Source organism: Balearica regulorum, chromosome 2 (assembly GCF_011004875.1).
Source record: "Balearica regulorum gibbericeps isolate bBalReg1 chromosome 2, bBalReg1.pri, whole genome shotgun sequence".
In the NCBI taxonomy this organism is placed as follows: domain Eukaryota; kingdom Metazoa; phylum Chordata; class Aves; order Gruiformes; family Gruidae; genus Balearica; species Balearica regulorum.
This window is the reverse complement of record NC_046185.1, coordinates 131774084-131845024: the sequence shown is the minus strand read 5'-3', so window position 1 is coordinate 131845024 and position 70941 is coordinate 131774084. Positions and strand designations below refer to the sequence as shown.

The following is a 70941-nucleotide window of genomic DNA, read 5'->3' as shown; positions in this document are numbered from 1 at the left end:
GAGCACACCTCAGGAATTAAGAATATTGTAGAATTAGAAATCAGACCAAATGTTTTGGGCTAGACGCTGTAGTGACCTAGATTCAAAAGCTAATCCCTGTCTCAAGTAGTTTGTACTACAGATTATGCCCATGACAGCGATCGTGGAACCGGAGATTATGACTTATCTTCACAAAGCCACTTCTCCTCTTTACAAATGACTCTTTCTGGAACACTGTCATCAAATAAGAGCATTATTTATTTATACAACTCCCAAAAGTATGTTAAGCATTTGAGTGCAGAAGCAGGCAGGATGCAGAAGAGAGGCATTTTTTTAGTCTGACAGAACCAAGACTTTGCACATCAACTCTTAATTTTCCTCTTTTTTTTTTTTTTTTTTTTTTTTTTTTTTTTTTTTTGGCAGTTCATATAGCACAGAACACTGTTCCTTGTCTCTTAGCAGTGAAGATTGGCAGGTACTGCTAGATACTGTTTTAAAGGTACAGAGCAAGATACAGAATGCCAATTAAAAAATATTAACAACTTCTTCCAGAGGAGATTTCCCAGTGTTTTATTTGAGAGAAACTCAAGTCCAGAGCATCCTCTTTAATGTGAGAAAAAAACCTCAGAAATTACATTCATAAATCTTGTCCTGTAAACCTGTCTACCAATGCTGCTTTTTTTACTGGCAGGCCATTAAGGCATTATCTTGACATGAGTTTATTTATCTATTTGTAAATAAAAATGGAGCAACAGTTATATTTCATTTTGAAATTGCACCACATGATTCCGTAATTAATCGAGCTCAACTGCTCTATGATTTCATTTGTTCCTATTAATGTAGAAGCATGTCAGAGCTTACAGAAAGTTAATCACTGACACTAAGACATAGATGTTATACAGCGCAGTGCATCATTTCCCTATTTGTGCTGAATGTGAATTACTGTGCCAGGAGAATAATGTCCCAGATCCCTCATACCTTCAAGTACAGATGTGCATCGGTTTGAGTTGAAATATAATGCATTAAATCATTTGTATGTGTTATCTCAGGGATTAATTTGACCCATTCACCCTTCACCAGCTCCAAAGACAGAAAAGCCAGATGGGCCAGGGGTGCTGGATGGGACTTGTCTGGGCAGGGAGGCACGGATGGATTGATCCTCACCACACCGAGCCCCCTCCTGGCAGGTCCCTGGAGAAGTGCTCGTACTCATGGCACAGCCTTAACAGGGCTGAGATTTTCCAACTCCCATCTGACTTCAGATGTCTTCACTTCAGGGTCCTTATCTAAACCTCGGCATCCAGATCCCAGAGACGGTTTAGGCAAGCTGTAGACAGCAGAGGCCAAAACTTGGCTCCAAAAAAATCACACAGCTGCTGCTGAGCTGTGGGGATGCCTGACTTGCCTGCGTCCACCTCCGGCAGAGCCTGTGGTCCTGCTTCCAGAGGTGCCGGGGCAGTGGGGGCTGGAGCTCCTGCCCTGCCCCAGCTCGCAGGCTCACAGGCAGCCAAAATCTCCCAAGCCCGACCCACCTCATCTGTGTACGCAGACACGTAGCAACAAGGCTGAGCTAGAGCAGGAACTGTCACCCTTCTTTTGCATGCAGCCAAAATGACCTGAAGATTTCCCTTCTTGGCCCCAAAGGGTTCAAATTCTCATCTTTTAGAGCCAGAAGGGTACCAGGCTGGGTGGTTTGTTCAGCCTTCCCCTGGGTGAAGCTGTGCCGCCAGGCAGCACAACAGGCACAGCTCCCACGCCAGGCGTGGATTTTGCATTGAATGAAAATATGAATAGCACCGGCACTCATGTCCTGAACGCAAAAATCCTTCTTCCCCGTTGAGTGCCCCTACCACCAGGTGACAGCATCTGGGTCTCCCGTACACTTTCATTTCTTTCTGCCCACGTGGTGATCATGAAGGTGCTCTCCGAGAGACAGGAGATGAAATCTCTTTCTTATGTGGAAAAAGGTCTGAAATTTATGACTGCTCAGGGTGAATGTCTGAACCAAGCAGACCATTAAATGAAAGGTAAACACCAGCATTCTGCTTTTACTAAAATAGAAAGAGGGGAAAGGAAAGGAAAGGAAAGGAAAGGAAAGGAAAGGAAAGGAAAGGAAAGGAAAGGAAAGGAAAGGAAAGGAAAGGAAAGGAAAGGAAAGGAAAGGAAAGGAAAGGAAAGGAAAGGAAAGGAAAGGAAAGGAAAGGAAAGGAAAGGAAAGGAAAGGAAAGGAAAGGAAAGGAAAGGAAAGGAAAGGAAAGGAAAGGAAAGGAAAGGAAAGGAAAGGAGAAAAGAAAAGAAAAGAAAAGAAAAGAAAAGAAAAGAAAAGAAAAGAAAAGAAAAGAAAAGAAAAGAAAAGAAAAGAAAAGAAAAGAAAAGAAAAGAAAAGAAAAGAAAAGAAAAGAAAAGAAAAGAGAAGAAAAGAAAAGAAAAGAAAAAAGAAAAGGAAAGGAAAGGAAAGAAAAGAAAAGAAAAAGAAAAAAAGAAAATAGATGAAAAGAAAAGAAAATAAAAGAAAATAAAAGAGAAGAAAAGAAAAGAGAATAAAAGAGAAGAAAAGAAAAGAAAAAAGAAAGAAAAGAAAAGAAAAGAAAAGAAAAGAAATTAAAAGAAAAGAAAAGAAAAGAAAAGAAAAGAAAAGAAAAGAAAAGAAAAGAAAAGAAAAGAAAAGAAAAGAAAAGAAAAGAAAAGAAAAAAAGAAGGGAAAAAAGGCAGTCCTTACAGTTCCCTGGGAAAAAATGAATTATGAGCACATACTCTGTGGAGAAGATTTTAGGCTCAGGGTGCTGAGTGGCTGGCAGTGCATGACATGACTGAGACAGGCGCTGCAGACGTGACATCCCCGTACCCAGCAGGACTGCTTGGAGGAGGGGAGGAAAGGCAAGATTCCTAACTTAGAGTGGACCCTGCTACTAAGATTATGGGTGGAGTGAGTAAGAAAGTAAAGAAAGAGAGCATGGGGCCTGGGGCCGGGAGCAGCTCTAGGTTTTGCAACCTGCAGGAGACGGAGAAGAGAGGAGGCTTCTCAGGATTTTGGGACAGGAGTTAGCACTTCAGACTTCCTCAAACGCTTCTGCATGCAAAGAAAGCCCTGTATAAACACCGTGCCCTTTCCAGTAGGGATTTTTGCCAGAATCCTCTGCTAAAGGCTTGCGTAATCTAGAACTGCAACTCCCAGCAGTCTCTGAATTTTATTTTTTTTTTCCCTCTGGCAGCTAGCAGACAGGGAGATGTTAACCCACTCTGCTCGTGGAGCTCCCACCACTGATCCTTACCAGCACACCTAGATGCAAAAAGGGATATTTTTTTTCCCCTGTAGGCTTGTTCTCCTATGCCTGTCCCCCCCAACCACCACTTCTTCTCTGACTGCGTCATTAAAAAGAAGTTATTGCTGAAACCAAGGGTACTTGTCCATAAAAATTCCCTCCATTCTTAAAGGGCCAGATGAGCTCAGAATAGGGGCAATGTGATGCATTTTGTTTTAAAGCTTGCCAGCAGAGAGAAACAGGATCTAACATCCTCAGAGTAACATCTTTGGATATCTAAGCATTGAATGTACTAAAAGAATAGGCAGGTGACATAGGGGAATCATGAAGACCTCTGTTAGTTAATCGCTTGGAGGTCTCGTGCAATGAAAGGCACCAACTCAAACGTGCCTTGTTTATTTTTGACAGCTATTAGCATTTGCAAAGTCACAGAAAATATTAAGGTCATAGGAGAGATAATGAAAGCACAGAGGCCTAATATGATTTTCTTTGAGGTTGTCATGAATTGCTTATGAAGCTGCACCGTCCCATCCTACAGAGAACAGCGGATGTTTACTGTATCTCGTTGGTACACACAGATGTGGTTCTGCTCATCAGGTACATTTAAAATCTAGAAGGACCTGGCACTCTCCACAGGGATTCAGTATGAAGTATCTGCAGGGTCTTAATTTCTAATTTGTAGAAATATTTTTAAAATGTAAGAGAATATAGTTATAATGATATAGCTAACATGAACAAAATTATGGCAACTATTTAATGCTGAATTAAGGTGGAGGCTTATCAAATATCTTAATTTGCCTAACGGAAAAGCTGCTGTTTTCTGCCTGCTGGAGGATGTCCTGCCTTTGCTAGACACAAGATCTCACCAACCCATGCTCCAATAATTGCAACTTCAGTCACCGTCACTGAAAGGTGGCAGATGGCCCATCTCCCAGTAAAGATATGACATTGGGTAACAGCGGAAATGCCCATATCGCTAAAAACTAATTATTTTATGAAATATCTTACAAGGTATTACATCCTGCAGTGGTCAGCACTGAAGTGTTAACATTTATGGTTTGAACTTGGATTGGATTCTGTTGTATTTCAGGAGTCCCCTGCACTGCCGTGCCCGTGCTGAACTCTGTCGTGGCCCTGGGGTCCCTCAGCTGTCCCCAGGCAGGTGGCCATGCCCAGGGCTGTCCTGCTCCCTGGCTGGGGTGGTGGGACAGGTCCTGCCTGCCAGCTCCTGCTCTGCCGCCCCTGGGGAGATCCTGTGGTCCTGGCCCCCAGGGAGCACCCAGCCTCCACGGTACCCTGGAAATTACTGCATATTGACTGTGAAATTTTATTGTACTGTTTAGTCTTCTAAAGAGTAAAAAAGAATTACAGCTGGCAAAATAAATGAGCTGGGAGTGTTTTCCAATGCATTATCCCGATCTTATTTATGTGTGTGTTTGCTGGCTGAATTTTTGAATTACAGTAAAAAAAATAAACCCCACAATTTGCAGCAGTTCTTGGTTACTTGTGCAAATTAGCCTGTTTCTAGAAAAGTCATTACTATGACAAAAGGATGCATAAAGGCAAACTGAGCTGACTTTGTCCTAACAAACTGTGCAGAATTGAGAAATCTACAGAAGTAACGGCTGGCTGAGGATGCTCGGGCTTGGCCTCAGCTCCGGCAGCACTTACCTGGCTGGTGCCGAGAGAGGCTGGGGAGCTGGGGCTTGGCTTCTCCCCTCCCTGCCCTTGGCCCCGCTAAGCCCAGGGATCTTCTAACCATCCCACCAGCCGTCATCCCGTGTGTCTGGCTCTCAGACCACTGAGAAATGTAGCACTCGCACAGATATTCCCAAACCAGCAGTGTGGCGGATGCTTGCAGACAAGGTTTGTTATAGCCGGGCACGCTTCCTAGCCATTTCTCAGAAAACAGCAAGTACCTTACAAATTCAAACAAGGTGCTCACAGGGTGATGCAGTTTGAGAGCGATGCGTACGCGGTTCATTAGATGTTAAGTTCAGGGACTCTCCTGCACTGAGTTAGAGAAAAGTGTGATTCTCTTGCCCGCCAGTTTCCTCAGCCTGTCCTCTATACTTTTGCTTATGCTGAAACTGTAAAGCAGTCACATAAAAATCCTCCCAGTCCCTTCTTGGTAGTCACCTCTTCCATTACCAATGAAATATAACCTGACCAAGAAAGGCACATAAAAAGCAGCAATGCCTACTACCAAATAGTTCAGATTTGTGTATATGCCAAGATACTTACTTCTGTCGCTCCTGCAGCACTTGATTACAGCTGGCAACCTGCTGGGTTCTCTCTCTTAAAACCTCTTGTGCCTTATATTCTATACTGGGACCTCCATGGGGCACAGTCTGTCATGTGTGTTATTTATGACATTTGTACAGAGCCCAGTACAGTGGAGCATGTGTGTTGCCAGTTGTTCCTGAAAAAAACGGTAAATAAAAAGTTACGCTCTCTTAGAAATCAAACGGGAAACAAAGCATCACTATGCCACTGCGTAGACCGCTGGTACTGTGTGCAGAAAGGTGTGGAAACAGGCAAAAGGGTGGATCTGAAGTCTGGACTAGCTCTCATGAGGGTTTGGACTGAGAGAGGTCTGTAGGAGTTATGGCCGGCATGGCAAAAGCAAACAAGGAATGGGTTTTTTTACTGTTTTTCATAACACAGATCATATGATATAAGGGACAATTAATACCATGATCAGATAGCAGATTGCCCCAAGCAGCATATGAGAACATTGTGGAGATCTAAAGGGCAAATGGGTTCAAAAGGGAATTTGATGAATTCATAGGAAATAGACCCAGGGACAGCTGATAAACCTGATGGCCCAGATGCGACCTCTGGCACCCTGTGCTGGGCATTGCCAGAAGCTGGAAGGGCTCAGCAGAGGCAGGATCCTGCCCTGCTCCTTATGCTTTTTCCATCAGCGCTGGAAATCAGCAGATGTGATGTAATGGATGTTGTAGCTCCTGTGTATAGGCTGCAGTGATCCAAATGCTGAATAACAATTGCCGAAAGTCCACTTATAATTAAAAATAGCAGTGAGAATGTGAAGTAGTTTTGTCTTTTCGCCAAGCTCTGGAGGGACACTTCCCTGCAGAACCTGCCACGGGAAGCTTCATGTAGCGGCAAGTGCTGTGATAGGCGATTGCTATAACCAAAGCCTCTGAAATCTGTCGCCACTTGGGAGTAACGCTGAACATTTTTAAATCCTCCTCTGTGACACATAACTGTTGCCTGCACTGCCAAAGAAATTTTTTGCTTTCTTTTGTGTGTGAATTTTCATATAAATTGTAAGTTGTTTCTTAGACAGATGGAGTGCTTGAGTCAGTCTTTCTATCTTTTTTTTTTTTTTTTTAAATAGCAAAATGGGATTTGTTGGGGTTTTCAGGAAGAGGGAGGAATAATTTTGATAGCTCTTCCATGAAATCTCCCATATTGCTGATTAAACGGATCAGAATCACGCCCGATATAAGACCAGCAAAACTGCCCATTCTAGATCAAGAAGTGTATTTCTGACTCTAGCTGTGAGGATAGTTGTTTAGAATTTAGCTATTGCATTTAAAAAAATCTGTATAATACCATATACAAATGCAGTTTATAAATAGACACATTTGGGGAAGTGTCTTTATTCCTCATTTATAAAGGGCATATGGACTCGTGTGATGATAAACTCAGCACATGCACATTCAGGATCTCTGCTTCGGCTAAATGTTTGCCTGATTCAGCATAGCATGCTTTAATAATGTAATTCAATTCTTCCTCATTTTTAATGTTATTTCAGCCCGTTAATATAATTTGGTGAGCTATTATAGTTGTTACAGCTGCTAGTTTTGCCCTTAATACTGATTTCACTTATGACCTCAGTCAGAACTAGATTTAAAGTTTGAGATGATGTAAGTGAATAAGGATTATTAGATTTATTCATATGGCAATTTAAATAAGAAACTGCCTGGCTTAGAATAAACGGTAAATGAAAAATGCATGTGATTTATAGACCTGTCCATTTTAAAGATTTATACATAGAGTAGGATGATTAAGTAAGAGACAGACCTGATTATATGAAATATGTAATTTTTGTAATGCAATATTGGAAGCAAGCTGCTAAACAGCACCAGCATAACAATGATTGCCCAAACAGCTTTTATTACAATATTACTGTACAGCTGGTATGCAGTCATGTAAACACAAGCAGCAGGCCTCCGACCATTTCTTTTGCTTGACAACTAGTAGATGGTGTTATGTTCCCAGGAAAAGCATCTTCCACCTCTCAATCACTGTGCTACCACCTCCCCCCCAAAAGCAGGCTGTGGGACTGGAGTGGCCTCCAAGGCTTTGTCCACCCCTCCCATTTCAGAGCACAGTCTTCTATGTGTGTCTGCTTTCCTGGGAATGTGAATTCAAGCTCTCCCAAGGCTGCAGGCCAGAGTTACTGACCTGCTTCCATTAAACTCTCCTGTATCAGAAATACATAGAGATTTCTGAGAGTTGGTAGAAGCAATTGCACCTCTCCCTCAGGACCTAAGAATGTCCAGATGCATCATCACAGAAACAACAGGATCAGCAAAAAGCCTTCCACTCTTCTGCTACATACCAGAAAGAACAAGCTCTTCCTTAGCTCTCCATCAAGCTTGAAGATAAAAAAAAAAAAAAAAAATTTCCTTTCATGGGTTTTAGTACTGGAAGAAGCTGTTGTAATTATTTAGTCTCCCTACCTGTGTAACGCAAGCCGCAGACCTTCAATCAGCAGTTCCAGCCATCTTCTTCTTTAGTTCAGGACTGGGTGAAGTCCTAACACTCATCATTTATACAGTAAAAAGCCTTTGTGAATAACACAGGTGCTTTAACACCCCTCGCGTCAGAGCGTTAATACACCCAGTTGTGTCTCCTTAGGCACTGTCTGATCGCGTAAGAATAAACCAGTAATACTACTTGTGGTTATCGTGGCGTTTTTGTGCATACAGATGTGGAGATTTGAGGACCACATGGGAAACATACATACACTGCGTGTAGGGATACTAGGCTATGCCATTCTACATGAATTAATACACTTTTTATGAGAAAGCTTAATAAATGTGTTCCAAACCAGGGGGTCTTCCATAACATAATTTGCATGAAACAGAATTGACCCAGAAAATTTTAATCTAAATCCCAATCTGATTTGTATAAAGTAATTTAATTTCCTCCGTAGTAGTTATATGGATTTTATCAATTATACCAATTAAATTGTCAAGCAGATTTATTGACCAGTCATCTATAAGACACTTTCTTTGATGTACTCTTCTGGTATCATCAACTGGTCGTGCATGTCTAGCCTTAGTTTTTGGTGTCATTATGTGCAGCTGAATACTCAAAAGAGAGGGTTCTAATAAATGAGTAGTGTGATCCAAATTTTGAAATGAGGATGGAAAGCTCCTTTTTTTGAATTGCAGACACAAAATTACAGGTAATGGCAGATGCAATCAATTTAGATGCTTAACCATCCTATGTGAAAAACACACATTTGATTTCTGACCTCAGAGCTGGACCTCAGTTAGACATCTCCATGCTAATATCTATTATCTAAACGTAATCATTCTTGCAAAAATGCACATCCAGTTAATTTTAAATATAAAAACTGAGGCATAAAATTAAAGGTTGGTTTTGAACTTGGCAACTTATGTTTTTCAGTATGTTGGACTTTCTCTATTTCCTGGGTTCGAGACAAGTGGCAAATCTTCCTGAAATAACCTTATTATCCTTCTTGAATAATTTCATTATTAAAATAAATTTTAATTTGTCAGAACAGATTACTAGAATCAGACATCTTGCTTCAATTAAGTGAGTCACAGTGCAACTTCTGATTTCTTCATTGTCTTTTCCTAATTTCCTTCTACAAGTTTGCCAAGAAAATGGGAATCATACTAGAAAAAGAGTCAAGAATTTACACATCTTTGCAGTCAAGGAAAAGCCAGAAGTATGTAGTTGCTAAATAAGGGGATTGCTGTGGAGTAGATTCAAAAGTCTAAAGAAAAAAAGAAAATGCAAATAATGAACTCAATGCCCACAGGAGTGTTTTGGTCCCCATTTGGTTACTGCAGCTAGACAAGGCACAGTACCCCATTAGAGGTTCAGAGAATATGCACCATAGCCCATAGCATGTAGAATATTCTTCTAAAACTAAGGTTTTTTTAAAAATATTAGGCACCCAGCATGAATAAGAGAAGACAGAGTTGTCTAGCATCAATAAAACTAAGCCCTGTGGTGTTGGTTGCAGGGAAACACAAATCTGGTAGTTGGTATTATCTCCTATTATAACTAAACCTAAGGGTTTGCTTTTCACCGTTGACATAGGAAGTCTGAATTTTTGGTTCATGTCACTGTAATGCTTAAACTCTAGTCTTAAAATATTTTGAGAAGTTTGTAAAAAGCAATAAATGGCATGAGATGGTAAACAGAGCTGACATGTGAAAGACAAAGACCATTTGGAAAGAAAATAACTTGTTGAAGCATTGTAGAGCCACTTGGACTATTTCAGAAATACTTGGCTACACGCATAATCTCAGTATTTTTGGTAAGCGTGACTGTGAATGTATGCTTTAGCCAACAGCTCGGTATCACTCTAGTAAATTATGTAATGAACAATAAATACCAGCTAGCTATGTCAGCGCCAAGTATAGATCAAATACAGCTCCTCAGCTGATTGATGGCTCAGGACTCCTTCTCTGTCACACTTACCCTTTCCCATTCCACATCCATGATCCCTCCTTTCCTTCTTCGAAATCTCCAACATTTCTTCAGCCTTTATATACATTTGAAAAATAAAGAATAAGGGAACCAAAAGATTAATATACAAGCAAACAGTGTGGGAGAAATTTCTTCTGGTCACTGACTGTTGTGAAAACAATTTGTTAGAGTCCAGAAGAGAAAATACAGCTCCAGCCGGGACTATGCTGAAGGCAATAGCCCAGATGTTGAGCTGCAGTAAAGCCACGCTAAGCGGGTTAGGAAATAGGAGGAAAGGTTGATCCCAGACACATGGTTTCCTTTCACAGCACTTCAGCCACCAGTCTGGGCTCCAATGTAGAGTAGCTGTTTTACTCATGAGGCACCTGAAGGTGATGCTGATGGGTGGAAGTCTGCAGGGCGGTGAGAAGTCACACTTGTGCCTGAACAGAAGAGAGCCATTATAACACATACATTCCATATGATGCTCTCCACTTTGCCATCTGCTTTGCGTAGCTGGAGCAGCACAAAGCTGCAGAAGAAGAAGGCACCTTTGGGCCTGCACTAGAGCACGATGCAGACATGATATTGTGGAATTATTGATTGTTTTAATCCCATCTAGGAGCCCTTTATATATTTCAGGCTGCAGAAACTTGAAGTAAGTTGCAGACAGGCAGTGGCTACAACTCCCTTGTTCCCGAGTCAGACATCTCACCTGGAGCAAGGCAGCAATGTTTTTACTGGTTTGTTTTGTGATGCTTTCCCAGTAAAGTTCAGGGGCAGAGAGCCAAAACACACACGCCAAAACACAGGGAGTAACCGAGCTCTGGTCGTGCAGAAATCCAGGTGCTGCAGCAGGGACAACAGAATCAAAAGAGTCATTAACCTAGCTGGAGGGTGCCCTGCCACAAAAATAATACTTTTCATTATGAAGATAACACTGTAACACCCTGAATCTTAGGGAATACTATTTTTTAGTTACAGCTGATAGATTTCTGGCCTTCGGTGCCTAATCTAGCTGTAATTATCCAAGGCTGTGATGTAAGGAGACAGTATCTCATTCCTTTCTTCTCATCTAAAAGTAGCTTTAAAAAATATGTATTTTTAAAAATGGAGTCAAGAACATCCTGGTATCATCTGAATGACCCAAGGAGCAGATGTGGCGGAGAAGAACAAACTATTATTAAATGAACTCTTTCATCAGGTGGGTCAGCATCTGACACCGTGGGAGGAGGGAAGTGAGGTCAGGAGGAAGGTCCTTATCTTGGCCATCAGACCCTACTCCAGAAAAAGACTGACAGATCTCATTTGGTCCCAAACAAAGCGGCGTGAGGGATATGAGTTGGCAGCAGTTCACGTCTCCTGCTCTGCCGGCTCCTTTTGTCCACAAACTGGTGATGCTGCCTTGTGGTCTGCGGAGCTGGCAGCACCCCGGGAGGGGTTACCCTCCAGGTAACCTCCAGGTTTGAAACGGTGTCAAGTTTTTGCTAAGATTTCCATGCTTTAAAGTCTTTAAAAAAGGATTTTTAGAAGTGCTGAGAAAGTGGTGGTTCTAATTTAATTGGGGGATTTAAAATCAGTTTTATACTCAGGAATAACTTTTACTCTATCAATTCTGTGCGTTCAATACACACCGAGACAGAAGAGAGTGCTTCAGCCAGCATGGCATTTCAACATAAATGAGGGAGCAGCCTCTGTCACTAACAGACCCTGTGAGCTTTGTTGGCTCCTCAAATATTATTGTTATTGCTGTTATTTTCATCCTTGTTGGTATTTTACCAACAGCAACCATATTAAGGAGTTTAAAAGAAATATGAAATAAGGGAGTTTAGCTTTTTATTTAAGCATGCGTAGCTGGCGCCTTGCTCATCACTTGGAGGAATTAGTGCAGAAGATATTTTGTAAAAGGTTTTCAATCTGGCAATGGTGAACTGTTTTGTGTAAGTCATTCCAGCCGTAAAGGATGCCACAGGAGAAGACAAACTGATGCCTGAAAGAGACTGATACTGATGCTAAAAACATCAACAAACTAGAAAAAAAAAGAGATGCTACCCTAATGGTGTCCAGGTAAACATAGCATTAGCAATGCCTCTCTTTGCAAACAGCTTCCAAGAGAAAAGGCAGTATGATGCAAATACAGCTTCAACGTATATTTGGTCTAATCACGGTGAAGATCCAGCCATTGCAAAGGTGGCAGCTGTTGTACTAATTTACATCAATACGACATTTTCTACCTTTTCTACCCTTTCCCTGGAAGCATCCCAAAGCCAAACAAATTGGGCACAGTGCATTGCTGGCACATAACCATCTGGTATTAGGGATCACTGAGTCATATAGATTTAAGATATCAAACAGGAAAAGGACACAGAAAGAGATTTAGGAACCTTTAAAATGTTTTAAAGATACAGTTATGAAAAACTGTAAGCACCAATAGGCACTGAAATAAGTTCAATTAAGTAAATTAAGTACATGAAATAAGTAAATTCAAAAATTGCTCAAGCAACTAGCAATAATATAAATGCACTTTGAATAAGAAACCTCAGAGCTGAAATCTTTTTTTCCATAAAAAATAGCTTCTGACAGGTGTGAATTCCTAAATGCCTAAGAATCAATCTTTTGACCTGGCACAGGCCTAAGAGAAACTCCCATGTTCTAGCTGAAATCTCCAACCTAACCTAAATTCCTAAAATTGCTAAATCATTTAAGACTGAAGTAAGTTTCAGAGCTACGTAACTCTTCTTGTTCCAGCAAATCTACCTGAGTCAAAACGTATTTGTCATTTAGCCGTGAACTCCATTGCTGGCTGGATACTGTCTTTCTAAATGCCATGCCTGCAAAATACATTGCAATCTCCCCTTTCACCTTGCACTATCTTGCCTTTCTATCCTGAGTTACTACAGTCTCAGTGACAAATTGTTCCTGGCATACCACTGCATCAATAAGGAGAAAGAAACCAAATACAAAAAGAGATTTGTTTCTTCCAAGAGCTTTCAATATACAGCAAATACATCTTGAAAGTGCCAAGTGCTGTGTCTTTCCTGTTGTCCTCTACTTTGGCAGCTGGTGGCCAACAGCAGCACAGCACTTCAGGGTATCTAGATTATCAAGACATTGACTGCCTCCAAAAAGACAAGACCTCTTATCACATTATATTTCCTTGGATCATTTCCATGGAAATGACTACTTTGACTGAAAAAGAAATGGAAATGTAGTAATTTCTACTGATAAGTGCTAACCAGGTATAGCAAGCAATGGCTTTTTTTCCTCTTCCCTTCCCAGCTCCCAAACAAAGCCAACTCATTCTTGCTACTTCTATCAAGTAATTTTATTTTCTGCATTTCAGTATATTTTGTTCTGGTTGAGATTGTTTAGAGGGCTTGCTTATTGGATTTTTTTTTTCATCTTCTTTTCTTTGGCTTTCAGCTGGTGTCCCTGCTGGGGGTTGTTTTGTTGTTGTTGCCTTTTGGCTTTGGATGTTGGGATTTTTTTTTTTTTTTTTTTTTACTATGGAAGGATCAATCACTTCTCATTTATCACCCTCTCCAGGAAGAAGGCAAGTGTTCCTCAGGTCACAACTGTTATTTCCACTAGCCCTGCGCTCCAAGTGTGTCTCTGTACATGCGTGCTGTCTCCTGCTCTGGCACATGCTGCCGTGACTATGTCGGCAGGAGGAATTCCTGCTGAGCTGCGGCCTCAGCTGGTCCCCAGCTACCGTCTGAAGATGGAAGAAAGCATTAAGGCACAGATTCAAATTAAGCACGTAGGTGCCTAACACCCATCTGCATGGGGCTGCCACCAGCTGTCCTTGCACTGAGATCCATCAACGTAACGAAAAGATGCTCACGGAAGAACAAAGGGTGGATTTTCCTGAGCTAAGGCTGCTGGGCCAAATGGCCTCCCTTGTGGAGGATGGAGAGGGAGCTGGATCCTATCCAGGCACATCTCAAAGAAGGCAACGCTGGACTTTGAAGGTCTGCTATTTTTTGAACTGTATGTCAAGGAGGGAAAATGACACCTTCCTGGTTTTAAAAGGAATTGGCATTTATTTTATTTTCTCCAGATGGTAGAGAGACATACACTAAGTAGGTGGGCAAGGGTATCTGTCAAAAGAGAAAACCTGGGCCCACCACTTTCCTGTGGGAGCCTGCTGTGCATATGCAGAGTGCCAGCAAGGGGGAGGCATTTCAGGTACAGGTTTGGGGAAGGAGAGTCGGCACCTTGTTTGTCAGGACGAATCCAGGGGATGAGTTACAGAAAGCGAGTTGCAGCTTCACATCACTTCTCCTTGCACGCTGAACTAGTTGAATCTGTGGATGGGTGGCTTGATATCCAGAGAATGAATATTTTTATTTTTACAGTATCTTGAACGTATGGTCTTTCTGTGGTGAGAAACAGTTGACTTCCCATCCCTGAGTGTGTATATATATATATCTGTATATATTCCTTGCAAGGCGATGTACTGGGAGACAAGGCATGAAAGCATGTACGTGTTACAGACCTGTTTAGGAGGATTTAGTGAGCCACTCTCCCATGATCTGCGTCCAGCTCTATAAACTGCAGCCTCAGCACGCTTGGGCAGCTATTTTAGAGCCCTGCCAAAGGATTTGCAGTAAGAGCTTAATAGGATACATAATCCATCCAGGTATTTATATGGTGATTTCACGGGTATAGTATCTGTGTATCTGACATAAAGGAGAGCTGGTTTGAGCCATGTGATAAAAGTGTGACATGTAGAAAAGTGGGTCCCCGGTGTGTGCTCAGCTTGTGCCATTTGATTCAGAATATGCCAGATCTGGCCACTGCAGATTCATTCTCTTTTTCTCCTTTCTGCCCACACAAACCTTTAATGAATTATTTATTTTTCAAAGCACTGAGCAAAAATTTGACAAAAATTAACAGACAATTTTTTTTTCTGTTTGTTTTATAGCTAACAAACACTGCTAGGACTGATAACTGAAGCTCCTTATGCATAGAAGGATTCGCAAGAGAGTGGTTAAAACCAGTACCAGCTGTAGGATCCCTTATGCCACAAGAAGGATGTAAGTAAAATTAGAACAGGGGCACCCATTAGGAAAGTAATAAAAATGTTGCTACTTGGTCACAGTGAGGGTGACAAACTAATGGGATGGTGAGAAACCAGGCAGATAATAAAGTAGGAAAATTATTATGGTCTAAAACGAGGTGACAAATTCTTGACATTTGTATGTTTGTGACTGACAGTACCTGTCTGCTCCGAATAAGAGTCCGAACTTAAACGCTTGCATCATTGTAGATAGCTGCTGCAAGCATTTCTACTCCATCTTTTAGCCTCCATCATAAATGCTAAAGGGCCTGCCCCTCTCTTCCAATGCTGTCACAAAGCACAAAGGCGTGCTGGGGAGCAATGCACTCATCTAACATAGCAGAATCAATACCAAGTAATTGAGTAACCTGTTTATTAAAGCTGATGTTAATGCTTCTCTGAGATAAGATTATCTATGAATTGCTTACCTTGATTAAAAGTATGTTTCACAAGAAGTAGGTTTATAAATTGAAATAATCAGAAAGGATGCATAAAATGTCACCTGCAAGAAACTTTGCAGATGTGTTATTAAACAAAATAAATTATTATCAGAATTTAGCAATAAGGAAAAAAACCCAAACAGCTATTTCCTAGGTTCACTGGATGTAAGACTAGCAGAGTACTTGAAACTATCAACAGACTTCTCTGGAATAAATTACTGCAGATGCACTTAGGAGCTGTAAACAGCCGAGATGTAATCTGAGCTCACCTGCAGCTTCATACACGTACATCCCTAGGAGTTCAGACCAGGAGTCTGGTAAAAACACTGTGGCACTTACCCAGGCTGCATGCCCAGCTTTCCCTTCTGTGCAGACGAGGCTGGGGGACCATGTGCCATGGGGACCAACTCTCCGTTCCATTTGAGTAACTCAGGAGAAACTGTGAGAAGCCACCCTATTGCAAATTGAGGTAAGAAAGGAGGAGGAGGCCTTCATTGTTCCATCGTAACATTTTTCACAGACTCGGATCAAGCCTTTAGTTACGATTAGGGCAGTTGGTTGTCTCTTTGCCCTGATCAATGAGCTGCCAGAGCAGAGTGAGCTGATATAAACTCTCAAATTTGCTGTTGTGCTGAACTTGGTTAAGAGGTTTGGGGAGATCTCTTGTTTAAGGGGTTCATGCTAAAAGAATTGTTCACGCTACAACATCATCTACGTAGTGGTCTTTGCGTTGATTTATTAGTAAACGTGCACAGAAATAATTCTGACTTTGCAGATCAGGATGAGGGGCTGATGGCCTTTGTAGGCAGACAGAGCATCTGACATGCAAAGCAGCCACAGCGTTGACTGGGAGAGGGCACACGAGCTCTCTGACACCAACGCCTTCTCTGTGGGACACTGCTAACTGAGCACACACTTATTCGTACGTGTTTGAGGGCAGTGTTTTAAAGTCCTGAATACTGGGAGCCAGAGACCTGAACAGCATTCGTGAATCTACCACCATAAAATCTCATCTGAGTGAAGGTTACCTCCAATTTAAGGTGACTGGTCCAGCCTGACAGAGATTTCAGTCCCTCTCTAGCGGCCCGTGTGCGCTCCTGAGGGTCTTAAGGACCATGACTCAAAACTCTGTTCAGATGAAATCTAACAGCCAAAGGCAACTGTAACAGCACGGAGCTTCTGTACCCCGTTAACCATTTAAAACCCACCATCTCGTTAAAGGAAAAGGCAAAGTGATTAAGTGGACCTGTTAGTTTAATGTACATCGTTGCAGTGGCCTAAAGTGGCCACAAAGAGGCTCTTGTCTCCCTTGAGGAGTGGGATGTGTTGGGTCAGGCAGGAGAGCGTCCTGTGCTGTCATACAACAGCTGTGCTTCAGCTGGTACTGGAGATGCACTGGGCATCCTCACTGCAGAGTTAAAGGAAACATAACACTGGATTCTAGCCCTGAGATCTGTCCAAACATCCCCCAGGGTCTTCTCCCAGGGCATATCCATCAACGCCTTCAAAACACATGCTGCTTGTCTTCTCTGTCTCTTGCAGGAAATTCTATAGGCTATATTCAATTGTCATATATTTCCTAATCATTAGAAGAGTTGGTTTAAAAGCTTAAAAATTATTTGCAAATTTTTTGACCATGCTGGAAAAAAGAAAAAAAGAAAGTTAACATCAATGAATAATATGGAATGTAAGGACTTCTTGTGGTGGATGTCTGTCCTGCCATTTGTGCCATGAATCATAATGTGAAGTCTCCTACATTTAGCTTAGGACACTTCCCCCCCCCCCCCCCCCCCCCCCCAGCAAAATAAGCATTGTTACCTTCAGTTATGCTTCCAGCTAAAAAGCTAGAGATCTCTGGCATGGAAAAAACCCCCTGACAATAGAAGACCCTAACAGATTCCAGTTCATTTGGATTTTTGAAAGAAAACTGTTATTTTATAGTAATTCAAGAAACACGATGCAAGAAAACACCAGTAACACACCCGTTGCATAGTATCACGCTGTACACAATGAAAAAAGGGAAATGTCATCCGTGATAACAGAAAAAATGAGAAACTGCACCCATTACACACAGAGTTATCACGGAAGAAGTGACACTTTGAGGGTCTGCCCAAACAGCCTTACGCCTTGAAAATGCCAAAACAAGTCTGAAACACTCAGATAAGTTGAAGTGATGAGAAATGATGAAAGGCCTTTTCCGAGGACAGAGAGAACAAAACAGCTGGAAAAGGTATCTCTAGGATGTGCGAGAGTAAGTTCGGGTAGTGCTAAGTAGATGTGTTGTGGAAAATGCAGTTCAATAGGTGGGAAAGCAAAGGCATTGGATGGGTATTAAGACATCGGGTTGATTGTAATTAAAGCCTGTACCTGTCTATATATTTTTTTATTATTTGGGGATTCTAAAAAACGGGGGTGGGGGTGGGGGTGGTGTGTTTACTATCAGAGGCAGGTGGCAATGTCTTTGCATTTTTATATTCTTCTATTTTTATACACACACACACACCCCCCACCTGCTACCGAACTTTCGCACTCGTCTCCTCTATTTCCAGTTCGCTCGAGCAACCGAGGGCTGTTTCTCCGCCCGGGCACGCAGGAAGCCCCCAGGACACAGGTAGGGCGCCCGGCCCCGCGGAGCGGCGCTTGGCTGGGCGGCGGCGGCGTGCGGGGGTGCGGGGGTGCCGGGGTGCGGGGGTGCCGGGGTGCGGGGGTGCGGGGGTGCCGGGGTGCGGGGGTGCCGGGATGCGGGGGTGCGGGGGTGCCGGGGTGCGGGGGTGCCGGGGTGCCCGCGTCTCGCGTTCCCGTCCCGCCCCCGCGCCGGGGGAAGGGCCGGTGCGGCGGCAGGGGGGTGTGTGCGCGGAGCGGAGCCGGGGCGGAGGGCCGGGTTTGCGCCTGGCTGCGGGAGCCGGGGCGGCGGTCCGTTTCCCCCCACGCACAGGCACCCCAGGAGGAGCGTCGGCTGTGGGGACGGCGGGCCTGCCGCCGGGCAGCCACGGGTCACCGACCCCATGAGCCTCCTCGGGCTCCGCTGGCAGCCGGACCTGCCCTGCCGGGTGCCCGCCGCGGCCCCGGGGAGAGCGGCGTGGCCCGGCGCTGCCCGCCCCGCCGCGGGAGAAGGACGGGGTGCCGGCGGCCCCGCGCGGAGGCGGCTGCCCCATGGCGGAGGTAAGGGCGCCGGCGGCAGCGAGACGGCCCCGGGGGCGGGGGGAGGCCCGGGACGTCCCGGCCGGGCACCGGCAGCGGTGCGGCGGGCTGCGGATCTGCCCCGCCGCGTCGGCCGAGCGAGGAGGGGGTGTGATCCGGGGCGGGCGACCTGGGGGTGTAGGAGGGGGGCGAGCTGTGGGGATGCGAAGGGGACCGCTTTTCTGAGCCAGACCCCCCCCCCGTCCCCAAAAGATTGAGGGGAGACACCTCCAGGCGCCTGCGGGTGGTGGCAGGGTTGGCCCGTGCGCTCCCCCTCTCCCGCGGTGGGTTCCCGTCCCCCCGGGGGAGTCACGGGTAGCGAAAGCAAAGCAAAGCAAGCGGCACGTCTGTGCTGTCCAGTAACGCCGGGCAGCCTTTTGCTGCCGGAGCGACCGGTGGTGGCTCTCCAGGCGTCCGAGCGGAGTGAACCTTTCAGAGCTGCCTTGGCCAGGGCACACGCGTGGCCCCAGCGCCGCTCGTCACCTGCGAGGCAGGGTTGCGAGGCCGGGTCTGTCACTTCTGCGTGGCATTTCCTCCGGAATCGCCTCGGTTTTCTTCGTGCGGGCACGCAGGCAGCTCAAGAATGTCATGCGGATGCAGAAATGCGACTTCTCTGCAGTGCATCGCGATGAGGAGCAGAGCTGCACCCCTCACGTTCGGGAAGGGCACGTGTATGTTGTAGTCTCGTAACTACACTTGTCAGGAACATTTCTTACATCGTGGGAGTTTTGCTGTGCCAGGGCTATCCTCCAACCTTCTTGGATCCGCCTACAGTATCAGTGTGGCGTCTTGAACAATACACTCAGGCAATAAGTGCCGGGCAGCGATGGTCGAGTTCCCTATTTCGGTCGTGCAAAATGCAGTCCTTACTGCACTTCTGTCTGCGTGCACCCGCTCAGACCCTCATCCTGCGGAAGAGCTGTGCGCGTCTGTAAGTTGAAGATTAGCCGAGCCATTCAGCTGCAGGGACTGCTTTTCTGAGTTAGGTCGCTAGTGGGCATAGAGTTTCATTTTTCCTGACTGGTTTATGATCTGAGACTTGTGTGATACAGTGTGCGCATACAAAAGATGCAGTAGTGCCAAGATGGTGGGTTTGTGGCTCAGATGTTCAGTACGTTTTGAAATATCAACTTGAACTACCAACATTTTTCAAGTTGGTTTTGAACCATTATGAATAGCCGGTTCTTACTACAAATTAACAGACCAGCATCAACTAACAATTATTAAATTTGTCTGGTGCAATAGATTTTCTTTTCTTCTTAATTTTTTGTTTGTTTTCTATTTCTCCATGTGTTAGCTTGCTTATTTTTGTAAAGTACTTGCAAAACTAGTTTCAATACGCTAACTGTAAGGGATCACTCCTTTCTCTGGAGAGAAAATGATTCATTTCTTTGCTAAATGTAGGTCTGGGCCTGTCTCTTAAGCACGTTTGATTTAAGTAAGAAAATGATTGGAGCAAGGTATGGCAGTGTTCTTGACCTAAAATGTAAATGGACTTCTAACTGAAAACCCCCGTGTCCCTTCCACCAGACCTCTTTTGAAGTGTGTGATAGGCCCAAGAACATGAAACACAGAGGAAAAAGTTGATCTTTGTTTTAAAGGTGACCGCTGTAGGTTTGAATAAGTCTACTTGTGCTGTCAAAATGTTATTGTAACAGTATAATGGATGTCAGAGCTGTTTAGCTGATTTATAACCTTCATTTTTCCTTTTGTAAAAATAGACCCGAGCTATTTTTAGCATTTCTCTTATCCATGCTAGATCAGGACGAGGAGCCTGTGTAAACAGATAAAAGTGATTGTTTTGTTGTGCTCAGTATTGTGCGATTGTGTGGCGTTCTGAAAAGTTAGCAGCTGGATTCATCCACCCCTGGATTAATTTTATTCATTGGGCTTCAGTCCCTGCTGAGAGCATTGCTGGCAACACGATGTTGATCCTCGTCCTTAGGGAACTGGTATTTAAAACCACTCTGGAAGACAACTGCCGATGAAAAAGAAAATTAATTCAGTGGCGGAAGCATGCCGTTGGAGCATACTAAACTGTATGCGGTTGCTTGGCCTATTTTTCTGTTCTGTGCTGAGATGAGATGTCATGCTGTGTTAGGACAGCCCGAGCACTTTGTCTTTGACGACGAGTAAAGCAAACAGATGGGTTCCTGCACTCAGTTTGCTGCCTGACAGAGTGGGATCAGCCCTAACCTTTGTATTCACTATGTTCCCAGCAAGCTATTTCATTCAGTCCGTTCCTGTAATCAAACGTAAGTTTGATGATGAAATGTAAACCCCACAATATTTTGTTGCTCTTCTGAAATATGCCTTTTATTGGAGAAAATAATCACATGATCTCAGAGTCTTGCTACCCGTTTTCTTAGATGGATGTGTGTAACAGGACCAGGGATAAAGAATGTTTGTACAACAGCAGAGACTACATTTGGAAAGTTTTGTTTGGAACCCTATCCACATAAGTCACTGTCCTGCGTTACCTACAGCAGGTCATAGCGGGTGGTTGGTAGATGATGTGCTGCTATGGATTAGGACATTAGTTTAATGCCTCTGCACTGGTCAGCTACAGAATCAAAGCTTGTAGGTTTGGTTCACATGGATGTTTAAGATTTAGATTAAGGTACCAGGGTTCCTGGCCGAGAACCGTGAGTTACATCTTCAGAGGAAAAGAAAAGAAAAAAGCATTAAACTTTTGCTTTGAATAGCCAGGAAAACATGCATCAGTTCATGCAAGGAAATGGAATAATTTCTGAGTAATGAATGCTGATTCAGGTCCTATCATTTGTAGAATACCCCAGACCAAGATTTTAGACTCCAGTGGGCATGTTTGCTAAGGAAATAGATAAAAAGCTAAGAGTGAACCTTGTCTTTTTTTGGCGGTGATTATTTCTCATGCTGCTTTTTTTCCAGATGCAACAGTGTTTGGGCACCACGGAGTCATCTTCTTCACAGTTTGCCTAAAAAACCAGATTGCAGTCTGGTTTTTGTAAGAAAGAATTTATAATGGGAACACCACTTGCTCCTTAAATGCTGACAATGTACTCAGCACCTATCTGAATGCCGACATCTGCTGTTGAAAACATGGGTGCCAAACCTTTTTTTGTCCTACTCAAACCTACTCACACAAGTTGGTCCCACTGAGTAGATCGTAAGTGAGTAGGTCATGTTGATTTACTCACACAGGTAAAAAGTTAGACGTCTGCTTATTTTTTCCCAATGTGCTTGTAAATTATTGTTGGATTGCTCTAGGAACGTGTGTTATGGAAAATGCTAAATTGAGATGCTGTATAGCCGTGCAAATTTTGAAGTTTTAGGCACAGAAAAAGCACTCACTGTAAACCTGCCCCGACAACACTTCTAAAAGCTGTTCTGTTGAACCACAAGTCCATATGCAAAACGAATGAGACCTGTTTTCCAGAGCACCCTAAAAACTGTGTGTGGGGAAACATGAGGCCTCAGTGCTGCAAGATGTGGCATCAGTCCTGTGCGTATGGCAGTAGTATTCACAAATACATAGAAAGTCTCAAGAAGCTTGTAATACAATAGTGTCTTAGCTGATGATCTTGCAAGAGTTAAGAGCTGCCCTACTTGATTCAGTGGTTTTCTTTTCCATTTCTCTCTGTGTATCGCTATTTCTATGTGTGTATGTGTGTGTATATATACGTATACATTTAAAGAAAGGGAGTATAAAAATTGGATGGGTTCTTTGTCATGAAATATACATGGGGAATTATTTAGATTAGCAGGAATGAACTACATACCTCTTCAGTTTTTTACCCGTGGCCTGAATCTTACAGTAAAAATGTTCTCACTTTCCAAATCGCCCGAACCCCCAGGCACTGACGCTGCCCATGCCAGCAGAAGAAGCAGTACCTGAACGAGGGCAGCAGTTGCCACGCTGGGTCATCGCACCGTACCTGGGACACACTCCAGCTGAGGGTGGGATAGAGGAGGAAGGCTCTGCTCCCACCCAAAACAAGTAGGTTCCTTATATCTGGATGTGTTACATTCTCCATGACAGATTTTGAAGCCTTTCCCAAGAGCTGATTTCCTGTGCTCGATTAAAGCACACCTGCTCTAGTTAGTAATTAACAGCAGAACATTGCTGGTTTTTATGAATTACAAAAGTTAAGGAAGAAGATGCACAGTGGATAATTTGTATTGTTTGTACTTTAGTCTCTATGTTCATGTTTAGAGAGGCCAGTTTGGGTCAGGTTATATGAAACCTCGTACAAGCACAGTTCTTCGAACGCTGTCAGAGTTTCACAGTATTAAAGCATGGGATGGGGTGAATCCACTCCAGACTTTGGGCACCATTTGAAGTATTTACACTGGGTGAGGATAGTTTGAGTTATGGATTTTTTTTTTCTTGGTAAGTGTCAAAAGTTTGGTAAAGTGAAGGTAAATGGAAACCAGGTAAGCTTTTTTTTCTGAAGGTTTTTCTCCAGTCCATTTGAGAGCAGTCTCACTGAAGCTGTCTGCTTACCTTACAGAATATTTTTCAAATTCTTTTTTTTTTTAATTTTTTTTTTTTCTTTTGAACTCTCTGGTCACTAGGACATAGCAATATTTCTGTGGAGAGACATTTGCAAATAGATAAACAGGCTAGGTCCCTGCTCATGGATTACTCTTACCTGCTAGCCGGAACTTACCTAGGTTTAATATGAGGGTGTGTGAAGAACCGTGTGGTGTTTGAGAGAGAGGTGGGCTCAGAGAACAACCACAAACATGTGAGGTACGTATTGTCTTGAAAGACCGTGATTTTGATTTTTGTTACGGTGTGCTGTGGGAGGCACAAGGGTTTTGAACAAGCCAAGTCAAATGAGAGGGAGTCAGTGGTGTGGGGCTGACTGACCTGCACCAGCATTTTCCTGCTCCCTGGAGAGCAAGCATAGGGTGTGCAAGAGAAGTGTTCACCGGAGGAGATGAGAGGAATATCAGGCATAAGGGAGAAGTGAGAGTGCGGTAAATGTGGAAAATAGAAGAGGAATGACATACAGGGAAGGTGAAGATACTCAATTCCCAGAGGAGCTAAAATATCAGGCTGGATTTTAACAGCGCTCTCTGTTCCGAGCTGCGGCTTGGCAGGCGTTCGGTATTGCCATGAGGCCGGTAGCTTGAGAAAGTTGGGAGCTGGATGCCTGAGAAAATGTCTTGGCCTGGGAGGGCTTAAAGGGAAGACATCAGAAAAATGGAACTGAGTTGTGGACAAAGGTTTATCAGAAAGGGTGGTCCCTGGATACTTGTATGTTTATTCAGTGAATCATTTAGTGACTACATCATACCAACGAGGATATACGAACAATCTAGCCTGGGTAAAGGAAGAGAGAGAGAGAAAGAAGTTGCTTAGGGACAGCAGAGGGTTAGAAAGAGCTCTTTCTTTTTTATGTGCTCACTCTGAAAGAGTGACTGAATAAATTTAATATCCTCACTCAGATTTATTGTGAGAGATGTTGCATCCTGTAGGATGAAATTAGTTTCTGGTGCAAAACACCAGCACAGGACTGGCTAGAGTGTAAAACTGTTTGGTTTAGTTTTAGAAGCAGTTTAAAAGGTTAATTTTGAAGGGCATATCAAGCCATCTTTGGCATGAAAATGGATGTCTTAATTGAAATTAGTGACAAGTACTATTTGTGTCTGCGTCTTCAACTCATACTCGTCTCTGCCTCCATTTGGTGTTAATTCTGTTTATGTGCTGAACATGTAGAGTGCGTTTTGTAACAGCTGACATAGCTGAGCCATGCTATGTAGAGCCCTACCGCTTTTGTTTCCGAAATGCATGTGGTTAGAGAGGTGCTAACAACTCGCTGGGACAAGCAGGAGTGCCTTGAACGGTGTGCATTTGGTTGCAGCCCAGACAGTATTAGTAGGATTTGGTGTAGATGTGTCGTTTGGTATCTGACAGGTGCCACGCTTGGAGTCCCAGTTATGCACCATTTGCTTTACTCAATTGCGTTGCTTACTTAGCATGGTTTAGTGTGATTTTTCAGCCTAGCCATGTGTGACACAAGTTATTTTGGTATTTGGTGTTTCTAACCTCCATTCCACCCTCCATGCTTTCTAAACCCTGACTGTATTTCAAACAATAAAGTGTTCTTCCATTCCTGTGTTTTCCAGGATATTTTAGGGCTGATTACGAATATAGAGAAACAACAAGAAACATTTTGCTTTTTAGCTGAGATTAAGCAGATATCAATTGGTAAGATTAATTATCATCGCATATTTAAAGTACACAGGCAAAGAGCAACATCGGTAACCTTAGAGCTATATGAAAACAGTTATCCATCATTATATTTCGTTATTAACCGTATTTAATCCTACATAGTACAGAGAAATTATTGGTTATATTACTAGAAGCTGTATTTCTGTTCCATAACTTGTATGGTGTGGGACAATTTTCTGGAAGTGTTACTTAATTATTTAAAATGTGGCAAAGATCACCAGGCATGTGCCAGGTCTTTTCAGCTAGTAGCAAGGAGAGGGCCAGTTCTGCAGAGAAGTGCAGTTAATAAAGGAGAAGGGACCCAAGTTCACAGAAAAGCATCTCAAAGGTTAATGACAGTAATGGAGCAATTTAAAGCTTGACAACTGAAAGAAAGAAAATGTGATGTGGAGGAATTAGCAGACAGCACGTGAACGGGATACATGAGTAATCAGCACAAAACATTATGTCCTTTTGCAAATAATGGTGGTCATATACCTTTATTCCAGCACTGGGATATTTGTAGAGGTAACTGAGAGTCTGAGTGCAGTGAAACAGAGCTTTGCAAGGGCAGGTACCCCCTGCCTCTCGGTGCTGCCCGTAACCCCTCTGCAAACCGCCCTGGCTGCTCTGCTCTGCTCTGCTGCGGCTCCGGAGGTAGCTCAGGTATTTCTGGGCGCTTGTAGCCCTGAGCTGCGTAGTTTTAGCCCTGTTTGCCAACTGCGCGCTGATCGATAGCTGAAAACAGTTTGCTCGTGCTTTCTACTGCTCCTAGAGAGGGGTCTTGTTCACCCATCTGGTGCGTTGCGGTAGACCGATTCGTATTTTGGTATCTTCACAGGTTCTGCTCCCTACGCCTTGTTTTATAGACAACAAATAATACATGGGTGTGGGAAGCAAGGGGAGGAGATACATGGAGGGATAGTTTGATGTACTGTGCACCCGATTTATGCTGAGATCAATATTCCGATGTACTTAATTGGAAATGAAAGGCTTTATTTTTAATGTAGTAAGAAAACCTGCCAGAGCAGGCAGCGTCCTTCCAATTAAACATAGGCCAGGCCAACTGCAAAATCGTACTTTCTCTCACCTCTGCAGTGATTCTTGGACCACCTTACATAGCAGATTTGACATGAATTACTATTTTTCATATTCCAGAGACTGAGAAACTGAAGCTGATAGTTGACCTGCGGTAAGCTGGACCTTAGGGAAAGGGCAGATGCACAGTTAGAGCCCAGCCCTTCAGTGTACAAGGCTGATGGATGATTCAGTAAATCAGACGTGGTCTCAGATGATGTTCTCTAGCCCAAGCAAAACTAGTAAATGGCAGAAGCAAGATTAGAATTTGAGATACTTGGATTTTTTTTTTTTTGGTGGGTTTTTTAGTGTAAATCTTCTGCCTTCTGCTTGCACAGAAATTCTTCCAAATGCAATTCAAAGGTTGTTGTCAGGTAGGGGTGCAGTTTACAGTTTATAAACACCCTGCTGTGGGAGGTGTGAACTTCCACACCCTCCAGTGGTAGAAGTGGAAAGGCTGCCACAATAAATGGGTTTAGTGGTAATAGCAGGTCTTCTACAATCAGCAAGAATCAGCCTTTCTCTCTGTATGGAGAGCACCCACCTGTGATCCTGATCTAGCTCTTGGGCTCGTGGCGGTATTGCTATAACTCAATCAGTGATTCTTCTGCTACCGTTAATGCAAAATAAGGAACAGGACAGAAACACTAAGTGTGGCAGTGCAGTAGTAAGTAGTATTTACACCTCATCCCTTTTGTCATTAGATGTATATTCAGACTGCATAATTAAGCTATCTTTACAGAAATGCCTTATTCAAAACCATGATATGCTTGTTTCTGGGGGAGGCACCCCTCCTATTCTCCCCATAGCAATAGTCCAGCAATCAATCCCAAGTGATGCATGGACATGCAAAGAAGCATTCAGTTGTGGAGCAGTATTTTCCAGCTGTCCTTCATCATTGGGAAAGACTAATAAGCTGGAGGGAAGTGTAATGTCAGAGAGTAAATCTTTAACAGCATAATCCAGGGGATTTTTGTTAAAAGCCAAAACTGAGAAATTAAAGGGAAAAGGTTCTGGTTGTTTTACATGATTTTCACATAGAGTGTTTCACTGAAATGATCCCGTACGTAGAAACTAGCACTGTGAACAATCTTACGTGCGCTGTATCTGTACCTCCACTGTTGCAAAAAGCTGGTCACAGGGCTGTGCTTCTTCAGAAACTGCCCTGGTAGTGGTGAAAAGAGGTTTTTTAAAAGGATGGATAACTTATTCCAGTTATTATCAGTGTGAGCAGGCAGGAGAATATTTTAATATCATCTGCTGGAGGAAGAAATGGTGGTAGTAAGACTAACCTTCAAAGCCACATGGTGCAGCATTATTAAGCTCGTTGAGATGATACCTTCCCTTTGGTAAACTACAGTGAACGGTCATGATTGCAAATGTGAGACCCTGCCTCCCTCCCATCCCCACCGGCACCTCCATTCACATCAGCAGGAGCTTTGTGCAAAGATCCGAGGGAGACTCTGACCTCCGTGCTGTTCTTAAGCCAAAGGGTGGTTAGGACAAAATGGCGTGTGATCCTGCCGCGCAGTTGGTGGCTTTCAGCCTGGAAACTAAGGGTACCAAGACACTGACTATGTCTTAGCGGACAAAATGGTCGAAGACATTATTATTTTTTAAGAGATCGATAAAAATCAATGCAGACTCCAGATAAATCCTAAAATTAATGGTCGGAAGTATTCCCCATCTCCTTAGTAGTCAACAGCTCTATGTATCAACAGGAAGAGACCTAAAAATTCAGTTGTCTTTGATGTCCTGGGGAAACCAAAGCCACGACAGTCTTCTGTGAGCTTCAGGAGCATTGAGTTTCCCTTCAGGAAGGAGCCATCCCATCAGGCACACCAGAAATTCAGTTCTCACGATCGTGCTGGGAAGGACCACCTCCATCGTAGACTTCAGCAGGCTGGCATCGCCTGCAGGCAGGCTTCCACCATAAGCAAGTTGAACTGGGAGGGTTTCGAATGATCTGCAGGGCACGCCGTGGGCTCTTCACAAAGTCATCGCAGGCTTTTCTTTTCCCTGGCAGCAGAATAGGTTTGAACCCATGGTAATTCTAATAGGAACCATTGAGTTGTCACCTGTATACTTTCTGTATCCAAAACCTGTGCTCACAGGTGGTTTTTTGAGGCGTCACACTATAGGTATTACATTTCTAACTGTTTCCTGCATTTGCCTCTTCGTCAGCCGGTAGAGTAATGAATTTGCTGTGTTATTCAGGAGCCGAATACTCTGTCTCAGCAGCAGCAGCTTCCCAGGCCACTCAGCTCAAGAGGAGCTGCTTAAGGTCTTTAATAGCGATTGTCCTTGACTTCTTACCTGCTTTTGATGATGATGAATTTTATTAATTAGGATGATAATAGATCATATTCTTCAGACAAGTTGGTTGTTTGTAAAATTAAAGACTAGCCCTGGTCTTGCAAACATATAATTATGGGACTATCTCATACCATGAGTAGCCCCATTGAACTCATTTAAGTGTTTCAAGTAGTTACTTACTCAGTGTCCCGTACACCAAATTCCCTCTCCTGCTGTGTTACTACATAGAGGAAGACCGTATTTTTGTGTGTTTAGAAAAGTAAATTTGTTTTCTCCTATTTGGCAATAATAAGTCATCTGGTCATTTCCAGCTGGAGCTGACAAAGAAGACATACTGTATTGGAACAGAATTTTTAATAGCTAGAAATTGTGTTGGGCATCATTGAAGAAAAGTACCTCTCACATCAGAGTGGCAGATGAGTGCCCTGCATATCTATTTGTTGTTAGAAATGGCTGTTTATAAAATGAAAGCTTCCTTCCAATCCTCAAAAAGAAAATACAGAAAAATGGAAAGCCAACAAACAAAATAAGTTAAAAATAAAATTAATTTTCATAATTTTAAAAGAAATTTTAATAGATTAATACAAATGAAATTAATATTACTTTATTTTCAAAATATATTTAATTTTACTCTGGAGTCCTATTTTTAAACCTTCTTACATTTAATTTTTAATGTGTTTTTTGTATGAAGCAATAACACAAAAAATCTCTTAACACATTTTGATGATATTACAACTGAAGTTTTTATATAGTTTATGCTGTCATATAAAACCTTTAAAGTAAATTTGTTGTGATTTTTAGAACAGAACACTAACTCGTTAGGTTTGCTGCTGTCTTTTCTGCTCCTGCCGTAGCATTTGGCTGGGGATATATGGAACTAATGCAGTGTGGCCACTTGGTTTTCTGGCTGCCATTCCACCGAGTTTCACATTTTAGTAACTCAGACTTGCCCTATAAAAACTGAAATATCAAAGTTTTTAAAAATATAAATATGCAAAGTCCTTATCAGTAATTCCTTCTTACCCTAGCAATACACCAGCCTTATAATAAAAATAAAAAAAGTCTGCTGATATGACTGTAGATAAAAGATAACTTGAAAAATGCTTCTGGGACCACTACATCAGAACTATTTCATTTCTGGAGATTAAAAAAAACCCCCATCATTTGGATAAATGGGAACTGAGTAATAACTAAATGGAAGTGATGGGGAAACAGCTGTTATTACAATATGTGTTAATGAGATTGTTTTCCTGAAAGAAAAAACGAGGGATTTTGCTCACTGGTCAGGTATAATTGCCCATTTTAAGACTCCATCACTGAGTATATATCTGACTTGGATACATTGTTGTAAAATGACATCCAAAAGACACTGAAATCCCAAACTTTCAAAAAAACCCCCAAACCCAACAATCACAACATCTTGTGTGTGTTGTAGAAGAATTCGTTTCCAGTATTTATGAATGTCCATTTCTACCGCAGATGGGTTCAGTGCCCGGGCACCGTAAGAGGAGGTGATGTCCGCACTCCTGAACTGACGTTGGTCTCGCTTTGCCCCCAAAGTCTACACAGAGTCAGTTCATCCACGTGAACAAAGTGTTCAGTGTATATTTTATTTGAAATGCTATAGCTGTAGGGGGGAAAAAAGGTGCATTTGAAAGCATATTGCTTAATGGAACTGTTTTATTTGTGTTTTCAGGATGTTGACCTGAAAGCACGTCAGGAAGCTTTGGATGACTGCTCTCCACACCAAGGAGGTGATCAGCTGGAACTGCGAGAGGAGGAGGAAGACATAAATCAAGTAAATAAAGAAAAAAATGGAAGAAGGGAAAACTGTGAATAGGAAGTGAGGGAGGATATAGGTCTATCACTGAGATAGAGAGTAGTGAAAGAAACGGAGTGAATGGTTTTGAAAGGAATATTTGATTTCCTCTTTTCAGTTGGGAGCGTCCTTTGCAAGGGCAGGAAAGGAGCAGTGACTTCAGATGATACATTGTGAATGATGCCCTTGTACACCTTCTCAGAAATTGCCCCCCTGCCCCCCCAGTATATTTTTTGTAGTTGAAATGTTCTAAAATTTACAGAAATCACTTGCAACTAAACATTTTTCAATTTCGTTTTATTTTCTTCATCATGAAGCTGTTGTGTTTGTGGGCAAGGATATTTTTGGTCTACAAACAATTGAGATGTGGATACTAAATTATACTGCTTTCACCATTCGTGTAAAGGTTAATACTCAGATGTAGAATTACATTTGGGAAACTGGATTGTTCAGACCTTAACATGCATATTGTAACCAGAAGGCAGAGAAATAATCTTATTGATGTTAAACTGAAAGGGGTGCACTTTGGGTTTTGTTCTCTCTGAGAGCTCTCTACGAGAGCTATGATGAAAAGAGCATTCAATCTTCTTGAGACCTCATGAGAGCTGAGAACATCAGATCTAGGTTTCTTGCCAGATCTGGGTTTCTTGTTTGCCGCTGTCCTGGCAGCTAGGCTTGGAAAAAATTCTTGATTTTTCCACAATGGTGGGTAGGTGCAGCCTCAGGGAGGAGAGAGCGTAGTTCTGCTGTTGTGAGGCAAAGCAGGGATGCTCCTGCCATGGAGTTATTCTGCTCGTTCTAGCAACGTGACATCTCCCATCAGGATGAAGACTTGATGGCAGGGTCAGCAGCATTTCACAGAGCTGTCCTCTATTTCCTCTTGGATTTTGACGTAAAATATCTGTGCTTTTACAAAGTCTTTTTGTTTCTTCTGTCACAGAGCAACCACAACCATGTAGATTCCCTTCTCTCCTTAGAGGGCTATTTACAGCTTTTGTCATCGCAGATGGAAAACATGCTAGAGGTAAATGAGAAAACACATGTATTGCTAATAGATTGGGAAACAGTGATTACTGGATAATGACTTACTCTTTTATCTGAAAAAAAACCAACCAAACCAGGGAATATATCAGAAAATCAATGTAGTAAAACTTACCTGAAGATGTTAAAGATGCTAGTATCCACCTTTCAGAGCAGCTGTCATTGGCTCTACTTGAAAAACTTTCCCCAGTGTGTTGGTTAACCGGCTAACTTGTCTGGGATATGAAAACTACAAAGTCCTGTCTTTCCTGTGACCTGGTGTTCAAAGTTGGATGGAGCCACTGGACAACTTAATTAGTTCAACTAATAAACCCCTTTCTGAAACCTAATGCCAGTTGGTCTTTATAGCAGTTCTTGGTGTGTTTCACTAGAGCAACACTGAGTTATTAAGCACTAGCAGCTCTTAAACATTTGCAGCCAAAGATGAGAGTTGCCATAAATATTGGGTCAAGTGCTTACAAGGATACTGCTGTCAGGAACGGACCCATCTTTGCTGCAAATAAGTCAGCCAGCATAAGTGGCAAAACCATTTTGTTTTCTTTTTTTATCTTCTGGGCTTCTGATGTTACTGGTTACTTTCTGCCCATCTTTACAAATAAAATAAGTTGTTATCTTAATCGGAGTCTCCCACAGCTCATGGCTGCAATCATTAACCATGAAGCTGCTCCCTACATTCCTTTTTTGCAATACTCCAAGGGCCTCTTACCTACGCTTCCCATTGTAGGAGCCTTATAGGGTCATTAGAGTTTTCCATATAACTTCATGTTTATCTCTAGTTTGGGAATCTCTAGGTTGGACAGTTCCCAACACACCCCCCCACCCCCCCATAAATTAGCCTCCTCCTATGTTCAGCTTTGGTAAGAGATTCCACATTGACAAGATTCAGAAGTTCATCAGTTTAGTTTTCTCTGTTCTTTTCATAATTTGAAGGGAACTTGGCTGTAGCCTTTATGTAGCTATAACAATACACAGTTGCATATTTTATTTAAGACTATTAATGCACTGCCATCTTGTGACAATCTATCTGTTGAAAATGGATTGCTTGTTTTTTTCCAGGTACCAAGTCTTTACAGTGTGGGAGATTTTTTAATAGTTAACTTGCTAAGAATATTTCAAGGGCTTAATTGAAAATACCAGCTCTGTCTCTCAGACTACAGATGGTCTAGTATAAGGTAACTTCCTAGGATAAATAAGGCAAGACTTTCTTGTTACCTGAGCTCCCAGTAAGCGTAGTAGAGAATTTAAGACATTCTGGTCTTTATGTTTCATCATTCCTTCCCCGTGCAAAGTGCTTTTACAATGTTTGTTTAATGAACTGCAGTCAGGAAAGTCCTTTCCTGCATCACAGTAGGGATGCTCAGCCATGGAGGAATCATATCAGATATGCTTCCTACTTGATGTATTTATATTCTCAAGTTTTTTTGTATCCATGTATTTCATGACTACGCTATTTGTCAGCAAGTGCCCTGCCATAATCTTGCACGGTGGCTTTGTATTTTTAGGACACAGCAACTATAAGCCAGTCCCACAAAAGGTGGGCCTTAACGCTACTGAGGTAGTCGTTTATCGTCTGGACTTCAGGGCTGTGGGATCATACAGCAGCTTTATTTTTGTAAAGAAAAACTGACTAGTAATTTAAAGTCAAAGGACATCCACAGAAGGTGTGATTTGCAGGGGGATGTTTCCTCCAATCTGATTAGTTAAGGAGTCAAGTTGAAATTTGAACACAGTAGACCTTAGTTAAGGAGCTATGTCAAACATGGCAGCTCACAGCCCCAAAAGCTTTATAAACTGAAAGAAAAGCAGTGAGAATGTGCCAGCACAACCTTACCCTTCCTGTCCTCTTCCTCTCTTTTCTTACACCGCTTTTCTCACTGGTCCAGTCCTGCTAGTGAGCTATTTATCTTCTTTACAAGGTTAATTTTCTAACAGATCAGCACCTTGAACCAGCTCACCCTGGAATCAGATGATCATCAAAACCAATACCAGGACCGCCCCTCCTAGAAGGACCTTTTCTTAGACCAGATCAGATGAACACGTAGTTTGATGTACACTTAGCAGCAGTGCCATCTCCACCTCTGAACACTCATCACTCCCACACTGTCCTTTGCGAGTCCTCCTCCTCTCATCCCTTCAGTCGCTTTTCTTCTGCACCCTTCCTGCTCCCTCTTGCCATATGCCAATGGAGGTCGTGCTGTGTACAAATGGGAAACAGTAGTCGGAAGAGCTACAAGAAGAGTTTAATGTATAAAATTTTTACTTTAATAGATTCAAACAGTGGAATATTAAAAAAATAGATGGATCAAGACTGCGTAGGTGAGGAATGTAGAGGCATTCATTTTATAAAAGATCCCATTTTTCCCCCCCGTCATCTTTTAGGTGAGTTTACTGGAAGATATACAAGTTGCTAGTTCTAGTAGAGGCCGAGACTCATCATCCTCACACCATAATGTAAGTTTGACCCAGACACTTTCCCACTGTTTCAGCCCTTGTGATGCCACGCTACTAAGAACAGACTACCCCACCCAAGCAAATTCAGAAATGAGACATTTACAAAGGCAAGAGTCTTTTCCTCAGTCAAGCTCTAATATTGCAAATCCAGAATCACTACTTCCTGGGTCAAATTTGACAGGGCTGTTTTCAGCTGCTGACATTAGAAACCTAACAGCCCATGATGATAATTTCGATGAAATTAAACTCATGTCTTTGGCTTCGGAGGAAGGCTTTGATCCTATAGAAGTTTCTCAGCTCTTTGAAGAACCTGGCTCAGATTTGGGTCTGTCTTTGAATTCAAGTCACAGCACCACCTTTCACTCAGTCTGCAGTGAAGGTGCTGTTGGGTACAGCAACGATGTTAAATCTTTTTCTTCTCATGGCTTAGGAGCTGGTGGTGGCCATAGGCAAGAACACAGTAAATATGGACAGGTGGAATATCCAGGTGATTCACAGTGTTCTAGAGAAGCCACACTTCAGCAGTTTCTTCATAACCACGCTTATAATCAGCTGCCAAGTCAAGCAGCATCCACTCCAGAGCATCAGCAGCAGATGTGGATGGAGAAACCCAATGAAGTAAAGGATAGGTGCCATAATTCTACTGATACAAATGTTAGCAGTGATGCAAAAGCTCTGAGAATACCATTTTCGGTAGATGAAATTGTGAGCATGCCTGTTGACTCTTTCAACACTATGCTAGCAAAGAACCATCTGATGGATACTCAAGTATCACATCTACGTGTCATCAGACGAAGAGGAAAAAACAAAGCTGCTGCCCAAAATTGTCGTAAACGTAAATTGAATGCACTTCTTGACTTGGAAGAAGACATACGTAATCTTCAAACACAAAAGGAGAGCCTTAAAAAGGAGCACTCTCAGTGTAGCAGATCAATCAGCAAGATGAAGCAAAAGTTACACAACTTGTATTGTGACATCTTCAGTAGATTGAGGGATGACCAGGGTAGACCTGTTAACCCATGCCAATGTGTCATTCATTGCAGTAGCGGTGGCAGTGTTTTCATAATTCCCAAACACTTGGTCAAATCAGAACAGAAACAAGATAGCGAAAATGAGCAGAAACAGAAGAAAGATGGCTGAAGATCACTTCGGTTTTATTTTTCCTGAAAGAATGAAGTATTCCTTAGGATATTTGCATGAAGACTGGAGGTCAGTGATTACAGCAGTACAAACAGAAAAGACTGTATTTGAGGAGGAAGACTGCACATTCAAGGGTCTGGCAAACCAGCTGACTGTGACCTGTTAGAAGGTCTACCAGCTGAGGCTTCCGAATGAGGAAATCTGTTTAGTTTTAATTAGAATAAAGGAGCTAGGCCATCAGTGTAAGTGTAGTTATATATGCCTGTGTAAAACTAGGAATTTAGTTTCTGATGATGGGGAAGGGAGGAGAACATCAGCAGGGAAAAAAAGCAAGCTTCAGCTTAAAGTTACACATGGAAGAGAAACGTGGTTTAGGCTTGAATACTTGATTCTTCATACAGAAAGTGACCTTATTATTCTTTTTTAGCACTGAAAGAAAAATTGTAGCTCAAGTTCATCCTCACCTTAAATTCACTGTGGATTTAGGTATTGCTAAGAGATAAACTGTTGTGCTTTTCCTACTTGTCCTTTGAGGAGAGGGGCGCAGGAGGCCAGTGCATTTTTCCTCACTACTGTCACCATCATAGCTCCAAGCAAACATAACATACCAAGTAATTTTACAACTCATGGTCAATGTGCAAATACACTCCGAAAAATAGTATCTGATTCAATATTGCCTTACCTTCATCCTCTGCAACCGAATCATTCTCGGCTTTCTTCCATGAAACTGAGTGATGGTGAACAAGTTCCTGTTCTCTTTCCTAGTCTGTGATATATTTACTTCTGTACCTTGCTTTTTCCCCTCATTTGGATACTTTCCTCAAGGAGAATTACTAAAGTGTGGGGGTTTTAGCTTTTAAAAACTGGTATTTTTTAAGTATCTTCAATGTTATGGATTTAAAGTTGGTTTGGGGGGGTGTTTTGGTTTGGGTTTTTTTTTTTTTTTTTTAGATTTTCCCAAGCTCCTTAAAGTAAATTAAATTGAAGCAAATTACTATTTATCTGTACTTGTAATAACGAGGTTACACTCCCATAGTGGCTTTGAATGAAGAACTTTTGGTTTTGATATTTATTTGTGCTATGAGAAAGACAACATTTATTCACAACAGCTTATCCTTTTCTATTTTACAATCTGAAAAGGGTCTGCAATAAAGATGGCCTAAAAAGACAGATAATGAATACTAAAGAAGGAATGTTAAGAGGCATACTAGTTTGTAAATGTTAAAATAATTACTAATATTAACGAGATATAAAAAGTATTTGTTGCTATCTTTTATAAACAAACCTCATAAACCTTATATTAAAAAAAAAAGAGCTTGCTGGTCACAGTATGACAACAGTGTAGCAACGTTATGGTTAGGTATGTTAAAAAAAGCACTTGCACCAAACACGTAAAAAACTACAAATACATGCAATACAAGTTTAAATGCCAAATGAAATCTTTTAAAGAAATAAACTATGCCACTCGCATGTAAATCATGCTGTTTATTTGCACTTGTATTTACAGTAACCGGTAGCATCAAGTGGTATTTTCTAAAAAGAAAGCACTGCCTCAGAGTGCAAAATGCACTGAAGTACTGATACTGAAATCAGCTATTTCAAACAATTTATTCTGCATTTTATATTAAAAGATTTCTTTGAATATATGTGTGCATCTGTTCCTTTTATCAGTTTTGCCACAGCCTCAAATTGATAGGGTAAATTCATTGCGGAGACGTTCATTAGCAAGGCCCTGAAATTTCTTGCTGGTAGTTAAGATGTGTGTGAAGCACATCTATCCAAATTGGCATTCACAAGCAATTTATTTAATCGCTACTTCATGAACTTCAACCAAAACATGCAACAGGTAACAGATACGTATGATGAATTGTGAGCTTTATTTAAATCTACTTCACGTCCCATGTGAAGACATCAGCCCCAACCCCATTCCCTTCACTGTAACTTGCAGATTGGAAATTATCATGAACTGCCCTCAGCTAATTGCACTCTTGGTATTGTTCAACAGCTGCATTTCTACAAGTTTATGTAGGAATCTCAGTTTCTGAGAAGTCAACTAGCAACTACACCCCTACAGAATATCTCAGGTGAATTGACACCAAGCGTTCTGTCTGGACGCACTACGTAATTTTCCAAACCTCCCGCTACCTACCCACAGAACAGAGAACACTGCAGGCTGAATTCAGAACAATGTCCTGGGTTTTCAGTTTTAATAGACTGCTATTAAGTTTCACCTAAAACCTGTTGATACTTTTTGAAGTGTCTTCCCTTTCTGTGACTAGCCTGTTTATAGAAAACAAAAACCCAAACACTGCTTAGTATTGGCTACACCTTACATTTTCACATCCTTAAATTATTTGTGAAAGTTAGGCTAGACAGGTAAGGAAAGAGCAGGCTTTATAGCAAGCTATCCTCCCAAGGCAAAGGGTTCCCAAATCTACTTTTAACGTGCTTCATACAATGGCCTTAGCCCGTATTTTCAACCTGAACACAAAAAGGACACACTGTACAGGAGTCGAGTTATGCAGGAAAACAGCATCGTTAAAGAAAACTTGTTACTGAAATGGTTGTAAAAGGTGAAGTCTACCTTGGCTTTCTTGTCGATAGATCGTAACTTGCAAGAAACCAAAATCCCAAGCATACAAACCAGGAACTATGCTGTGTAAAAAGACATGACGCGGTATTAAACTTACTCTGGAGCCAGGTATCTAGTGAAAAAGCTGTTACTGCTGCGTTCTACCTTACTGACACAGAGAAAAGCATCTCTGAGGTAGGCACAATGAAAACACTTTAAGACTTGTTATACTGCTAGAAAATTGCAAAGCTGAGGATCATAGATTTAGCTGTTGATACAGCAACAAAAAATGCAAATACAAATGTGGGACTTGTCATTTAAATACTGTTCCCATGGTAAAGCTATTAAGTAGTCCATAACATTTGAGTGGTGAACTGGTTTTGTTACATTAATAATGGAAAGAGGTTATCTCCAAAAAGGTTAGAAAAGGTCAGATTGAGTAAGCATAGAGAAAAACGCTGGGTGGTGGGGAAATCACAAAGCACACAGATTACCTTCCCCGTTATTACTGGAACAGCATTAGCCAGTAGCTGCTGTCAGATCCGTACCTCTTCTACAGAAGCATCGATCAGAAACAAACATGGATTTACTATTTCATCAGAATGCAACACCCTAAAGCATCGTTTACAACACACGAGGCTGAACACTCACGCAGAGGCACACTGCAAACAAGCCCTCATGGAAGGGACACGGCATCCTGCTGTAACCCCGCACATGGAATGACGACTAACAGTGCTGCACTAAGCACAGCATTAGTTTCGTGTTTTGGTTTTTATTCAACACTTTGCTTTTTACAGAAGCTAAATTTTACAAACTAGGACTGTTCCTGCTCAAGAGCTTACAATCTAGTTTTAGGTGGCGTAGAGTGGAATAACAAACTTTGAACAGAGAAAACAAAGAACAAAGCAACTTCATCGAAACCAGTTTGAACAGCTCAGTATTTGTCCCAAAATACACACGGTACATTTGTATCTTGTAAGATAGGAGTCAGAAGTATGGTTCCAACGAGAAGCTTGAGGACAGAGTAGGTAGCAGCCTATAAATGAAGCAACAGGACACACAGCACCAGGTTCTAGTGAAAAACTCTTTATTAAATAAACCACATAGAAATGACACATGTAACCATGTGAAGTGTCATGACCACAGTGTACTTTGTAAAAGCACTGCAACTTCATACCTGCTACACAGCTACTGAAACTCCATCAAACGCATTGATTTCCTTACAAGAATGCTAAGGAAGGGACCAAGAAAGAACAGACCAAGGAGGAGGACGCGAAGGGATGGCAGGGAAAATGACATATTGGTGAGAGCTTGGGGGGAACAGTAGTTTTCTGGGACTTGCCCACAGTCACTTTGTTCATACAGTGAAGCAGCGTGGGAGGTCACAGAGCCTAGTTTGTAAACTACGCGGTCCCCAAACGCTGTTGACCTAGTACCTTCACAGCCATCTGTCAGGCAAGTCACACAGCCGTTTAACACCATTTACTTTTACGGTTGGTAAATAAACCAAGTTCTTGCTTACAATAACTGCAGTAACTTCTGTGGCAACGCAAATCAACACTTGTTGCAAAGCAAGAACACAACTGTTAAAGGGAGAGTACAGCTTCTGGCACAAGGGGTCAACATCACCCAGGAACACCCTCCCACGTTACGCTCCCATGCAATTCCTACCAGTATCACCCTAGCCGTGAGAACAGAACCTGACCTCTCGGGAATAAAAAAGTAACAGCAGCACTATGGGATTCCACCTGCCTCACACCCTGCGTTGATACCAAACTGAAGCACTGAAGCTGTGGGGAATGTGCTGTTTCAGCATGTTCTCAGTAAATCATCCTCTTCCACGAACATGGTCAAGTTGCCAAAACACTCAGCTGACAACTCCTTCAAAACTCAGATCTATGTTTTTTGGGGTTTTTCTTCCCCAGTAGTATGATCTCATCCCCAAGATAGTATGTACATTCATCATAAAAAACCACAATCATCTTCTCCACAAATGACAAAGTTCAATTCCTGCTAATTAATTTTACAGTATTAAGAGCAATTTCTCACATTTTCCTAAACACATTTCAGCACCTGAAGCACGAGCAATACCAGTGAATAAAATTCCACTTTCATTGTAAATACAACAGAGAACACAGTCTGAGTGGTCAGAACCCTGGTATTTGACTTCTTCACCACCGTGGCATAAATGGAAGTCACACACTGTAGGTTTTGGGGTTTGGGTTTTTTATTTTTGTCCCATACTGGTTACCAACAAGTTATGTTCTCTTTCACATTCTTCCCTCAGTTTGCTGCAGAAAGTGTTTGCTAAGGGCAAGCTGGGCCTAGCACTGACAACCCAATCCTCAGTTCTTAGTACACCGAAACATGCTGACCAGCAGTGTTACTCCTACTTTAAAAAAAGAAAGTCTGTCAAGTGACATAAAACCAACTTCTTAGAAATCAAGAGGAAAAGTATGTCTTGCCTACAAACGGAAGACCAGCAATTGACCACACGCTGTTGTTTTTATTCAAAGTTGCTAGCTTTCATTATCGGGTTGACTCAAAACGGTGACTTCTCTTAGTGAATTCATCAGTAAACATTGTGACTGTCACTTGCTTTAAGTCTTACCAACATACCAAGAAAGGAAAGTCACGGAAGTTCAACAGTAAGACAACAGGAAACTTACTCAAATACTCCAAGCTTTCAAGACTTTAAATACCCAAACATATTTTTTGCATACTGCTGTCCCCTATACACTCCCCTTTCCCCCATGGCCCATAGATCAAAATTAAAAACATCCTCATTATGGAAAATATAATGTAGTTAATTCTAAACCTTGTTGCAAAATTATTGAGAGTGTAAATGTTTTAAAGAGAGAGAAGAATTACTCCCCTTTGAAGTGGTGTAGGGTTTTTTTAATATCATATGAATGTGGACTTGCCAACTGTAAAGAAAAAACTTCCATTAACTAAATCTAAGTTCCAGGAAAGAAGGCAAATTCCTTAACTGGTCAACTCATTCTGTTGGAAAGAAGAAAGTAAAGCAGATTTTGCGCATCTTCATTTTCTGCTTCCGTTGCAGCCCACCTGTGCAAGTATTTCAAAGTTCAACTTAAGAAACACAGGAAAAAATCGTATGTGAATCCTTAAATAGTATTTTTGAATTATATAAAGAAGGTTAAAGACATGATGATTCTGCCAAAGCAAAACATATAAATTTCAAGTTTAGAATAAACCCTCTACATAACAGGTTAAACCAGTACAAACTGAAGATGCATTCCCTCAAATCCACTCCCAAGTTTCCCCAGCTCACACTTGGGAGTTTGGTTTGGGGTTTTTTTGTTGTTGCTGGTTTCCCCCCCAGAAGATGCAGCTATCAGTAATGCAGTTCTGGCACAGCAGGAACTCTACATCCCATTCAGTCTTTCCCTCTCGATGCTAAAAGCTCTTTACAGGTGAAAAGGATAAAGCTATTGTTCTATCACATTTTGACGAACTGTCTGAAGTGGTTAGTTTCATTAACAGGAAAGGAGGAGATATTTTTTATAAAATGATATAAAAAACACAGCCAAAAAGCTATTTTATAGCAATTGTGTCCAACAGCAAAAAGATCAGCATTTTTAATTTGTAGCACTGTTTCTCCCAACAGAGAACAGGCGCCTAGGGTCAGAGGTACAAGTTCTGTGAATACACTTGCCAAGTTGACTTTTGTTTTAAATCCACCTCAAAATGGAATGTTTCAAATCATGAAAGGGTCTAAAAGCTGCACATCAACATTATTTAATGTTAGACACACACTAAGTTTTATTAAGCATTACACTAGAACTACTTTGGTATAAAAAATACTTTATTTTAAAGCTATGAAAGTTATAAAAATATGTAGTTAAACTTTCTACTCACAGAATGTTTGCTATTTTAACATTAGTGATTTGTTTCTCCTAACGAATCTGAATTTTATTTGAAAGGTTTACAAGACATTAATACTATAATTTTAAAAACCCAGCATTACAGGGAGCTGTACTAATTGTGATGTTTTATCAGTATTCATTTAACCTCTAGATTTTTAATGAAGGCAGCAAAAACAACTATTTTCTGATGATACAGAATTTCTTATTTCTTGAAGCGTTTCTGTGGTTGACCACTTCTTCATTAGTTACCTGCAGCATGGCACCTTCCTGCCAAAGAAAAAAAAAGTGTATCTGAAGATGTTTATCACATATGTCTAAACCAAATCACCAATAGGGGAACTTCAGCCATTTTTTTTTAAAAAAAAAGTATAAGCAGTTCACTGGTGTGTCTAACACAAAAAGGAACAGGACTTTTGTTAGCTGAGTCCACATTCTTCAATGGGTAGCCTTTACAGGCAATGGAACTTTGAAATCAGGGCATTTTTGGTTGCCTTTTTTTGGTGGGTTTTGTCAATTTTTATTTAAAAACCAAATCTAGTAGAGTATGCCACCCTTACTCTGAATAACTCATTACTTGAGGAATTTTCATTAATTTGAGGTGCAAACATTCAATGCAGTGAGAGTAAGGCTGACTGAATTTGGCACTAAGGTTTATTAGCTGCAAGAACTATAAAAAATGGTAGAAACCTCAACATTCTAGCCAAATTCCAATTTACGTAATTATACACTTATGAAATACCACCTGCAGTTTCATTTGAAGTTTTCACTTCCCCTCCTAAAGAACTGCTTATGCAGTTGTTAAAAGAATGGACGACACATTTCTTCACAGAGGCAGATGTATTCTGTGGTGCAATTTTTTTCCTTACACGTAAACAGTCTACAGTTACTTGGGAACCTTCAGGATGAAATGCGTTATATCAAATAGATTACAGTAGACAAGACACACAACAACAGAGTTCATTTTCAACAGCACAGAACTACCTTCATTGCATTACCTTGCAACCACCATAATGCACAGACTCCCAAGAAAAAAATAAAATGTTGCAGGATGCAAAAATAAAGTTGTATGATTTAATTAACTTGTGACCTACCATTTTAACTACCAACACCAGGGATGGAACCCTTGCAAAGCTTTACTAATGGACACTTGCAGGTCTCATTTGTTCAACTGTAGCAGTGTACAGTGGCAGCAGTCTATGCTTGTCCAGGGTTCATATCATAGCTAGATTCCAGTAGGAAAAAAATATGTTAAGTAGCTGAAATTAACAAAAATTTGTTTGTAAAAAATTTAATAATACAAGAAAACAGGATTCACAAATTTCTTTTCAATTGGTAATCGTTAACTCAATTCATTGCTATGTTAAACTACATAACGATAATCACTATACTGAAAGAATACTGTCAAACAATATTAGATTCTTGTTTTGGAACATTAAGAAAGGAAAAGTAAATAAGATCTTACCTAAAGAAGTTTAACTGAAGCTTAGAACTATTTTGCTCTACACCCTCAGCCTTCGTTGGCATCCTTATAAACTACTGTAGTTAAAGCTTTGCAGAAATACAGCGCAGCTTTTTAAGACTGGCTGAACTTAGTGACGTTTTCAAGAGTTCTCTTGTACTAGACCTGTGTCCCTGGAAGAGTACCTCGCTGGGGATATTTCCTTTCCTTGCCATTGAAGAAGCAGCATCTAAAAGATCTAAAAAGGTGTTTCTCCTTGCAGAGATATCCCTTAAGTTATCTAGATATTTTAAACCTGATCATTTACAGACAACATTCTTTTTTCTGACCAGCATTTAATTTTACACGTACAACAATATCTTTATATTATTTGTGGGACCTTATACTACCCACTCCTTGCCTTATTTTACAATATTAAAAAAAAAATCTAAAATTACACAATATTTCCTTTAGAATTATTTTATTAAATCATAAATGTACAACAGCTTCTTAACTCTACACACGCACTTAAATTTTTAAAAGGAAAACGTTATGTCTTATTACACCATGATCCTGGCTAATAGCTTTTCAAAACTTTGAGAAAAATCTTAAAAAAGGTTTCACATGTCACCTGAAACTTACAAATTTAACATTATCAAAGGAATGCTTCTACACTTACAAAGACCACTAGAAAGAAACAACAATTAAAAAGCTAAGAAACTGTCTCAAAGGCATTTTTACAATCCTTCCTCCACAGTAAGGTAATGTTATTAAATAATCCAAATCCATTCACAAAATGGCTCTCTGCATCTGCTCTGGTGTCTTCTGCCATATCACTGCATATTTATGCATGACTGAGATAAGTGTTTCCTTAACATTGTTATTTCGATAACCTGAAGCTGTTCTGTTACCTCTGGGCTCTCATCCTCTCCTATTTATACAGTGAAGCCTGTTTCAACAGAAGTAAAGAGTAAAAAAATAGGTTATGAAATTATTCATCTAACCATTTTTTAAAGGAAAGATAATATCATCCTAAAAAAGCTTTTAACTCCTGCAGCTACTCTCAAGAATCACTGCAATTTTAACACTTATAAACATACTTACCCATGGCATGCTTGCAGAAACTCAGTAACGGCTCCTCCCTCCATATCCACCACTTCCTCCACTGCCCCCTGGACCATAGTTTCCTGCAATTGCAGAAAAAGAGAAACAGAGCAGTTACATCCATATGCTTTTTAAATCTAGGAGTGCTCTTGATTCTGCATGAAGATTAATATCCTCTTTACTTCCAGAGATGGCAATACACAACAAAGATTTTAACATTTCACTGTCTTCCTCTAAATAACCTCCAACAACTGCCACAAGAACTACATGCTGAAATCTTAGAAGATTCAACAGTGTTACATCTAATTTGATGCACTGTACTGTCTTGCACCTCTGAGGGTTGACTTTATTTGCACGCTAAACCTTGCAAGAAAGGGCTTTGTCTTTCACTTTCCATTTCACAAGCTTTACATGTGTGTATTAAATAACATTTAGACAACAAAAAGCAGAAAGTGTCAGAAAAAAGTGACCCTACAACAAGAGGGGGAAAAGAAGAAATCCTAGCAAGTTTAGTGGACATTAACTAGACTCTACGAATAGTGTGAACTGATAGCAGAGAACGTGAAACTTGGCTAAAAATCTTTACAGACTTGAAACCCCAGAACATTTCATAACATTCTGGAAAAAGTTAGTACCTTTTCATTTATCTTTTAAATAACAGTAGTAGTAATTTTTCCCAAGACAAGCTTTAATCTCAAGATAAGAAATTGTAGCCAACTTGCAGAAAGAACATGAGCACTGCAGTCCATCTACTGCAGAAGTTATACAATGTCTACATATCAATCTTAGAATCATAGAATGGTTTAAAGGCCATCTAGTACAACCCCCCGCCATGGGTGGGGACACCTTTCACTAGATCAGGTTGCTCAAAGCCCCATCCAACCTGTCCTTGAACCCTTCTTCCAGGGATGAGGCATCCACAACTTATCTGGGCAACCTGTTCCTGTGCCTCACCACCCTCAGTAAAGAATTTATTCCTTTAATCTACCCTCTTTTAGTTCAAAACAGTTACCCCTTGTCCTATCTTCCCTTCCACCTTCCCAAAAGACGAAAGCCCACCCACTCAACATTTGACTCCAAGGCAGGTCAGGACATATACAATACCTCCACCATATGGTCCCCCCATGTTCCTGCTGCCACCAAAATTTCCACTCTTCATTGGACCGTAATTAGAAGGTTGTTGGTTGTAGTTTCCAAAATCATTATAGTTTCCACTTCCATAATTGCCTGATCAATACAAAAGGGGAGAAATACCTAGATGAGCTACAACTCACATGGCCCTCACAAAGTTATCTCATTATTAGAATTTTAAAATAAAGTACAAAATCACACAGGTATTCCGGTAGTGTATGCAACAAATTGCTTTTTCATACTATTTGGAAAACAAGAGCTTCTTTAGACAACATTTACAATTCCCCCCACCCCCCACCTCAAATCTCAAATAACATTCACTAATTCACAACTGAAATGCCATTTCAAGCCAGTAGGTTACCTCCTCCATAGTTGTCATAACCACCTCCATAGCCCCCACCCTGGTTGCCATATCCAGGTCCTCCTCCACCATATCCTCCTCTTCCTCCTCCGTAACCAGGACTGCCACCAAAGTTGCCACCTATGACAATATAATCCTTTAAAATAAACTTTGCAGTATAGAAGGCAACTAAATTCTACAAATTAGAGGATATTTTTCCATTTAGAAATCTACAGGGGAAGAGAAGGGTAGGAGTTTTGTAAAGAAATTTTTATGAACACTGTTTTTAAAGGCACATACCAACTCCCACCCTAACTGAATTGTGACCAAAACCCACCAGGCTGCCTAAAAGCCTCAATTAAAGGGCTTAATTAAATTCTTGTTTTTTTCAGGAAATTTAAGAAACACTGCTATTCTAAAGAAAAGAAAGGGGCATGGTTGTCCCAGAAATAACCATACAAATTACCATATAAAGGTGTACCATGAGCCAACAGCCATGTGTGTTTCCTTAAGCCAAGAAAATGGCTTTGGTAATTAATATAAATTTTACACAACTGTAAGTGAATGTAAAAATGTTTCTGAATGAGAGAAAAACAACTACCACCAAAAAGTAAACTAACCTCCAGGTCCTCCACCATATCCATTATACCCATCACCAAATCCACGGCCACTTCCATATCCATCTGTTGGAGAAAAACCCCAAAGTATTTCAATTCATCTGAGCAAACTAACTGAATTCTCAAACCCCTATGACCGTAAGAACCAAGTCTCAGACATTATTGATTAAGCACCCATACACTTGAATTTAGAATAATATATGTGAAATAACACATCCTATCATCGCTTTACATCTTCTATCTTCTTGCATTTGCAAGGTAACCAGTTTTAATTTTGAACATAGCTCTTACACTGTACAAGTCAGGCAAGTGCTACATAGATTTACAGAGGAAAACCCCCTGAATTTCTTAAGAAAATTGTTAAGTTTAGGTTCATTTGAGCTTTTCATGAAATCCTTAAAAAAAACAAAAAACAATCAAACAGCAAAAACTTCATTTTACTGAATATGCACATAATCAATTTGTGTACTACAGAAAAGGTTTGCAAGTTGTTTTTCCCAAAAATTCTGTAACTGCCACAGCTGCATTTAAATTAAACAGCAGTAGCTTCCAAAGTTACCCCAAGCTAGAAAGACAGTATAAACAAGAAAAAATAAAATGCTACAAACATGCCTGTCTTACCGGCTCCCCCTCTGAAATTGCTGCCAGGTCCGGGACCAAAGTTGCCACCCCCTCCACGTGCATCACCAAAACCGAAGTTCCCTGTAATAGTTTAACAATTACAAGCAGTGAGATCATGGAAAGTGAACACAACACTCAACCACAAACCATTAACCGTTACTTGTACATACCTCCTCTCCCACTCCTAGAATTTTGAACTTCCTGCATTTCCTGTCTAGAGAGAGCTTTCCTTACTTCTGCATTATGGCCATTGATGGTGTGATACTTCTGCACTGTAACCACATCAAATAAGATATCATCAGCACTTAAATGCTGATCTGGCAACAAATCTGGCTTCCAAAAATGAAGTAATTTCCAAAATAATCCATACATATTCCCTATCATTTAAAAAACCCAAAATACCGTACGATTCTTATGCAAAGAAGGCAGTACTTAATGCAAAATATATGTTCCCACACAATTCGCCAAATTACGATGTAGCAAATATACATGCAGATAACTAATCCCATTATCTCTAAAGTTTAGCTTTACACAATTACTATGACTGCAAGGACTAATACTATCAAATGAGTGAAATGAAGCTTACTTACATACAATTTTATCCACAGGATCATGGTCATCAAATGTAACAAATCCAAACCCTCTCTTTTTACCAGACTGTCTGTCAGTAATGATTTCAATAGTGTCGATCTTTCCGTATTCCTCAAAGTAGTCACGAAGGTGGTGCTCTTCAGTGTCCTCTTTAATACCGCCAACAAATAGTTTTTTCACAGTAACATGAGCACCAGGTTTTCCAGATTCCTGTTAAAAGAATCCTTTAAATTACCACAAAGAAAAACAATTTCACAAATCACTATTTTGCCAGGATTTCAGGAATGGAATACAATGTATGTCTCTGCAACCTTGCTGGGGGGTGGGGTATGCTTCTGGGAGGGAAGTAACATGGGATAATTTAGAGGTTTTTCCTCCCCCATTTATGTCAAAGCCTTAAAAGCACTGAAAAAGGTACAGATGAAAGTGCTATGAAATGCATAAAAGGAAATAAAAAGCCTTTAAACATATTTAGAGAAAATGTAAGATCCACTCTGAAAGAACTGTAAGTATTTAATAACTTAAACTAGAGCATGATTTTTATAACTGAAACAAAGATATGTCAGCTTCCTCTGCCCACTTCCCCAACAACAATGAAACTTGTATTCCACTCGTAAAGTGGAAAGCAAACAGCAAAGGTCCTTCAACCTCAGTGAACCATAGCTATGAATTTTAACCCCTACTCAAAAAATGAAGACAACTCCTCACATTCATGGGTTATTTCTACACTTTGAGCATGCTATCCAAGCTGCTGCACTAGGTAGGAATGACTTATTCTAGCATCTGCACTTGCTCCTCAAGTAACCTCTGTGCCACAGTAACCTGGCTGAAAAGTTTACAGGTATATTCCATTCCTGTGCACACACTTAATTTGTACCCTAGAGTTTAAAACCAAATATGCCTGGGGCTAAAACCAAAGTAGTCCTAAGATGATTTTGTACACCACCACTGGAAAAAAAAGTTTCCCCACTACATTCTCTATTTTTAGTTGCTTCAGTTATATACCTTTTAGAATATACCTTGGAATAGAGTTGGGAGAAATCAAAAGGAGTTTATTAATTTGAGATTTAGTAATAGTAATCATTCCAGAGAAGAGTTAGTTTGGAATCTGCATAATTACAGGCATTCAACATGTTGTCACTAACAATACTTTCAGACCGCAGTTGTGTCCCTTGCAGACACGATTCTACAAACATAACTTAATAATGCACTGTAGTAATAGGCATTTATGTAATAGTGTCATTTAACAGACAAAAGTGTGTGGAAATGGTACCCCAACTATGGCCTTTTAATTAGAGATTTTAAACCCAGGCAATTTCAAACAAGAACAAAGCATAACTGTCTAATCAAAACAGAGGTTCCTTTTTCAAAGCATGAAAACAATTTGCTTTTAGAGCCATACTTACCTCTCTAGCCACAGCTCTCTTAGGCTCAACCACCCTTCCATCAATCGTGTGAGGTCTTGCAGCCATGGCTGCATCAACTTCAGCCATGGAGGAGAATGTTACAAAACCAAACCCCCTTGATCTTTTGCTTGCAGGATCCCTCATTACCTAAAAACAAACACGTTTAAACCGTTTCTACCTGTCTCATGTTAAGCTGAATACTAACAACATCAGGAGAAAACATGTAAACTTAATTTACATTTTCCTTGATTTGATTTCAAAAAAGTAGCAGGCTATGCTGATTAAGTACATGAACAGTACTGCTTAGCATCACAGAAATTCTAACCATTGTCCTCCAAGACTCTACCCGTAACTCAGAAATGCTGCTATATCAGTGATGTACATTTATATTTATGTTTGTTTTATAAAAAAATCAAACATCTAAGCTTTCTGAAGACCACAGACTTTAAATCTGTATTACAAAATATGTATTTACTGCTCCCAAAACAAATTCAGTGGAGAAACTTCTCCAAAAGTCACTGTCCCTGGAGATACTTAAAAGATGTATAGACATGGTGCTTAGGGACATGGTTTAGTAGCAGGCTTGGCAGCGTTAGGTTTATGGTTGGACTTGATCTGAAGGGTCACTTCCAACTAGATGATTCTATGAAAACACGACACAGAAAGCTGCTTACCATGATACCAGCTTTCTGACAAAGCTTACCAATCACACAGATGTAACAGCGCTCTGTGTAAGTACTCCCTAATGCACTTCAGCCAATGACACCCAAGTTAATTTTAAACCATTGAAATCAGTGGTTAGAGATACTCTGGCAGATTTTACAGGAAACAGATGGTGAGTGCTCCCTAACTATTAACAGAGTTTGCAAGGAAAAGTCTATGCATAGCTTCAATGGGCCAAATTATGTATAAACTAACCAACTGTACACTTAAGAACATTTAGTATTTCATCTTTTCACTAAGCTATCCAGAAAACAAACTCTCCATGTTTACAATTTCTATGCCATCACTGCGCATTAGTGTGCCAAACTTACCACACAGTCTGTAAGCTTTCCCCATTGCTCATAGTAACTCCTCAAGCTTTCCTCTGTTGTTTCAAAGCTTAAGCCGCCAATGAACAGTTTGCGGAACTGCTCCTTTTCCCTCTATCACAAAAAAGAAGATAACATTAATTTAATTAACAATACCCCCTCTGCATCAGCATAATTAGACACTAAGTAAGATTTTTAAGTGTCAAAAACTTTCAGCAAGACATATTTTTCAAAATCAGGCTTGGCTCTTCTAAATGTTCCACCACTATCCAAGAAATTAAGCAATTTACACAATTCCACTTAAAAAAAGTCCACTTCTACGATACACATTTTAATAATGTGCTTCTTCCGGATATTAAGAACAAGGGACCACACTCAAAGACTTCCAGAATAGTCCTTTCAAAGATCTTTAGAGGATGCTTTTTAAAGAAAAGGAAAATAAAAACAAACCCAGAAGTTCTTATTACAGATAACATGAATTCATTCATACTGATTCTATTCCAGATGGCAATTATTTTAAAAAAACATTCTGGCTCAAATTGTTGTACATGAATACTACCATGCTATTTACCCAAGGCATTAAAAGTAAAAATAAATGAAGATACCGCTAAAGATGTTCTAAAACAGCTCGCTGATTCTTATTTTTTCATCAATTGTTACAACGAATAAAAGCCAGAGCATCTGTAAAATTAATCTGGGATACCGCACCATTGGAATTTGTCGTTACCCTAATCACCCTCAACAGCAGCGATATCAAAACTAAGTGGATTCCCTTTAAAACAGAAATGTGAATAATACATATTTGCACATGGCCACTACTATAAATTGTACTTTCAGCAAGACTTTGTCCTATTACTTCTCAGAGAAATTATCGCTGTGCTTGTTCAGCAGAAATTTCTGCCATGATGACAAGTACAAGATTAAAAAAAAAAACTCAGGACCAATAATAAGGTATTAAATTTACTGGTTTGTGTTTAGTATTATACCAAAGTGGGAAGGACAACCTTCCAACCTCTACCAGTTAAAAGTACTTTTATACTAACTTCTTACACAAAGCAGCTATCGTTGTCATTTTCCACACACAACAGCATCACTACATCATACATTTTGCAATTTTGTATGTCCAACAGCAACAATTACAAAAAGGCACTAAAAAGTAGTCCCCTTCCACAAAATTTAAGATTTCAGAACGTTGTTTGAAAGAGAACTGTCCTGCTAGGGACGAGAGAACTCAAATGCAATGATTACTTCAGCTTTCTACTGTTACCTAGTTTTAAAAATCAAGAAAATCTGCTTGGGTGTTTGGCTTTGCATTTTCTTTAGGTTGGCGGTTGTTTTTGAAACAGCCCAAACCCTGCATAGTTAGCTATAGCTGACAAACACAACACAACCAACTATGCACTTAACACTAGGATAAATTTTAAGAGGAAGTTAGACAACCAATGACAAACAAGGAGATTTGGAAAATAAGCAAAATAGTTCAGTGAACAAAGGCTTTTAAAAGTATTAAGCCAACATGTTTTCTGAGGTTGTCCAAGGCAGGCCTGGATCTAGATACATGTAACAGGTAGACAATTACTGTAGGTAGTACTGAATCACTTTTTTGTTCAAAATGCATCACCCCATTATCAGCTTGAGATACTGCAGTCTGAGAAGAAAGTCAACTATTAGAAAAATGAACTTTTTCTCTGCCAAAAAAGATACTGTATTTGAGAACAAGCAATTTAAATGTCTCTTAAAACACTTGGAATCTGCTGTTAGATCTAGCATTTTTTCTTCTAAGGAACACAGAGGAAGGTAATACTGTCTCCTCGTACAGACAAGCAAAATTAGACACAAGAGTTTAAAAGCAGCAAACCCATGTCATGTCAAGTTTCCTTTCTCCTCATCTCTTAAAAGGAATACAGGAAAGGATGCTGCATACCAGACTTGAACTAAAAAGTCGTATGCTGCAAGTCATACTGTCATTTATAATTTGAATACGCTAGCAGAGAAATATTTTTAAACAACGATACTGCCACAAAAATCCTCCCTTTGAAATACTTAATTTCTGCTGCTTGAGAATTAGGGACTACTTGCTACAGTCTCACAGGCCCACAAAAGACACTTTTTCATACACAATCAATTGTCATGTGCCTAATAACACATTAATATTCTTATAAAAATGTGAGAATCAAGCAAATTTAGTAGACAGGTAGACTTTTTCCAGTTTGAAAACAAATATGTAAATGAAACTCAATGAAAGAATGGAATATATCAGTTGTAACAACTACATTTGTTTTTTAAAGGACAAACACATACCACACATTACTAATAAACATTAAACAGAATAACAACACACTTTACAGATGTATAAATTCTTAGTAACTGTAATCTACCACGTATGAAGTGTCATGCAGGACATGCCCTGCCCAGGACACTACCTAGGGACCACACACTTCAGGACACTGCAGTAACAAAATTCACTACCAGTTCTTCACTTAAAACCACTGTGTGAAAATATCATAAACACATCATTCCACTAATACACGCAAAGCCTCTGGATGCAGAGAAACTACTTGTCTCAAATGTGTCAGTTTTAAGAAGCTCTGGTTAGGCTAGCATTAACCTCCCACCAGGGTCCAGCGAGCTCTGACCAGCTGAAGTTTATGCTGAAGCTGTAAAATCCATGACAAAATTATTACCACTTCAGTCCCTCTCAGAATCTTGATGAAAATTCTTATTTGGTAAAAACAATCCCCACACACATACCCACACCGCCAAGGCCCACAATATAAAAGCTGGAAGAAAAACCTCTTTCAAGATTGCCATAGTACACTCTGTGGAAGGAACAGAGTTTGAGAGGAAATCTTTATGAACTCTGTAGAATCTTCATCAGTGCTTATTTTAAGCCTTCCTTCATAGGTTTAAACCAACACTTCAAAGGACTGGAAAACGCATAGCCTTTGCTGGAAAATTCATCATCGGAGCAAGAAAACACGTTTCATATAGCAATAATGTGTGCACAAAAACTCCAAGGTGACTGCAGACTTCTGCAGAGCTAAGAACTCGAGTAACAAAAATGGTTAACAGAGACAAGCAAGTGTGATCTCTAAACTACTATGGCTAGGCCTGCCATAAGCAAAGCTGGGTTTACTGGTCCCAGACTAAAGTGACACTGCTCTCTTCCCCTCCGCCTCATGCGCCCCCTCAGCCCCTCTTCTCCAGGGCTTTGCAGTGCAACAGCCCGGTTATCCCCCTTCCCCCGCCCCCTGACGTTACCAGGGGCGAAGCGGTTACCGCGCCGGCTCCGCCATGTGGCGGATATCAGGAAAACAGGGGCCCCCGCAGCTAGAAGGGGAAAATGGCGCCCAGAAGCAGCCGTCGCCTCCAGGGACAGCGATGCGGCGGGAAGAACTTCTGGAAGCACCGACCCCATATGAAAAAAACCAAAACCAAACAACAAAACCAAACCAAAACACCCGGGTCCTCGGGATAAACAGAAACCAAGTGCTGCAAACCGCTTCTAGCGTGCGCCTACACACACGGTACAAGGAAGAGCTCGCCAGCTCTTTTTACCGCCCCCGCATATCCTAGGCGACTACAGCTGCCTCGCAGGCCCTGCTGCCCTCACAGCTTACCCGCTTTCTCATCCTCGGAGCGATTCCTCGCAGCCTCACGCACAAGCCATTCTCAGCGCCGCCATTTTACCCCTCCCCCTTGCCACCGCCATTACTAGCAGGGCCACCCCGGCCGTCAGCACCTCTCACGGCAACTCCCCGGACCTCCATAGCCCCGTATCCCCGTCCTCCAGCGCCACCTTAACGGCAGCTCGGCTAACGGGTACGCCAAGTGCTTTAAGAACTCGCCACCCGCCATGCACGGCTACCGCAGCTTCCGCCTCCTCTCTCGGCTGCGCACCGGCGCCAACCGCCGCTTCCAGAACCTTCCCGCTAACGCTTCCTCTGCAGAAAGACATCCAGCGCCCTACCCGCGGTGCACCGACCGGGAGCCAGCAGCGGCACCCGGACATGCTCTGACAAGGGCTCAAGCCCACTCGTAACGCCCAGACCCGGAAAAATTCACTCCGTACGCATAAACAGACGTGCCACCCTCCTCAAAAGGAAACTCTTGCGTTTTCCCTTTCCACGTACCATATTCTTCATGGTTTACGTATTCCTGCTTGAGAGTACCGTATAACTGGTCAGTAATGGCTGCCTTAACTGTTACGTAATTTGAAATTCAGCTCCACGTAGTGCTAGCGCCCTCCTTCTCCGGCCCAGGCTCGCTTCCAAGGTTTTAGGATTTTTTTTAAAAAAAAAAAAAAGCTTGAATCTGGAGCTTAAATATCTCCAAAGGGGCAGCAGTTCTGTATAAGGCCCCTACGTGTTTTTATCACGTAATAAAAAGTCATCAACTCCGTTAGTAATGGCTGTCTCCGAAATGAGCCGAAGGACCCGTGGTCGTCGAGCTTATCCGCTTCGACAGTCGCCGGAAAAAGCCGAAACGGCAATGGAAGCCCATTCGACTCGCTTCGGCAATTTCCGGAATTTGCCGAAGCAGACAAGACTGGCGCTCGGAACCTGCTCGGCAGTTTCCGGAGAAAAAGACGCAGCAGTCATCGACCATCCAGGCCGTTCGGCAATTTCCGACAACGGAAGACACTCGGAGCCGAAACGGCCCGGATCACGACTAGCACCGCGTCGTTTTTCCGGAAATTGCCGAACCTCTCCGAAGACTCAAACCTCAAAGCGGGGGGGTTATAATTAGCCGAAGGCGGCTGGTATCGCCCCCACACATACACTCGTTGCCCTCCCCGCGGCCACCCGTGGTACTGGCAGAGAGCGGGCGGGAGCAGAGCAAAGCGCACCCCCAAAATCTCTCCCTGTTGTTGGCGGCCTGGCCCCTTCCGCCTCCGCCCGGGCAGGAGGAAGCGTAACTACCCACATTTTGGCGCCAGCGCCGACACATCGCGGGGGCCCGGGAAGCAGCGGAGTGAGGGGGACTTCGCCGCAGCCTGCTCCGCTCTACCCCGCGCCGCCAACATCGGGCGCGCCGCCTGCTTCGCCGCCCTGTTCTTCCTTCTTTCCTTCCCTCCCTCCCTCCCTCCCTTTTTCGCTCTTCAGCGGCCTCGCGCGCACCGCGACAAAGGGTGAGTGCTGCCGCCCGGCGCACCAGGGAAATGGCGCTGGAGCTGCTCCTTTCTTCCCGCCCCCTTTTCTCCCCCCTCCCCCCCACCAGCTCCCGGGGATAGCCAGCGCGGATCCACCCGCGGCTCCTCACCCGGAGGGAAGCCTCCCCAGCCGACTCCGACCCCTGTCCCCACTAATAAAAGAGTTTTCGAGCCCCCCTCACCCAATGCTTTCCGAAGGCCCTTCGCTCCCCCTCGCGCCCTCGCTAACGACTAGGCCTCCCCGCCGCAACACGGGAAATGGCCGCGCTCCAAATGGCCCCCTCAGCCACGCCGCAACGAGCTCCAAACCTACCCCGACGCTCCCTGCCCGCCCTCCCCGCTCCCGGGGCTCCCCAGGGCCACCCTCTCGCACCGACCGAGGGCCTTGCTTTTCGGCGGGCGGCAGCCCCTCCGACCTAACGCGCCCTCATGGCGGCGGCCATCATGGCGGCTGCAGTTACCGGGCGCCGCGGGCCCGTTCCCCCGCCTTGCAGTCCCCGGCTCACCCAGTCGCTTTCTCTGTCGCCGCGAGGCATCTTCCTTCTTTTGGACGCCTGACGCGGTCCTGCGCTAGCCCCCCGTGGGAGAGACGTCTTGGCCCCCCTCCTGTGCTGGCGGCGACGACGGTAGGAGGTTGCAGCTCGCGCGTAGGCGGCGTCGTGCGCTCTGCCCCGTCAGCCGCCGGCGCGCAGTGCTCGGTCAGCCCAGCCCCGCCAGCCGCCGCGCCCGCCCTGCGCCGCGCCGCCGCCCAGCCGCTCCCCACCCCCTCCCTCCCTCGTTCCCTGCCTCCCTCCCTTCCCCCACCCCCCGCCTCAACCCCCCTCAGATGTCGCTGTTGCCGCCGCTGCTCAGTGCGCGCAGGGCGAGAGCGAGGAGGAGACGGGAGACCCGAGCGGCTGGGCACCATTGAAGTCTGTATCCTTCTCTCTCTCCCTCTTTCTCTCGCTCCAGCCGCCTACTTGCCCCCTTCCCCTCCCCCCCCCCCCGACTCCCCTTCCTTCTGCGCCCCGCGGCGGGGCCCTCGCCTGTGGGCCGCCGCCAGGAGATGCGGGGCGCAGCCCGCCCTCCTCACCTTCACCACCACCACCCCCCCCCCCCCCGTCAGTACGCCGCCGCTTCCTTGGCGGCGGGGGGTAACGGGCGGAGCAGGGCTGCCGGGGGGCTGCGGCCCCGGCGCTTCCACGGCGGCTCCTGGCCCGCGCGGGAGGGAGGGAGAGAGGGAGGGACGGCCCTGGAGCGAGCGGGCTTTGCCGCGGGGAAGGAGAGGGCTGCGCCGGGGGGCGGGGGCAACGGCACCCGCGCGGCGGCAGGCGAGCTCGGGAGACAAAGCCGGCCCGCCACCGTTGAGGGGAGGCCTCCGCCACCGGGCGTCGCGGCTCCGGGAGGCGGTGGCGTGTGTGTGCCGGGCCCGGGGGAAACGTGGCGGGGTGGGGGAGGCGGCGTAGAAGGGGCCCTGGCGGCGGGGGCGCGGCGCACAGGGCCCGCCGGGCGGCGGCGGTGGCGGTTGCCCGGAGCGGGAGCGGCGGGCCCCCTCCCCCAGCCCTCGCTGTGGGGCGGCGGGCCGGCCCCGCGCCGCCCGGGGCAGTCCCGTTAGCTCACCCGGGTCGGCCCCGCCGGCCTCACGTGCGCCCACCACAGGCCCGAGGCGCAGCCTCCGCCAGCAGGCCTCCGCAGGGCTGCCTTTATTTTCTGCTGCGGGTGGCACGGGGTTTTTATTATTGTTATTGTTGCTTCTTTTTCCCCTTCTTCCTACCTTTCAAACGGGGACAAGACAAGCTCCTCTCCCGCCGGGGCACTAGCCCCTGCCCTTCTCCCACCGCACCTACCCCACTGCCTATGGGACTTGCCAAAATCCACCTCCCGTGTCAGGGGAGAATTGGGCGGGTTTGCTGAGTCCGGGAGGTTTTCTGGCCTTGAAGGACTTTCTCTTTTGCCTTGCCCAGGCATATGGGGAATTCTAACAGTTCTATAGTTTGCAGTGGGGCGGGGACAATACATGCCTAAGGAGGTGGCCAGTGTGAAAAATGACACTGAAAAGGGGATGGATTGTGTTCAACATCATTTGCGTAGGTTAAATATGTAGCACGTATAGCTTAGCTTAGTTAATATTGCTCTAGGACCTTAACTCTTGTGAACTTGAGAATCGGAAGGCAACGTTATAGTTGCATTAAGATACATATTTGCTGTTTATAAGCATTTACTACAATGTAGGAGTAATGGGTGACTCATGACACCGCAGATATGTAACTGCTCCCTACCAGATTTGCAGTTAATATACCTAGGTATATCTCGATTAACTGCTAGAATCTGAACTCCTGTTCTATTGGGTTTAAGGAAATAAGCATCCCTGATGGTCCTCCCCCTTTTCCCTAGAAACATCTCTATGCCTTAGAAGGCCTTGGGAAAAACCTTTTTTCAACCCTATATACTACGTTTATCCTGGCTAGTATAATGGTGCGTTACTGGGTTATGCCGGACAAAGTAGTAACCTACTTTTTGTTCTGGATTTAATCCATATTAGAAATGTTATATGCAGTGAATACATGGGGGTTGGAACAAGGACCATGCTTGTATTGGGATGCCTTTCTTTGAGTAATGTAAACCTCCTTTTAATTGTCATGCATTTTTCTAGTAAAAGCTCTGCAAGTCTGCAATAAAAATGGCCTCCAATAAAACTACATTGGTAAGTTCATGCACACCTAAAGTATATAAGGATTTAATCAACATTTTTTTCTTCAAACTTATAACTTGGCATCTCCATTTAAAAGATACATCCACATCTCCCCTCCCCAGCATTATTCTGACCAAAATTTCAGATCCAGAAAGTAAGGCTACTAGAAAGGACATTGTCTTTGGCTTTAATAAATATGCCATTTCTAAAGAGACTTCTTGGAAAAAAAAAATAAATGGACTCTGAACTATTTCATTTGTCCTATAGTAGAAAACACTAAGGATTTTTTTAGCCTCCTTTCAGCATACCATGTAATTCATCATATATGTAAAAAATAAAATCCAAATCATGTATTCATTTAATTTCTCCCAGTGTATTTGGGGAAAACTAATTGCCTGAGAAAAGGCAGTCTTTATGGATGAAAAATAACATTATTGGGAAATGATGTGGCGTAGCTAAGATGCCTTTTGAAATGATTTTTAACAAATAACAGTTTCTTGAATTTCATAGGAGCAGAGATTATCAACCCCTCCTGGACTGTTTTAATGATGCATTCATGGATCTCAACTCCTGTAAAGCTTTGCTTGTCATTAAAATATGGACTTCTAAGGGCAGTTGGTTGCTGGTTACCGTTCAACTAATAATGATACATAGTTTTGTACGTGATACATAGCATGAGATGCATCTGATGTTGAGGCAGGGAAGTAAGCAAAAATACACGTGTACAATTCAAAATTTGGATAGCAGAACAACTGATTTATAATGCACTCAAAAGGCCTGTTCTTAAATTTACTGAAATGGTTACTGCTTGACCCAGATTGAGATATATTAAAAACTTGTATTAACTCCTGGCTTAGAAGTGCAATGGACTGCTTCCTTTATATTGTACGATAACTCTTAAAAGATTTCACCAAGGTGAATGTCTGAACTTTCTGTTAGTAATTGATTGCCCACTTTTCCCTAATTTGAGGAAGAGATGGAGTTAGCCAGCCTGGGGAGGGGGTGCCTCAGGGTAAGGAAAGAATCTGTGAATGCAGTATTTTTTTTTTTAATCTTTTGATGTTGTTGAGAATTTTGCTGCACAGGTCAGGAAAATCAGTTATGGTTCCCATGGGAACCATAACTAATTCTGCTTCATTATGTATTTGCATGCAAAATCTAAATGTATTAAGGGATAGCATAGCTCTGGAACTGTAATTCTGATTTTGTTACCTCTTGTATGTTAAAACCCTTCACCACAGTGTCACATCAGTGTTTTAATCTTGCCCCTCAAAGAAAGAGTGATTATCCACTGGAGAGCATCTGCATCTGTCATATGTGACTTCTGAATGCAGAAAGGGAAAGGAGCCATAGATGAGCATTCAGTGGTCAAACACCCAAGTTACAGCTTACAACATGCAACCCTAGAGAAAGGAGTCTTCAGGGATCTAGTGGACATTGAGTACCCTTTAACTTCCATCAGGTACCACGTTCACTTGTGGGCTGAGATTTACATTGGCTTCTGTAATCTCAGAGTGTACAGATTTTTAATGAATGTTCAGTATTTCTGCAATCGAGTGTTATTTTAATAGGTGGGAAAGGCTCAAGAGTTTGGAATTAAATCTCAAATATTAAAAACATTTTGTTATTTCTTACTGTGCTTCAAGAAAAAAATACAGCCCCCCATGACATTCATTTTCTTCTGTGGAAGATAGTATAGATACTTAAGTCTTAAAAAGTAAAAAAAAAAATTGTTGCTTTGATACAGAAATCCAAAACATTTGTATTTAAATGACAAGAAATAGAGAAGCCAAAAAGAGTACCAGAAAGCAATCTTCCATTGAATCAAAGAATTTTAGTCCAACAGAGAACACAGATGGAGATGTTCCCCACTTGTAGTCTGCTTGCCTTATCACCAGTAATTATAATGTTATTATTATGGTATGGTGAGTCTGTGTCTTTTTTTTTTTTTGCTTTTTCCCTCAGCTTCTTTTTTTATTATTTGTTTTCCTCATCTCTACCTGTTCCTCTGTTTCACACTTCCATTTCTTGAAAGAAGCTGCCTTCATAGCAGAGTTGGACATGTTTTTATTTTCCTTCAATTTCAGTCTTACCTTCTTTTTCCTGTGGAGGCAAAAAAAGCCAGTGTGCTTAAGTTGACACTTTTCAGACATGAATGCTGTGGTCACAATACACCTGGGATATGCAGGCAGTTAAAATCCAATTGGAAATACGTGCTCTGTTTTAGATAATCTCTCTTCTATGCTTCCAAATCAAACCAAATGTCACATGAGATATAATCATGTACAGAAACTTGCTGTTTGAAAGAGAAACTTTAAACTTTTCCTGATCTTTGTTGTTCAATTTATGGGTTGCTAACCAGAGTAAAGCTATTTTGGGGAGGGAGGGAAGAATTAATTATCAAAAATAAGGGCCACAAAGAGCTTTTGGAAAGAAAGAATCGGCTTCAAATCTTCAGTTTACAAAGAGACTACAGCTTTCTTGTGTCTAACAGACATAATTTTTTACCTTTCACCACATCAAGACAAAGTTCTACAAAGTCTGAAAATTTGTCAGTTTCAAAATTGCTTCGCAGTATTCTCAAACTAGCCCACATTAATTCTAGAGAGAGGCCTTCAAGCAAATAGAGGTGCTCTGTGATTTTTGCTTGTCTGTTTTCTGTTCTATAGGAAGTGCATTAGTGAGGAATTAGTTTTGTCCACTTTGATTTAGGGTACTGCATGACTATATGTTTTAGGAGCTTAATACTGCTCCCATTAGTTTATGGCTGCCACTTTAATAATTTCCTTATAAAGTGCAGTCCAAAACGGCAAGCAAACAGCTTTTGGTCTGCTAGTGCTCCAGGAATGTGATATGACAATATGATAGGCTTGTTCCAACCTTTTTAAGATTACAAACATGGAAATTCTGAAATGTGTCCTTCTATTACTATTTAATTGTGCCTTATTAAACTGGGAATGCCTTGAGGATGATGTGGATGTAATATTTATTTTAAGAACTTAAAGAATATTATTTGAAGTATCAAATGTAAACTTAAAACACTTATAAAGTTTTTTAAGCTAGCAAAATTTCATTTACTTGTTAACTGCTGTACTTAAGTAGCTGTCTTAAATTTTTGCACCTTTGTGACATCTGTTTGAATGTAAGTTACATTGGTGCGTGGCTAAGAATGAGAAGGGACTGCAGTAATGGAATGCTCCTAGCATGCATCCTGTTCAATAGTTACGAGTTATTGTTGAGTATTTTGCTTACTGTAGCAATATATCGTAAACTTTGCTCCCATCAGCTTCTCCTTTTTTTTTTTTTTTTGAGAAGGTAGTAACCACCTTTTTTGAGTAGCATTCCTTTCCAATTTTATGCATTTTCACAGTTCCCTTAGTACTTTACTTCTGCCTTATGCTGTTTCTTGTCCTCTGCCTTTTCACAGGCATAGAGTTAACTTCTAGAAGCTTCATAAGTTTTTGAGCATGTAGCACTGCGAATTAAATTTATAAGGGGAGTGGAGGCACTGAGTGTATGGACAAAAATATTTCACATTTTTAAAAACTGGTGTTGGGTATCTCATTAAGCAACTGAAAAAAACCCAAAACGTTAACATGTCTTGCTCAGGTTACCTGACCACATGCCCTAACATAAAAGGAGTCTGAGCTTCTGGCTTTAGTGTGAATAAGTACATAATTCTTTGCTGTTTACTGAGCAAAGTTGGATTTGGCCAGTGAAATAACTCTGTAAAGCAAAAGAATGAATAATGTCATTCTGAATTTCTTTTGTAGCACAAAATGGGAAAGAAACAGAATGGCAAAGGTAAAAAAGTTGAAGAGGCAGAGCCTGAAGAATTTGTTGTGGAGAAAGTCCTGGACAGACGTGTTGTAAATGGAAAGGTGGAATACTACTTGAAGTGGAAAGGATTTACAGAGTAAGGCATTACCTTTTATTTTTTTTCTGATAGAATGCTAAATACTAACCATTTCTTTGAAATAAGTGTGCAGAGAGGGGGTTGGATGATGGGGATACATTTTAAAGAACCTCAAGGAAAGGACATCCATAAATGCATATTCAAGTGGGGCAGTCAAGTATGAGGATAGAAGACATGTAGCTTAGATACAGAACTTACATAAAAAGTTCCAAGACTTTTACCAAGTCCTTGCCACTGTTCTTTGATATAGCTTTAGTATCAGTATCTCTCAAGATGAGCTAGACTGACAGTTGTTGTGTATGTGTTGGAATGAATGTTACTTCTGAGTAAAAAAAAATTGCAGGGATTTAAACTGTAGGCAGCTTTGAAGCAATGAATTTGAAGCAGATAGTTTGATGCTTATTCACTTTTCTGAACTACTCTCAAATTAGATGAATTTACATAAGGAATTCTGTGGCATGATTGCCTTCATTAGGCATACCTGAAAGGTATCTTTTGAGTCTCTTTCCCAGGACTTAGGGAAGCACGAAAAAAACTTACAGTGTACTTAAAAAGTTGATTGTTAACGGGTGCCTCCTCCCTCCTTTCCATGCCGCTTTCTGGCAGACCACTGGCTGAAAAAAGGTGATGCATCTAGCATTTGAACATAAGTAGTTACATATGCAGTGATATTATTGTTGCATACCTCCCAAAGTGATTGCATTGCAACATTCTGCATTCTAGCACCTGAAATTTGCGTAGTGATAAGTGCATAAACCCAAAACAATATGTTTAGTATTCAGGGTTCTGATTTGAAGTTGTAAAAATATGTGTTAGTAAGTGAAAATAATTTGTAGGCATCCTGCTTGTGCAGTAGCGCTGCGGCGGTATTTGCGCATGAGGACTTTTCATGAGGTGCTTAGTTTTTGTAGGCAACATCCATGGACTTCTTAGACTTTCAGTTAACAAAATGCACACTCACTGGAACATGTGCAGTGCCCAGCTCTGGTCATGGAACCTTTGTTCCCTCCTCTAGTCACCTGAGGGAGGGAGATAGTTCTAGCTATAGTTGATCTCAGTGAACTTTTGAGAACATTCCTCATATACAGAAGCTTAGGCATACGTACTTACGCTGTTTATAGTGAGCGTTGTGTGTATTCTGTTCTCTGTAAGTCTTAGTGCTCATATCATATGATTTGTTTGCGTGGACAGTTCTTAGAGGAACCAGGGAAGGGAGTTAGTTTAAATGGATGGGTAGGTTTTGGTAGGGTGGGGATTGCTTGTTTTAACTCCTGTGATCCCACCCGGATTGTAGGAGTTAATAGAGCTGCTTATTCTGTATTTCCAGTTTAAGAACTTTGCTTTTCAACAATAGCAGAGCATACTTCCTTCAGTCATCAAATGCAGTACATGAAGGTTACTAAAACTAGCAACATAAGCATCCTTAGGTTTAAGAAACCTGCCTTACGTAATGTGAAAAAAATTAACTTGCTTAAGGTGAGCCATGTGGCTAGTTTTATGTTTTTCTTCTTTTCCTAGTTTTACATAAATGTTTATATGTTTCAGCGCTGACAACACATGGGAACCTGAAGAAAACTTAGATTGTCCAGAGCTAATCGAAGCTTTTCTGAACTCTCAGAAAGCTGGCAAAGAAAAAACAGATGGTGCCAAAAGAAAATCTTTGTCAGATAGTGAATCTGATGATAGTAAATCAAAGAAAAAGCGTGATTCTGTAAGTATATGTTAGTGTGCTAAGCTTTGTTTTTCCTGTGTCTCTTCCCTACCTCTCCAGCCCCACCCCCGCCAAAATCCTGTTGTGACTTTGAGAATGAGACCAAACATGGGTTTAAAAGTGTAAAAACTGCACAGCATCTGGAGCTGTGGTTTGAAAAGGGTAATCATTGATGGTTGTTAATGAGACTATCCAAATGGTGAGTAAAAGATGATTGATTGACATGATGACTGGAAGTTCTAGCATTGTTCCGTGATGCTTACTGAATAATTGAAAGTAAGACTGTTTAAGAGTTATTTATGAATGGTATTAAGTGGTCAGTTTGTATTAAAGGAAAAGGTTCATGAAAGGAACGAAGATGAAGTTCTGTTTTGGCTTTTGTATTTAGTATATGATTTTAAATAGGTGAGCGGCAAGGTGGCAAAATGTGAAAACCGGGCATGATAGTGGAGAGGGAGTAGAAAGGGTGACTGAAGAAAGCCTGCCTTTTCTTAAAGGTATGGGTTTCTCTTACAATTTAAATAAAGAACAACATGACAAATGTAGTGCTGATGAGTACAAAATAATGCACATATAATAATGTGCTCGATAGTTCACACTTTTCTCTGTAAACTTTCAAACTAGCAATTTGAAATTAAACTGGTTGGCAATGTCAGTGGTTTACTGAAGACAGCTGTTGGATGTGTGGTTACTGTCAAAAAATTTGGAAGGCATCAGAAAGATTATATTTTAGTTTCTGTATTAAGTTGATTGTATGTCTTCATCTGGTACAGATGCCACTGTCTCAAAAAGGATATTGTGAACCTAGAGGAATTGATACAGAAATAGTGGTGATTTTCCTTACTACCAGTGCGATCTCAGTGAACCAAAAAGAGTTGAGGTGTTCCCTAAGGATTCGGTTTCACTGTTGGCTTAAGCCAACCAAACTCTGTTGTTTTGCTGAAAAGGATATGTTTTTCCCACTTCCAGGAGTGCATTGGTGCTTTGCCTCTCTTGTTGCTTTTACTGGCCATGCTTGTTTTTTTATCTACAAGGATTTTTAGATCACTTGTTTCATCTATTGAGCTTTCAGAAATACATGCTAGAAACATTGATGTAAAATTCCTTCGTTGTTACTTTACATGTAAATGACTTGCCCTGACAATCAGTCATGAAAAAATAAAATTGTCATCTTCAGACAATTGCATGTAATTATAGCTTTTACAATTATGTAAGGCTATATTTTTTGTTCTGATATACACATATACATACACACACAAGAATGCATATATCTAACTCTAATGCCAAAACAAAATTTTATCTTAAACTAGATAACAATCTTCTAACTTACTCAATAGGTTGATAAACCAAGAGGGTTTGCAAGGGGTCTTGATCCTGAGCGGATAATTGGGGCTACAGATAGCAGTGGAGAGCTTATGTTCCTCATGAAATGGTAAGTCTTACATCCACCATTCTTGTCCATGTTAAGGGAGGGCAGGCAGTTGTGCTTAGGCTCATATGAGACAACTTCATTTCAGCAGTAAGACAAAGAAGCTGGTAGTCTGCTTATTAACCTTGTATTCTTATAAAAACAAGGCTTCTGTAATCAGTTACTACTTAATCCTTCCTTCAAACCCCAAAATAACTTTAGCTCCTGTTGGTTCAGTTTTACAGAAGTAGAAATTTGAAAGGTAAATTCTGATAAGATATGGGAAAATTGGCATTTGTGTGGAAAAGGTGGATCTCAGTAGTGTTCTTGCTGAGGGAATGGCAGGCAGAAATCCAGCTCTACATGTTTCGATAAGCAGAAGCCAGCTGCTGGATAGCCAACCATTTAACCAACCGGTGTGCCAGCCGTTCTGCGTGCAACCAAGTGGAATTGGAAGCATTTTCTGGAGAAAGCTGAGGTTGAGATGAAGAGTAAACAATATGAAGGAGAGGTTTATCATTACGGGCTAGTAAGAGGGGAAAATCATGGGGGGAGTTTGTGTTGTTGGGACGGTAGGTGGAGACCAGCCTCATTAGCTACAGTGTTGACAGAAGGACTTCTTGCCTTGTGAACAAGTAGGATAAAATTAGTATTTTTTTTCCAGTGTTGAGAATAAAAGAGATTGAATTAACGTTTGCTGGGGGTCAGATTTCTCAGGGTGGTGGGATGAGAAGAATGATAGCTTTCCACAGCCTTTGAGAAGGGCATAACTTTCTGAGTGGAGTCAGTCTGAGTGGTCTCTGGAGAAATTGTCATGTGATGTGGCCGGACTGCTGAAGATTAGTGCTTTGGAAGATTCTCTCTCCCTTCTGCCTTTTCGAATTCGCTATAAATTTTCTGTGAAACTTAGAAGAGCTGCAAAATATTGATCATGACTATTTGAATTACCGTAGTGATAATTGGCAAAATCAAACACAAATGAAACATAGGAAAATAAGCTTTTTTTGTTTAGTTCAGTTGCAGTTGATTAGTTTTTCATAATTAATTGTAGGCAACATACATAGATAGGAATGTGTGTGCACAAAACTGACTTGTAAAAGCAGTGTACACTTTAAAATGGAATCTGAAGTATGTCAGACTGCAAAGTTTGTTTTCTTACCCAAGACAGCATCAAGAATAGCAGTATGAAATACAGCAAGTTACTTGCATAAACAGTAAATATAATTTGGATCTAAGTACCACCTCTTAAGACTGATGGTATTGATATTTAAAGTCTCACTGAAGTTTTGATGATGCTTTAAAAGAATTAGCAAAGTTTTACTTCTTTCATTACATGATGCAATAGGTAACTGTATAAATGGTTCCTTTTGAATAGCATTTTCCTTTCAAACAGAAAAAAATATGGGAAGGGAGGGAGGATGCAGCTGTGAAACCTTGCCATTAGCATGGAAATTCATGGTAGCTGTAGTGAAAGGAATACTGAAAACTGATTTCTAGCTGACATTCTATTCAGAGTTTATGACTTATCAAGAGCTGCTAAATTTACTGAATTAATGATTATGCATTTTCTTAAATCCTACTTTCTTCTACATCAGGAAAGACTCTGATGAGGCAGATCTGGTCCTGGCCAAAGAAGCTAACGTGAAGTGTCCTCAGATCGTAATCGCTTTTTATGAAGAGCGACTAACTTGGCATTCATGCCCAGAAGATGAAGCACAATAATTGTTTGCATTGCTTTTTTATATATATGAATATTAAAACCTGAAATTTGATTTATTAGCAATGTGAGAAGCATACATTCTAACAAGAATCAAATTTGATATTTTTTTGAAGTAGTATGTTTTGCATCAACAGCAAGTAAATAAAAGCTTTCTGCAACTTATTTCATTTATCACAAGAGAGCATTTGATACTACTACTTCCTCCATATTAGGTAAAAGCTTTTATAAAACATTCATAAACTTCCATAGTTATTACAGAGTCATAATGAATGTCTAAACCAACTCAGATGTTTTGTAGTCTTCTATACTATTGATGTGCATGTATTTTCTTTACCCAAACCTAGCCCTCTAAACCTGTAGAATCATTCTTTTTAGTATTTGGGATCACTTGGTCTCAAGAAGACCAGGTGAAAACTAACTTTGTAGTAATTTGAATGTTATCAGACTGTATATTGTTTACTTTATTGTAAATACTGGTGAACAGTGGTCAATAAAATAGTTTTATATTCTTCCTTTATACTGATAGGCTGTGACTCTTTTGAAGCGGTATGATATTTCTGAACTTTTGATATGTTAAATTCTCAATTCGTAATATATTTAATTGTCAGTTGTTTTTTTGGGGTAGATTGATTAATTACTGTTACCCCATTGCTACTCTGTACTCACAATACCAGACAAATACCAGGCTTGATCCTTTGTATTTTTTTCAGTGCACAATGCCTGAGGCATAGTTTTTTTTTCAGTCAGGTAGGGCCTGTGAAGTGAAGGTGCTTTGGGTTAAGTCACAGATACCATATTGCCAAGGTATGGCTGCTGGTCACAAGGCCAAGTGGCCTCTGCAGGTATACTAGGAAATATTTGACCTGTGTTGACAGTATCAGCCTTTGTTTTAATTTCAGGTATTAATACGTGGGTATAGTGTAACTAACGGTGGTTCGGATGGAATTATTCTCGAGGCCATCACCTGAAGAATACTTACATAGCTCTGCCTCTGAAGGAGTATTTTAATGAAGATACTTAAGTCGTGTACTTTAAACAAAAGCCTTTATTTCTATTTCAGATTGAATTTTAAAATTAGTCCTGTAATCAGCTGCTTGGAGAATGCCTTCAGAAGGGCAGAAGTAAGGGGTGGGGAACTCGCCTCAGGAGGAGGAAAGTTACCTTTTCCCATTCTTTCTTCAGCTGCCATTCCTCTTTTCACTTGCTTTCATCTACACACCTCCTTTTATTTGTGGTTTTACTACTGTGGTATAGTTTACCTTGAGCTGTGCCTCTCCATATGTCAATGGCCAAGTTTGTCTCAGAATTCCCCTTAATTTAGAGTTTTGACTAAAAAAAATAATCCTGTAATACGCTACTGTCAGAGTCCTAGATGGGACAGTTAAGAGCGCCCAGCTATGTTTTCTTAGAAGGTTAAAAAAAAAAAAAAAGATGGATATTCCTGGAAACTCATATGGTGTGCTGAGGAGCGAACCAAGGAATTTAGCCTGTGCTTGATGTTCTCTTGATACTGTTTCATAAATCATTACTATAACTATTTGTCCTGACATAGTTTCAAAAGCCATTTACATTGTGAATCAGAACTTGTCATTGTAAAACACATAATTACAGTTAAACACTGGGGTGGCTAAATTGGTGCTAAATTACCTTTTTGTGTGCTTCGTCTTGTCAGGTTTTTTTATTACTGGATTTGGGCAGAATTCAGTTGCCATCTATTTGTGGCTCTAGGAAAAATCTGATACCCTTGTTAGTGTGCAGATTCGCTTGCACCAGTTAATGATAAATTCAGAGCTTAGCTAACTTCTCTTGCCTGTTCTTAGACAAATTACCCTGAATTTGTCAGATATGTAAGTCTTCTACAGAGTTCATGGCTTATTTCTTTGGGGCCTGTGATAAGTATATTTATACACCTATAGGATTCTGAAATCCTTGTGCTTTTTTACCCAATAGCTTGACAAATACACAGGCTAAACAAGAATTCCAAAGCAGCATGCGTTCTCCTACCTGCTTCTTCAGTACGGAGTGCTTTTTAAAGGCTCTTAAAACTGTTATTCTACAGTTTGTGTTTTGTGGTCTGAGACTTTGCAGTTTCTATAGTTTGTTTCAAGTGTTAATACCAAGGTTATATGAAGTTGCTTATTTGAAGTGATACAGGTTAAACCATTGATTTAAATTATTGGTTATTGTAAGTGGTAGACAGATTTTTGTTGAAAGGTTGATTCTTCTCTATTTGTAACCCTTAAAGTAGAGATTTGCAACTAGATACAACTTTTACGTTTTATTTGGTTCTTCTTTCCGACTATCCGTAGAAGCGCACTGTATTCACATTTAAACAGCTTTACAGCTTGTTAGACAATTATTTAGATTTCTGATTTTTTACATTACAATGATAGAAATGCTGACTGGTATTTGTTTCCTTTTTTTTTTACTCCTCATTTTGTGTCAAAACTGCATTTTGATAGTAATGAAATGCAACACTTTAAAATTACAAGTTATGTAAAATTATGCTGAATGTGCTGCATATATATGCAAAAAGTTAACAAATGTTATTAATTTAAAATTAACTGATTAAATAAATGAGATATCTTCTGTAGTTAGCGAGTTGTGCGGAGGTTTCTGGTCATTGTCCTTTCTTATACCAAAACATAGATTTCAGGCTGTCCTTTCATGATCACTTTGTGTTGATGCTGCTGTCCTGAAAAAAAAAAAAAAACAAAAACCACAGAACTCCAAAAAACAACACAAAAAAAACCCACAAAAAACCAACCAAATAAAAAAACCCCAACAGTTGTGCCTGCTCCAATACTACTACTCACTCTGGCTGAAGAAAATACTCTCAATTTAAACGTAACCAGGTAGTGCTTGATTATGCAAGATTCAAAATACAATCAGTTATGGCATCATCCTCTCACAGCCTGGTTCTTAGTTCTTTGCCAGGAAAGAATAATACGTTTTGCTTTTTTAAAAACTCCTAACTTGTTCATTACTATTGAATTAATTGCAAATTAATTAAAGACCAATTGCTGTTAAATGGAATGAAAGCAATAGTACCTGCAAAAAAAGCTATCAGCATTGCAAGTGAATTTTATCAGTTCAGCACAAATGGATTCTATGTGCTTCATGGTAATTCTTCTGTATTTATGGTCCAGTTCTCTTTAAAAACTGCTTGACAGGTTCTTAACAATAGATTTTAATACAGTTAGGACTCAACATATGTTGCCGTGATTTCAAATGTAACTAGAAGTACGTTTTTCTTTTATCTGCAAATTATTTATCTTATTTACTCACCTGAATTAGACTCTTGACTGTAAAAGATCCTCCCTTTTCCCTGTTCGAAGAGCTTTCTCCAACATTCTCAGCATTTTTCTTACCTTTGGTATTTTCTGGTGTCCTCTTTCTGTTTGGAATTTCTTCTCAAAATACCACCTTTTTATTCAACTTTTTTTAATTTAGCTGCTTATGTTAAGACACGTCTACTCTGCTGACAGAGACCTCTCAATTTGGACTAGCAGCCAAACTAGATGCCTCCAAATTTCTGAGGTACCTCCCCCAAATGAAAAGTCTTATTGCACAGACTTACTGCACCTTACAAATTGAAGGGCAATACCTTGGAAATATGACTGTATGGTTCCTGGTCCAAAACGTCATGGGGTCAAACACAGCCACATTTTCCCTGTTGATTTATGAAGCTGTCTGTCTGCTAGCTCAAGGAGTTGTCCTTTGTTTTGCAGAGCGAATATACCAACCGACCGTTGTGGGGTTTATCTGTCTTGGATGTATATTGTTCACCAGCAGTTTCCTACCGATAGTGTTTTGCTGTTCTCCCAGCCTTTAGTTGCTGGGAGACAACACTTTGAGAGGGTGTGCAGTGGCTTAGGTAAAAGTGTTTGGTGGTATCTTAATCTCAGCAGGACCTGGAAAGAGCTGCAGAAGCTTTGAGCTTCACCTTGCTCCTTCCTGTTGGGACAATCCCAGCCATCCGCTTGGGTAACATCAGATCCTTTGGAAGTTCAAATGGAAAAGTTCCATCTCCCAAAATCCCTTTCAGGGGCTCCTATTGAAGCACTCTGGGCTCTCATTTCAAATAAATGCTAGATGGTTTAAACAAAAAAAAAAAAAAATCATGCCAAGCAAAATAGAAGCTTTTGTCCCAGAGAATGAGCCTGCAATTGATCCACCCCCATGCAAGCAGGAACGGTGTTTTTCTTCCTTGTAAAGTGCTGTGGGATTTATTAACATGGTGAGAGAATTGGATATGATTCCCAGGGCTCCAGATGGCACCTGCCAGATGGGAGCTCATATTCTTATGTCTAAAGATGCTGGTGTTGATGACACGGTGTTTGAGAATGCAGTAACTTTTTGTGATGGATTTTCTTAATAGATAACACTTCTAATAAGTGGTCAAGTATTTCCATTCATTGCAGCATCTATAAAATTAATCTGTTGAAAAGATAGCCCTTCTGGGTATGGTATTGGATGGCAGAGTTTGGTTTGTTTCCTCGGTTGAATGTACAAATCCCTCAGCTTTGCTAGACTAGTGGAGGCATCGTTGGCTTCTATGTGACTCCTCCTTCCCGAAAATGGTTTTCTTATTCAGGTGCACTGCTCTGCACAGAGTTCCCATTTGAAATCTGTATGTATTTTTGCTTCTAAATATTTGTCAAAAAACACTGGACTTTGTTGCCTGACTATAAGCAGGATCAACATGCAGGAAGTTCTGTCTTAATAAAGAAAAGGCATGTTAAAGAAACCTAGAATCATAGAATCATTAAGGTTGGAAAAGACCCTTAAGATCATCAGGTCCACCTGTTAACCTAACACTGCCAAGTCCACTACTGAACCATGTCCCTAAGTGCCACATCTACACGTCTTTTAAATATCTCCAGGGATGGTGACTCAACCACTTCCCTGGGCAGCCTGTTCCAGTGCTTGACACCACTTTCAAAG

At 41.4% G+C, this 70941-nt stretch overlaps 3 protein-coding genes across 23 annotated transcripts; 2 read left to right on the top strand and 1 right to left on the bottom strand.

The window, feature by feature from the left end:
- Positions 1-18543: 18543 nt before the first annotated feature.
- On the top strand, positions 18544-36319 carry NFE2L3 (NFE2 like bZIP transcription factor 3). 4 transcript variants are annotated; one of them, XM_075745974.1, is made up of 5 exons: positions 18544-18611; positions 29921-30022; positions 30984-31067; positions 33464-33535; positions 35103-35183. In XM_075745974.1, exons 1-5 carry the CDS (start codon positions 18603-18605, stop codon positions 35106-35108), a joined length of 273 nt encoding a protein of 90 aa, XP_075602089.1. In that variant the 5' UTR covers positions 18544-18602; the 3' UTR covers positions 35109-35183. The 4 variants fall into 4 exon arrangements, with proteins under 4 accessions (XP_075602089.1, XP_075602087.1, XP_075602090.1 ...); XM_075745972.1 differs by having other exon boundaries at positions 33464-36319; XM_075745975.1 differs by lacking the exon at positions 35103-35183 and having other exon boundaries at positions 33017-33606.
- Positions 36320-38003: 1684 nt separating this feature from the next.
- On the bottom strand, positions 38004-55208 carry HNRNPA2B1 (heterogeneous nuclear ribonucleoprotein A2/B1). Of its 15 annotated transcripts, none has more exons than XR_012834098.1 (12): positions 55075-55208; positions 49420-49530; positions 48386-48532; positions 46979-47189; positions 46559-46660; positions 46380-46469; positions 45771-45833; positions 45172-45291; positions 44784-44906; positions 43680-43762; positions 42229-42359; positions 38004-41404 (listed from the first exon to the last, which is right to left on the bottom strand). XR_012834098.1 is itself a non-coding variant. In XM_075745963.1 (11 exons), exons 1-10 carry the CDS (start codon positions 55102-55104, stop codon positions 43701-43703), a joined length of 1059 nt encoding a protein of 352 aa, XP_075602078.1. In that variant the 5' UTR covers positions 55105-55208; the 3' UTR covers positions 41059-41404; positions 43680-43700. The 15 variants fall into 15 exon arrangements, 10 of the variants coding, with proteins under 10 accessions (XP_075602078.1, XP_075602082.1, XP_075602077.1 ...); XR_012834099.1 differs by having other exon boundaries at positions 46389-46469; XR_012834100.1 differs by lacking the exon at positions 55075-55208 and adding an exon at positions 53550-53881.
- On the top strand, positions 54129-66511 carry CBX3 (chromobox 3). Of its 4 annotated transcripts, none has more exons than XM_075745959.1 (6): positions 54447-54547; positions 57201-57251; positions 61013-61155; positions 62701-62866; positions 64204-64298; positions 65870-66511. In XM_075745959.1, exons 2-6 carry the CDS (start codon positions 57228-57230, stop codon positions 65994-65996), a joined length of 555 nt encoding a protein of 184 aa, XP_075602074.1. In that variant the 5' UTR covers positions 54447-54547; positions 57201-57227; the 3' UTR covers positions 65997-66511. The 4 variants fall into 4 exon arrangements, with proteins under 4 accessions (XP_075602075.1, XP_075602074.1, XP_075602071.1 ...); XM_075745957.1 differs by lacking the exon at positions 54447-54547 and adding an exon at positions 55227-55479; XM_075745960.1 differs by lacking the exon at positions 57201-57251 and having other exon boundaries at positions 54129-54547.
- Positions 66512-70941: the final 4430 nt, after the last annotated feature.

Coding starts and splice junctions, on each gene's coding strand:
- HNRNPA2B1 (XM_075745963.1), bottom strand. CDS start 55,104: ATGCCTCGCGGCGACAGAGAAAGCGACTGG. Junction 44,907..45,171: donor TTATGACAACTATGGAGGAG/GTAACCTACTGG, acceptor TGTATTGATCAG/GCAATTATGGAAGTGGAAAC. Junction 43,763..44,783: donor GGGGGGACCATATGGTGGAG/GTATTGTATATG, acceptor CTGCAATTGCAG/GAAACTATGGTCCAGGGGGC.
- NFE2L3 (XM_075745972.1), top strand. Junction 30,023..30,983: donor AGGAGGAAGACATAAATCAA/GTAAATAAAGAA, acceptor CTTCTGTCACAG/AGCAACCACAACCATGTAGA. Junction 31,068..33,463: donor AGATGGAAAACATGCTAGAG/GTAAATGAGAAA, acceptor GTCATCTTTTAG/GTGAGTTTACTGGAAGATAT.
- CBX3 (XM_075745956.1), top strand. CDS start 54,754: ATGCTTTCCGAAGGCCCTTCGCTCCCCCTCGCGCCCTCGCTAACGACT. Junction 61,156..62,700: donor AAGTGGAAAGGATTTACAGA/GTAAGGCATTAC, acceptor TATATGTTTCAG/CGCTGACAACACATGGGAAC. Junction 62,867..64,203: donor CAAAGAAAAAGCGTGATTCT/GTAAGTATATGT, acceptor CTTACTCAATAG/GTTGATAAACCAAGAGGGTT.